General features: G+C 33.6%; 2 protein-coding genes across 2 annotated transcripts; one reads left to right on the plus strand and one right to left on the minus strand.

Annotated features, from left to right (window-relative positions):
• The first annotated feature begins 22,271 nt into the window (after positions 1 to 22,271).
• Positions 22,272 to 22,703, plus strand: LOC116108909 (inactive leucine-rich repeat receptor-like serine/threonine-protein kinase At1g60630). The gene is made up of 2 exons (XM_031395155.1): positions 22,272 to 22,326; positions 22,411 to 22,703. Exons 1-2 carry the CDS (start codon positions 22,290 to 22,292, stop codon positions 22,701 to 22,703), a joined length of 330 nt encoding a protein of 109 aa, XP_031251015.1. The 5' UTR covers positions 22,272 to 22,289.
• A 12,008-nt stretch (positions 22,704 to 34,711) lies between these two features.
• LOC116108910 lies at positions 34,712 to 60,493 on the minus strand. The gene is made up of 14 exons (XM_031395156.1): positions 60,462 to 60,493; positions 60,280 to 60,384; positions 60,042 to 60,104; positions 59,804 to 59,871; positions 59,409 to 59,506; positions 59,094 to 59,145; positions 58,235 to 58,327; positions 57,565 to 57,675; positions 56,957 to 57,305; positions 56,161 to 56,633; positions 54,883 to 54,992; positions 53,859 to 53,917; positions 53,583 to 53,770; positions 34,712 to 34,929 (listed from the first exon to the last, which is right to left on the minus strand). Exons 4-14 carry the CDS (start codon positions 59,858 to 59,860, stop codon positions 34,741 to 34,743), a joined length of 1,779 nt encoding a protein of 592 aa, XP_031251016.1. The 5' UTR covers positions 59,861 to 59,871; positions 60,042 to 60,104; positions 60,280 to 60,384; positions 60,462 to 60,493; the 3' UTR covers positions 34,712 to 34,740.
• Between the last annotated feature and the right edge of the window lie 455 nt (positions 60,494 to 60,948).

Here is a 60,948-nt window from a genome sequence, read left to right on the forward strand (position 1 = left end):
CACTAATTAGAACCTTTGTTACAGATTACACACTCTCTATCTCTAATATCCTTACTCTCTTCCCACTAAACACTTTCTTCTTTACACTCGCAAATCTACCCCAAGGGAACTCAACCTGGAAACCCTTACACTTGAGAGTAAACCCAACCCTCACAAAGTGACTAAATGTCACTATTATTGTGCTCTGTTTTAAAACCCGGACCAGACAGGCCGGTCTGACCGGTTCGACCGGGAGCTGTCTGTTACTTTGGTCTGGGTTTACACAAAACCAGGAATGTCAATAAACCTGTTTTGGATCGGTAATGGACCGACGAAACAGTACAAAACCGTCGATCCAACCGGCCCGGAGCTTAAAACGGTTTGTCTAATTCAAAAAAATTCATATTCCTAAACCAATTTTAGCATCGTTTCATTATCTTTCATTTTCATCTTCAATTGTAAAGAAGAAGAGGTAAGGGGAGGGGAAGGAAGAAGAAAGAGAAGAGAAGAGTCAGGAGACACGAGAAAGAGTAAGGAAGAAGATTAGAAGAAAGAAAAGAGGAGATGAAGAGAATGAAGAAGGAAGAAGAAATTGAAGAAAAATTACAGTAGAGGAAGAAGAAAGAAACGAAGAAGAAAGAGGAAAAGAAAGAGAGAAAGAGGAAGAAGAAAGTGACGGGGAGTGATGGGGAGAGAGAGAGAAAAAAGGAAAAGAAAGAAATTGATGGGAAGTGATGGCCTGATGGGGAGAGAGAAAGAAAAGTGAGAGATGGAAGTGATGGGGAGAGAGGAAAAATAATTAATAATAAAATTTGAGGGTGTATTTACTTTATTTTAAACTTGCAGGGGTTTATAGGTAAATTTTAGGGATGTATTTGATGGTTTTCAAACTTATAACAATTAATAAAATTGTTTAAAGATGGGACTATTATATACCGGTCAGACCGATCGGTCCAATCGGTTGGACCGGTCAACCTGCGAACCAGCCCCTTGACCGGGTCAACGAACGGTCCGGTTTTTAAAACAATGCTACAGTGACAATTTATACAAACGAAAAACAAGAAAAGTAAGCCTTAATGTGATACAAATCTGAAAAACGAGAGAGAGAGAGATATTCAATTGTTTTTTTTTTTGTTAACTTCAGAAGTGAGAGAAAACGCTTTATACTCCTATCCAAGTGGTATCAAGATAACCTTTAGATCATATTGCAAATCCACGGTCAGGAAGGTGCAAGGCAAATATGGTAGTGTATCAATTTAGTTGTGCGACACTGTTTCTGACTTCACCTTCAACAATCTCCACCTTGAAGTCAGAATTTCTAGCAGCAACACACCAGCTCCTGAATTGACTTTCTTACTTTCTCTTGATCAATTCATATTGATACAATCCAATTAATGAAAGAGTCATTGTATTGACGTTAAGAGAAAATTATCTTTTAACTTCATTTTCTCAATTAACAATCAGAGTGTACGTATTTAGTGAACAATTATCAATTAAGCAAGGAAAAGTTGGTGAAGTATATAAGTAAGGTGCGGGGTTGAAAAATGATAAGTGGATACCTGCTGATCTGCTTGTGTTTACATTAAGTTTGGTGATATCTATGAGCATTGCCTTTCATTTCAACTTGGTTAGGCTAAAAATAGTCCCTTAACATTATATATTGGTAATGGCTGGCCTTGAAAATCTATATGCATGGTGAAGCTACACATTTTCATTCCTCGTATATAGGGTTCACTTTGATACTGTTTCTTTAATTAAGTATATATTGATTACAGTTCATAGAATTAGAATTTAAAAAAAAAAAAAATTCATTGTTTTCTTGGTTATATAAATATGAAAATGTTTCTTATTTATTACTCAAAATAGAATTGTCATCAAAATTTCTATTTCTATATACTCTAATTCCTAACTCTGTCCGAAGAAACAAAACCAAACGGACCCTTTATACAAACAATTAGAAATATGCAACTTCACCATAGAGATTGTCAATATTAAAGGCCAGCTATTCAAGTCTAACAATGAGAAATGCCATGAAACTAGACTACAATCCTGTTAGAATTTCTGAAAGCAAGAGACATGGCAGCAAAACAAGTAAACACCAAAATAATACTGATTAAAAAAAGTTAGCATGGGACATCTATTTATATTAAGAATGAAAGAATGTACTGCTCTATTATTCCTATGAACAAAGCGGAAAATAATTGTACAATCTTCTGACTTGCTATGTAGAAAACTTATTGAATAACTGAGAAAATGTTCTTACGCCACAATAATCTACTTGAAAAGGACCGAAAGCATTGCAGCTGCCAAACTTCACAATTTGAGATGAAAAACGATGCCCATAAATATCACCAAACTTTATGTAAACACAAGCAGAGCAAGCATCCACTTATGGTTTTTCAACCCCACACCTTACTTTATACTTCAGCAACTTTTCTCTACTTATGCAGCTATTGTTGATCTGGGATTACGACCGTGCCACGTCCTCATCCCCCTCCACGATCACGCCCTACAAAGCCCCAAGTAAACATTTATTATGATAGAATCAGCATCAACAACTATGCAAGTGAATAACCAAAACTCAAAACAAGGGAGGATAATGCTCTTGGCCACCAAGACCGAAGAAACAGTTCAATTGCTTAAAAAAAACTTAAAGCAAAGCAACATTCTAAAGGCCTAATAAACATTACAAAACAATAACGCTTTTGGGAATAAGATACGACTTGACCAAGTAGGTATTGCTACATACAAGCACTAAATACTGATTATTTAGTGCAAACACAAGAAGAGATTAACGAAACCTGTTGCTTTCTAAGGATTCCCTGTTCTTTGTAGAATAGTTTAAATCATATTACACATTACTTGACACATATAACACCTCTCAACTCACATTAGATGAACTTCTGATAGTAACAAAAAGCAATTTGTGCAATGCTCAACAAACTTACCACGACCTTGTGGAGGCGGTGCATCATATTCACCATAATCATTATATCCACCTGACTGACCACCATAACCCCATCCTCTACCCTGAGAAGAATGACATCTTGCATGTCCCCGACCTCTACCACCAAAGCCACGTCCACCATCCCAACCACCACATTATAATCTCCTACACCATTTTAATTTACTTAACACATTAAATAAGCAGACCATGATCATTTCAGCATATGTAGTTGTCAAATATGTACATAATAGAAGTAAAATGCCCTCCAAATAATCAGCAAAGCTTTCCAATAAAGCCAAAAGTTGATGGGATTTAAACCCTTTTTTACCTATTCGCATCCGATTAAAATACTCAATTCTTGAAATGAATGTGAATGCAACTGATTTTCTAAAATAAAATACAATAATAAGCACAAAACATTCAATACTTTAACCTTGTTTTGCTTTTGTGACACTGATTCTAGCTTCTATTTACAAAAGAACTTGCAATATACAATTTGCAATGAAAGTACATATACATCCATTTGAAAGCATACAACATGATGTAATTTAAGTAACTATCAAAAAGTAGAGAGTTATACCTCTACCCCTACCCCTTCCTCGACCACCACTCCCATTCCCTCGTGTCCTTGGTGAACCCTCTGAGATCATAAGACAATAAAGCATATATAATGAAGTCATGATACTTTGCTGGAAATGCAATGTTCAAGGGCTGAAGTTTGAAGTTATTTTTTGGCGCCAAGGAAGAGCAGTGTGTTGTGTTGTGCTGTGCTGGAAGAAGTAGTTTAGGGGCAGTTGGATGACATTTTGTGTTGTAATGTATTTAAGTAGATGTAGCCGGAAATGAGGCTTTATGTCCCTTAATTGTAATACATTAGTTCATTTTGTGTGGCTTAGTTTTAATCTTGTAAAAAGTTCACTGAGATAGTGGTTGAAACAGTGGATTGCTAGTATTATATTATGTGTACGGTATGCTTAATGAATAATGTATGCTGCAAGCACTCTTTGGTTTTTTTCATTCTCTGCATAATCTGACATTCAAAACCAACAAAATGGTATCCGAGCTATCTCACCAGACCTCTAGATAAAATCAGAAAAAACTGACCTTGAACCTTCGCTAACCTCCAGCCTCCTTAAAGAACAACTCTGTCCCAAGTTATAACCTGCGTTTATGGCAACTCAGTTAGCCTCCCTTTCACCTCCTGTCTTTAATGGTGAGCAATACCATATTTAGGCTATTAGAATGAAGGCCTATCTAAGAAGGCAGGGGCTCTGGCAATATGTTGAGGAAGAGAAACAACCTCCTCAACTGGGTCCAAATCCCACTCTGAATCAAATGAGGTTGTATGAAGAAGAAATGTCAAAGGCTCCAAGGGCTTTATCTCACATACATTCAACTGTTACAGACCTTGTGTTTACAAGGATAATGGCATGTGAAATAGCAAAAGAAGCATGGGATAAGCTGAGAGAGGTGTTCATGGGAAGTGATACAACAAGAAATATGCAAGTGATGAACTTAAGGAGGGAATTTGAGATGTAGAGAATTCAGGAAGTTGAGAAAGTAAAAGATTATGTGGATAGACTAATGAGTGTGGTTAATAAGGTCAGGTTACTTGGAGTAGAAATGAGTGATAAGATGATTGTTGATAAGCTGCTATTGAGCTTGCCCGAGAGGTTTGAATCAAAGATTTCCTTTCTAAAGGATTCCAAGGACTTGTCACAAATCATCCTTACTGAATTGGTCCATGCATTGCAAGCTCAAGAACAAAGAGGATAAATAAGGCAGGAGGATGCTAATGAAGGTGCTATGATGGCAGCTCAAAGAGGAAGGAATGTGTAGGGGAATAATAAAAGGTATGCCAAAGATAAGAAAGGGAAAGAAAAAACCAGTGGTTGGTGGGGAAAGTCAAGTGGAACAAGGGGCTATCCACCATGTTCTCATTGCAAGAAGAAGAGTCACTCAGAAAACAGGTGCTGGTTTAGGCCCGGAATCCAATGCAGGGCCTACAAGCAATTTGGCCACATTGAGAAGGTGTGCAAGAACAAAGGAACACATCCACCACAACAAGCTCAAGCTGCATAAGATCAATAGCAGGGCCATGAGTTTGAACAATTGTTTGTAGCTTCCTGTTACACAACTTAGGTCAACAATGAAGTGTGGCTGATAGACAATGGCTGCACCAACCACATGGTAGCCGATTTGCATAATTTCATTAAGTTAGATAAGACTTACTACTCCAGAGTCAAAATTGGGAATGGAGACTATATGGAGGCCAAGGGAATTGGTGATGTTGCTATCCTAACACAATCAGATACCAAAGTTATTTCAAGTGTTTTGTATGTACCCAAAATTACTCAAAACTTATTAAGTGTAGGACAAATGCTAGAAAAGAATTATTCTTTGCACTTTCAAAACCAATCATGTGTCATATTAGATAGTCAGGGAAATGAGCTGATGAGTGTGAGGATGCTGGGAAAGAGCTCCCCGTTTGAGTGGAAAAAAATCAGAAAACTATGCACTGACCAATAGGTCTGAAGAGTCTGAGCTTTGGCACAAAAGACTTGGTCATTTCCACTACTCAGGTCTCAAAGAACTCGGGAGTAGAGACATGGTCCTAGACTTACCAGAAATAGAAGAGAAGAAAAACCTTTGCACAGCCTGCCAGCTTGGCAAACTCAACAAGCCATCTTTTCCATCAGATTAGGCCTGGAGAGCTAGTGATAAACTGCAGCTGATCCACTTTGATGTGTGTGGTCCTATAAAGATTGAATCTCTGAATGGAAGTAGATACTTTGTGCTATTTATTGATGATTTCTCTTGGATGGCCTGGGTGTATTTCTTAAAGCAGAAAAGTGAAGTAGCTGCTGTATTTAGGAAATTTAAGCTTTTGGTGGAGAATCAAGCTGGGACAATGATCAAAGCCATAAGGAGTGACAATGGGACAGAATATACATCAAGTGAATTTAGTTCAATTTGCCAAGAGGTTCGAATTTTGCATCAGTTTACCACTCCTTACCCCCCACAGTAGAATGGGGCCAATGAAAGGAGAAATAGAACCATCATGGAGATGACAAGATGTATGATGGTAGAGAAGAAGCTTCCCAAGAAGTTCTGGGTTGAAGCTATCAATACAAGAGTTTATCTCCTGAACAGACTGCCAACTAAAGCAGTCAAGAACCAAACTCCAGTTGAAGCCTAGAGTGGAATTAAACCAGTAATGGGCAACCTGAGAATATTTGGAAGTATCTTCATAGGATACAACAACCAGTCTAAAGGTTACAGAGTTTACATTCCTAAGTCTAAGAAAATTGTGATTACAAGGGATATAAAGGTGGATGAAACATCAGTATGGAACTGGGAAGAGAAGAGAATAGATGAGGGAATTAAGCCAAGGCAGGAAGAGCCAACAGGGGAACTGATTAATGACGCAGATTCTGATGAAAAGGAAGAACCTTCAGTGAGAGGAACTAGATCGTTAGCTGAAGTGTATGAAAGGTGCAATTTGGTTATGACTAAACCTCGAAATTACAATGAAGCTGCAAAGTCAGAAGTGTGGAAGGTTGCAGTGCAGGAGGAGCTTTCAATGATAGAAAAGAATAACGCCTGAAACTTATTGATAGACTAGGAAATAGAAAGGTGATCCAGGTGAAATGGATTTTCAAGATGAAAGTTCACCCTGATGGATCAATCCACAAACATAAGGCAAGACTTGTGGTTAAAGGTTTTGCACAATAGCAAAGGGTTGATTTTTCTGACACTTTTGCTCTTGTAGCCAGGCATGACACCATCAGACTATTACTTGCACTTGCAGCTCAGTTTGACTGGAAAATTTTCTAGTTGGATGTTAAATCAACATTCTTGAATGGCTAGATTACAGAGGAGATTTATGTGGAGCAACCAAAAGGCTATAAGGTTAAAGGTAAAGGGGACCAGGTGTATCTAGTGAAGAAGGCTTTGTATGGCCTAAAACAAGTTCCTAGAGCCTGGTATAGTCGGATAAATGACCACCTATGCAACTTAGGATACATTAGGAGTCCTAATGAACACACACTCTATGTTAGGAAGACTGAAAGTGGCTTGATTGTGGTCTCTTTGTATGTTGATGACTTGCTGATTATTGGAAGCAACTCTGAAGAATTAAATCAGTTCAAAACAGTCATGTAAAATGAATTTGAAATGACAGACTTAAGGTTGATGACTTATTTTCTTGGTATGGAGATAAGTCAATCTGCAAATGGAATTTTTGTGTGCCAACAGAGGTATGCAACTGAGATACTTAAGAAGTTTGTCATGGAAAGTTGTAAACCAGTGGATACTCCATTGGTTCCCAACCTGAAGCTGAGTAAAGAGGATGGTGCAAAGAGAGTGGATGAAGGTCAATATAGAAGTTTGGTTGGCTGCCTGCTGTACCTTACAACGACTAGGCTAGATCTCATGTTTACTGCAAGCTATCTTTCCAGGTTCATGAGCAATCCAAATGAGCTGCATTTTAAAGCAGTCAAGAGAGTCTTAAGGTATGTGAGAGGAAGCACCATGCTTGGCATTTGGTTTAAGAAATTAGAAAACTTGAAGCTGCTGGGGTATTCTAACAGTGATTGGGGTGGCTTACTTGATGACCTGAAAAGCACCTCTGGTCATGTGTTTTACATAAACACAGGTGCAATTTGTTGGCTGTCAAATAAGCAAAAGACTATGGCTCAGTCCACAGCAGAAGCAGAGTACATCTCTGTAGCTGTGGCCGTGAACCAAGCTGTATGGCTAAAGAAATCCCTAGATGATTTGAAGCAAACTCAGGGAAGTCTAATACTGATTTTGTGTGATAATCAATCTGCGGTAGCCATGGCCAAAAATCCTGTACTCCACGGCAAAACCAAGCACATTAAGATCAAGTATCATGCCGTGAGGGAAGCTGAACAATGTGGGGAAGTCAGTTTGGTACATTGCAGAGGAGAAAATCAAATTGCAGACATTATGACAGAAGCCTTGTCCAAAGCCAAGTTTGAAGACTTAAGGCTAAAACTTGGTGTTTCCAGCAAAAGCATCAAGGAGGAGTGATGAAGTCATGATACTTTGCTAAAAATGCAATGTTCAAGGGCTAAAGTTTGAAGTTATTTTTTGGCACCAAGGAAGAGTAGTGTGTTGTGCTGTGTTGGAAGAAGTAGTTTAGGGGCAACTGGATGACATTTTTTGTTGTGATGTATTTAGGTAGATGTAGCCAGAAATGAGGCTTTATGTCCCTTAATTGTAATACATTAGTTCATTTTGTGTGGCTTAGTTTTAATCTTGTAAAAAGTTCACTGAGATAGTGGTTGTAACAGTAGGCTGCTAGTATTATATTATGTGTAAGGTATGCTTAATGAAAAATGTATGTCGCAAGCACTCTTCGGTTTTTTCTTTCTTTGCATAATCTGGCATTCAAAACCAACAATATAAAATCAACTCAAACTCTTACCAGAGGTAAAGACTTAAGATTTATAGACAAAAGAAGTCTGTTCTCCTCCTTCATCTTCAAATTCATTCCATGGTTTCACTTGATTAGCAAGAAGAGGAGGCCGGTGCCTGGATTCACAAAAATAAAGGAAATTCAATATACTGCTACTAATTACATCAAGGCTTAATAGCAGCAATAAGCTTTTTGGGGCTTTGACCCCATAATTAGTTTTAAGCAATGCTAGTTTTACAAAGACACATATAAAGGGGGCATATAAAGACAATCCCCACCCTTGATTTTCATGATTTCTCTCTCTCTCTCTCTCTTTTTCCGTTTTTTCTTTGTTTTTTTTTTCTGGATGATGTCACTTTGTAACCCTCTTTGTATGGGTCTTTGTAAGGATAGCATTTTTCATTAGTTTTTTGTACAAAAAGAAATGTACAAAGTATTCCATATACTGTCAAAAAATAAGGAAAACAGAAAGTAAGCATTCATCCTAACACATATATTTGAAATTATTTCAGTTCCAGCAGAAGTCAGAAGATACTTTTCAAGTTTTTTGTACAAAAAGAAATGTACAAAGTATTCCATATACTGTCAAAAAATAAGGAAAACAGAAAGTAAGCATGCATCCTAATACAAATATATTTGAAATTATTTCAGTTCCAGCAGAAGTCAGAAGATACTTTTCAGACTCATATTTCACTAGCTCAATGGACCATTTAGTCATCACAAAGGATGTACAGTTCCACATTCACATTTATTAATGTATTAAAAAAATGTATTTTAGTAGCCTTTTTGTCCTTGGAAGGAAAACAAAGCAGCATACTCATTTTAACCAAAAATTGGTATCTTCAGAGTCACAACATAACTCCACATGCATACCCAAAAAAAAAAAAAAAAAAAAATGTAGAAAATAAAACAAATAGAAGCATCTAAGCGCCTAGCGCGATAGCCCGATTAACAAGTTCAAAATGTACCTTAAAAAATTAGATTAACATGACATATCGTTCACTATATAGATATGGCGCTACAATAATTGTCCTGAATCAAATCCACGTTTTTAAATTTGAATGTGGATAGAAATTCACATATAGATATGATGATCAAATGGATTTGAATTCAAAGTCAAGCCTCTGTCCATGTAACAAAACTTTGGGTATTGGCAATTCATACCGAATATGATCCATAAGTATTACTAAAGAAACATCAAATCTATCAGTCAAACCAGAATAAGACTTTCTCCTGTTAACTATTACCACAAAACAAACTTTGCACTTACATAATGAATAATATTATAATAACATATTCATCAACAGACAAATGTGTACAAGAAGTTATCAGGCTTATACCTAGAACATATTTAAATTTTTTGCATTGTATACCATCAAATAGGTCCAAAAATTCAAAAATAAGTGGATAATGGATACAGCTATATATTGGCAGCAAACTACTCTAAGTTACTTCTAAATCTTTCTTCTTTCTGAAAAAATAAGAAAATAAGGTTGATGGCAAATAGTAACTCTAATAGTATTATGGTAAGCAACCATCTTGTAGTAATTACTAATTACGAAAAAAAATGAGGTAACAGAATGCAGATTCAAGTACAAATATATGAAAAATATCAACAAGGTATTTGGAAACACGAGACAGAGAGAAATCAAAATGAAATGACTAAACCGTAAAATTTATACAAAAAGACATCATTCAAACATTACATAATATTATTATTTTATTTATATCTATGCAATATGTATTAATTGCATACAAATACAGAATATAGTATGATTTTACTAGACACATTCACAATTGATAATTGGACCAAAAAAAGAAAATTCCACACACTCTAAACGTATAAACAAACCCTTAAATTCAAAACCAAGTTTTTAAGGATACAATTAAAAATTTAATTGTATTCTCCATATTTTCAACAAGAAAATAAGAAGAAATAAATTTGAAAACTATGTTCAAATTTAGAAAACTTGAAAAATGTCTTCGTCCTTGGTCTCGAAAACAATATTTCTGCATGAATTTCCGAACATAGTATCAAAAAAGGCAGCAAAAAAAGTTGTTTTTCTTCAAATTTTGGGTCCCTAAAGGGTTGTACACCAAAACTCATTTCTAGAAACACCTTAACCAAACAGGAATTTGAAGATTCTTTGTATCCCTTGTTTTCTTAAAACAGTACATCCAAATTGAATAACAAGCGCGACCTTCATCACCCTGTTGATGATGTATTGAGCTCCTTCTTTGACAATGTGATAGTGATCATTGAAACATGGCGAGTAGTCTGTAGACTGAAACACTGAAACATAACAAAAAACCAATTAATCACCCCTTTTATCCACAAACTAAAAATAAGGCATTTCGATAAACTAGATTAGAAGAGTATGTTCCGTGGGGAAGAAGTCCTTCTAGTGGCTCCCACCTGTCGGTTATATCCGTTGATCCAATTGAAGTGTTTTGATAGAGATCAACTATTCGCCTCTGAAGACAAATAACAAATAATCAAAAAGATGAATAAATAAGCAAGACATGGGGTAAAAATCAGATGATGTCACTCTAACCCCACCTTTATTAGTTCGGCAATCATATAACAGTTTTATTGATACCTCTGCCCATTGCTTTAAGAACAATTTCACTGGATCCTTTCTCCTACATATATTTCTGATATCTTGTTATTTATTTCTGATACATACATGATTTCAACATCAACTTCTTATGATTCCTAGGGCATTCCACGTGTAATAAATATTATGTAAACAAAACAGTAAACAAACATGTGAAAAACAAAAGAAAGAACTCTTTCTTTTATTAATAAGAAATATTTACAAAAAATAATGTCCTAGAACCGACAACACGATTAGTTCCTAAGACATATATTAACGTAAGCAAGGTGGTGGAATACGAATTTTGAGACCGAAATTGCGTAAACTTCTTATGGTTTCTCTTAGGGGTGTTACAAATCCAAAATTATATGTTCTGAAATGGTGGTGAGTCTTTTGCTTTTGGAGTTGATATTGTTCACTTAAGCCAAGATGTGCCATAAGAAGGCAAATGTGAGTAAGCAACTCTCCACCTCTCATTAGCTGTTGCCCATGCTCTTTCCATCCACAATGATTTGCAGCATATCCCAACATTTCCACCCACACTTTACTTATCATCTCCCATTTTCGTTCAACATTATTCGTCTCACCATTACTGAAAAAATGTTGCAATTCCTTGGCAAGCTTACATCCATCAAATAGCACAGACAAACTTGTATGTCCTTCACTTTCATCTAGCAGTGGATCTTCAAGCAACATCTTGCAAGCTTTATTTATTTTAGTTGATGCACCAAAATTTTGTCGTTTGAAAAAGTTCTTGGCCTTAGCACAGGTGTGTCTATACCTTATCTCACCAATCCCTTTAGGCAACATGGTTGGACAAGCAACTAGAAGGTACAACAAGTAATTTGATAACCATCTGCTGATTTTAGATTCTATTGGAAGTTTATTAGCATTTACATGGCCATCGAAATCAGCATGATAACAAAGATCTGTAGCAACGTGCCAAAGAAGAAGACTGTGGTCAAATTCTACATCAGTTGTACTCCAACGAAATTCATCAAGACAAGAACTTTCAGAAAGCACATTATCACCTCTCTGGGCCAACAATTCTTTGCATACCTTGATCTCGAAAACATCGTTTTCTATTTTCTTGGCGTTCTTTAGGACTTGCTTGAAGATCATTTCTTGCAGATCGACATTCACATCCTCCCAAGTCGAATATTGATACTTCTCTAACAGTTCTTTGATGCCGAACAATTTCTGAACTCTAGAAGTTTTAGCAGATATGTCTGCAAGACAAAATCTTAATAGGTTGTATTGACCCATAGATCCTGACCATCTCCTATTTTTAATCTTAATAGGTTGATCTGATCCATCTGTAATAGGTATCTCTCTTTCATCTGTAATAGGTTGATCTGATCCATCTGTAATAGGTATCTCTCTTTCATCTGTAATAGGTTGATCTGATCCATCTGTAATAGGTATCTCTCTTTCATCTGTAATAGGTTGATCTGATCCATCTGTAATAGGTATCTCTCTTTCATCTGTAATAGGTTGATCTGATCCATCTATCGAGAGAAGATTATGCTTGGTCAACCAAAGTCTTGTCCAATCAGACGTAAGATGCATGATGAACGCATAAACCTCTAGAACAAAGGCCCCAATTAGGAGTACACAAGTTATGGAGATGTCGATTCGTGAATAGGCATGCTTATCAATGATGAAAAGAAAGATAAATGATACAAAAACATGGACTACGATGCTAACGCAACGAAGAAAGATTCCAAATCCTGAATAAATTTTGCTTGCCTTTGTGTAAAGCGTATCATACATGAGCCCAAGCTCAATATCCACCAATTCGAAGGCATATCCTGCAGACTTCCTGCGGGTGATGACGGAGAAACTTTCTTTTCGTTCATAATGGTCGAGAATCAAGTCTGCATGGAGACACTGAAACTTACCAAATAACAAAAAGGCCTCCGTCAGTGAATTATCTGCTACTGTTGTTGCTTCCTCTGGCTTAAGGTCCGATGAAGAAGTAGCTGACTCTCCTCTCTGCATCTTCCTCCACATCTCGATGCGCATTATCTTATTCATCCTGGCTACATCTGGATCGTCATCACTAGATGAGCGCAAGGAATCTTTAAGTTGCTTGGCACTTGAAGACCAAAGAACCAAAGTCCTTTCTCCATACTTAAGAATTCCAGTGATGAACACTGGAATGGCTAAAAATCCAAAGACGGTATTGCTTTTCCAGGATGGTATGAAGATGTAAAATGCTACTCCAACTTGGACCATGAGTTCAAGAAAGTGTCTTAACCACAACTCATTATCTTCTAAGGAGTAAGCTGTGATAGTGTCCGGACCACCAAGGTGTACGAGAAGGAAGGGCGCCCAAAATGCATGGAGTAAACTGCTTGGTTTTAAAGAATTTTGCTCAGAACTTCCTCGGCTGCGGGCAAGTGTGCCAAGGGCAAGTGTTGCTACCCAGTCTGCCATCAAGTATGCTAACCAAACAAGGAGATTTACCCAAATTATTCTGGTGCATTTTCGTCGAGAACCGAATATGATGAGAATGATCTGTACAAAAAGACTCAGTAAAACCAATGCTCGAACTTCCCATCCGTTCCAAAATCTCATGACTTCTTCTGAAAATGGTGGTAAGGCCATCTTCTTCTCCTTGAAAATCAAACTGCAAGTTGCTGAATATATAAATATATATACATAATTCAAAGTTAGAATCGATGATTAGCATAAATACATACGAGTAATACTAACATACATTATTTTTATATAATATTTCTCGTACAATATTATGTGACAAGATATGATTGGTTAATCGAAAGTTAAAATTAAACTTTCATCCAATCACGTTTTGTCACATAATATTGTATGAAAAATATAGTATGGGAATGATATATGTGTAGTATTATTTAATACATAAACAAATAAATATACATAGATTTTTATCATAGCAATAAGGGTAAGTATAATTATTACAAAGTATACAAACTCTAGCTATTATTTAACCTTGTCATGTTATTTTTCATTGTCTATTTTAATTTTTTCATTCAATTTTTATTTTCTCTCTACTATTTATCATTAGTTTGTAGGCATAGTATCAATTCATAAATAATGATTATACAAATGCAATAGTTACCATTTGACTAATATAACCCTTAATTACTCTACTATTTTTATTTTCCCTTATTCATTAGAATTCCGATTTTGGTCATACTAACATTCCTAATCTTCCTTAGAATTCCTATTTCTCATTATTAATTTTAGTTTAGAATTTCTTTTTCTATATTAATTTGTTTGAATTTTAATAGTTTAAGGGTAGAATGGTCAATATAAAAACAATTATAAAAATTGATAAAATTAAAAAAATTCTACGTCAAATCCCTTCTCCCTCTTCGAAACCGTAACCCCACAGCTCCCGCCAAACTCCTCCTCCTCAGTCGCGGCCACAACCACAAACTTGAACCAGAACCCTCTCTGCATCATCGCAACACCCGTTCCCAAACTTCAATTTCCTTCCCTTTCGCTTTTTATTTAGGAATTCTCAATCGCTCCCGTCCTTAGATTTTTCATTCCGCACTCTGCTTCGGCCTATTAAAGCTCTTAATTCCCTCCTATTCGGTGAGTTTTGGAACCCTAGCTTTCGAATCTTATATTCTTCAGTTCATACTCCAACGCTGTTCTCTGTTTTTAAAACTTAAGAAAAACCTCTTTTTAAAAAAGTCAATTAATTAATACATTTCATGGTCCAGAAATTTCTGGAAATAGTAGGGCTGTGCAAATCCGGATATCCGATCCGAATAGGGCATTTTTTGATCCGATCCGAATTTTCGGATCAAGCTATTTGCTGATCCGAATCCGATCCGAATTATGTGGATATCCGGTTATCCGGATATCCGATTATTCGAATTGGATAATCGGATATCCGAATTTTATCCGAATTTTAAGATTTCCTTATTAAAATTTAAAACCAAATAATTCAATCCTTCATTTCATTGGGCGTTCAATGAACTACAAACATAAGCAGTTAGAATGTGTCACATTTCATAGGAACAACATCAAAGTGAACAACAATAATAATCTAAGATGCAAACAGTTTCAATGAACTATAAACTACTACAAAGTACAAACATAAGCACTAAGCAGCACTGCAATCAGAAATGCTCCTGTGGCATTTACATCAAAAAGACAGCAAGAGAAAAACAAGGGGACTTTTCAAGTAAACGCTAGATTGACCATCAAGTCTTGTCCCTTGCCAGTTGCCACCCCACGTAGAAAGACCAAGGTGAAGGTGCTCCAATTCATCACTGCACAAAAGGAAAAATATTATGTCAAACAATGAAAAATAACAACAATAATTATTGCTTTGAAACGAGTATAACCCACATCTGCATCTGCATCCTCTCCCCCACCAACTTTGGTATTGCCATTCACCCTCTGGGCATTACGGTGAATTAACCACAGCAGCCGTTAGAAACACAAATCAAACAAACAAAATCAAACCAGTAATATTCATCACTGTAATGTTCAGATTACACAATCAAACCCAAATTAACCACAGCAGCCGTTAGAAACACAAATCAAACAAACAAAATCAAACCAGTAATATTCATCACTGTAATGTTCAGATTACACAATCAAACCCAAATTAACCACAGCAGCTGTTAGAAACACAAATCAAACAAACAAAATCAAACCAGTCACTAAGTTTGAATCAAATCCAGCCACCAACAATCTTTGGAAACACACATAAAACCAAACCCAATCGGCAAACTTTGAATCAAACCCAGCCTCCATCAACCTTGTAATTCAAAAAGCAAATCAATAATTCAATCATAAAACCAAACGAAATCGCACCAGGCTATTACGGTGTGGCAGCAGTCGCCCTAGGCTATGACAACAATCGATTTGGGGCTTCAATCGACAGGGAGACTGAGATTTGAGAGTGTTCGAGCAAGAGAGAGTGAGACACCGACAGAGTTGAGAGTGTTCGAGCGAGAGAGAGTGAGACACCGAGAGAGTGGCTGACTGATTGTGTCTCTGTCTGTGCGTATTCAAGCGAGAGAGACCAAGAGAGTCAGAGAGTTGAGCGAGAGAGACAGAGTGAGATTGAGATGAGATCTGGTGATTCACTGATTCTGGTCTGAGAGAGTGAAAGGCTTAAGGTTGTGCGTGTTTCAGGCTTTGAGCGAGAGAGACAGTGAGAGATTGAGACGACAGACACGATCTGGTCTGAGAGAGTGAAATTGTGACTCTGTGAGAGATTGAGAGGCTGTGCGACTGACGATGACGACTGTGCGTGAGCGAGAGTGTGAGACTGCGTGTTCGTGTTCGAGTCGAGCGAGAGAGATACTGAGTGTTTACTGTTTAGGGTTCGTGTTCGAGTCTGAGACAGAGAGTCAGAGTGAGACTATTGTATTTTTCGTTGGAGACTTGGAGAGTTGGAGTATAGACACTTAGACAGACTGTTAGAGTGTTAGTGTCTTAGTGATTTAGTGTTATCACTGTTAGGGACTTAGGATGAATTTAATTTTGAAAACTCAAAACGACGTAGTTTAGCAAAATCCGGATCAGATACGGATATCCGATTTTTTAATAATCCCGATCCGGTATCCGATCCGAATATTCGGATTTTGCTAAATTTCGATCCGTATCTGATCCGAATTTTTCGGAGCGGAGCGGATTAGGATCGGATATCAGATATCGGATTTTTTTGCACAGCCCTAGGAAATAGTAGCTGGTCCCTAGAGTCCTAACGTTGGCTACTTTTCCATTAAATTAGATAAACCTTTTACTTTATAGTAAGTGTCTTGTATCATATAATGTTTTATGTTTTATTATAGGGATATATTATATTAAAGGAATGAAAGTTTAATTTGAAGATTATTAAGAATGTTTAGAAAATGAGTTTGGTTAGTTCAAAATTGGTGAATAATATGTTTGATTGAGAGGATAAATGAGTGGGTATGTTATATAGATTATTAAATTGCCTTCCTTTTTAAATATTAAAATAATAGTATTCTTTATTATTATTTTTTAAATTATTTCTTTTAACCTCCTATATTTGAAATTTTGCTAAAACATCCTACCTTTATAAAACTTTAATTTGTAACAAAATTACCCTCATCCACCCCAAACCACTGTCGGTAGATAGCCACCACCGCCAGCCGCTGCCAGTAGTCAACGGAATGGCACACGACTGGATGTATATAGTCGGTCGTGCATCGGCAAAGTAGGAAATGGCCATGGATCACAAATCCATGGTCAAAAAACGGCCACATACATGGTTATTTTACGGCCAAAGATGTGGCCATGAAACAGCCATAAAAACGCTAAATCTTAGCCCTTTCAGGCCATAGATCACTAGAAAATGCCTTATCGGTACATGACCAGCCAGATCCCGTTGTTCGTGCACCATTATGATGACTGACATTGACGGCCGGGAATGGTGAGTCACGGTTGACGGTGGTCTTAGGTGGTTGGGGGTATTTTGTTAATTTTTAAATTTTTTTTATAACTAGGGTGTTTTAGCTAATTTCTCAAATGTAAAGGGGTTGGGTAATTATTATTTAATTGACATTTGAAAATAATTATGTCCGAAATTGTTTTTAATTAAAGGTAAAATGAGTAAAAAAATCAAATTATTCTGATAATGTTTTAATAACATCCCTAAATAAAGTAATAAATTACTTCCCATATTATCAAAAATAAATATTATTTACAATAAGATATAACTGTAATATTTTATTATTTACAAAATCAAACGTAAGAATCTTGAAGATTATTTCCGTTATCTCACCTCCTATCCAAATGACCCTATCTGTTGTGTCTTTATACTTATTTTGAAGTCATCAATTTTGACTAGTTTTCTAGGCGCATTGGACAAAGACAATGGATAGTGTACAGACGATCGAGGACCATTTATTAAAGCTATTAAAGGGCAGAACAATTTTTCCTCCTTGTTTGAAAGTCAAAAGACTCAAAACACACCCAAAATATTTACAGACATTAACCGAATTTGAAACTTTGTTGCGAAAAGACTTTAATATCTATTTTATTATACTTTTTTTCCCATTTTATTTTATTTTATTTTGATTTGAAGTGTATAATATATTATTAATTTAGCTTTTATATAATAAAATAATGATTAAAATAAAACTAAATTAATAATATAATTATATTATTTATTTTGAAATAAAATGGGTTATCAATTTTACTATTTATATGGTGAAAATAAAAATTAAAGAAACAAAAACCGAAAAGAATACTATAATTAGATAAAAGGTATTATAGTTAATAATTAGTTATCGTATAATGGAGTAATTTATTTCACTAGGGCATGTCAATTGTTTTGGTGTATTTGAACTTTTCAAAATCTTTGGTTGCGTTTATTACTTTACCCAAACTTCGAGGAGGAAAATGTTATAAACCGAGATAATTTATAATTTATTTGGAAGTGGTGTTGGGCTCTAGGTGCATTGGAGATGATTTATAATTTTATTAGTAAGCGGCGTTTGGCTCTAGGCGCATTTGAGAAATATGGTTACATTTCTTGCGAAAGGAGTCCTGCATCTTTATCGTCTTATTTGATTAAATAAATACTGTGTAAGTAATGGAAGATTTTCTAAAATACCTTTGAGATTGGTGGGTAAGGTCTGGGCCTAGGCGGTCCTGGCTTGGGCCCTTAAGGTCCGGTTCAAACTTGAGATTAGTTTTTGAAGGACCGGATTCTAATCCTTTAGGACCCGCCCCAGGTGTATGAGTTTTCTTAAGGTTTATGGTCTCAATATTTTTATTTATTTTTTTTTTTGTAAAATGACATTTTAACCTTAATTTATTATGTATTTCATATATCATAAGGGAGGTTTTCATTTGACCTCAAAATTACATATTTATTAATAACCACATTTATGGATTGCTTAGTTACAATGTAATTAATTACATAATTTAGATGTTTTTGTATATCATCGGTAAATTGAAATTCTTGATCTATTTAGCAATAGGGGAGTGTTAACTACAATTGTTAACTCTCCTCGTAATTGTCCGATGATTACCAATATTAGTGTGGATTTTAAACAAAATATCCATAATCCGTGAAAGAGATAATGAAATGAAGGTACTATCATGTTAAAATGTGACCATTTTGGTGGTTTCACCATAGAGTTGTTACTTTTTTATGAGGACCATCTAGGTTCCTAACCTGTATTCAGAAGATAACAATTATGTTTAACATCAATTTATTAAGAGTCGAGGGATAATCGATAATTATCATGATCATGAAAGTCGTTTACAAGTTTAGAAGCCCAAGCATCCCAAAGCTGAATTTTGGAGTCAATATATCCAACAACGAGGTTTTACTGCGAGAAATTTCAAAAACATTTGTACTTCTCCATTATTTGATTTTCGAAGATATAACTCTGGCCTCAATACAATTGCAAGAATTTAAGGGTATGTTTGTTTTATTATTTTGGATAAGATTTTTTATATTTTTAGAGTTGGGTGGGAATAACGAGGTAGAATTTTAAAATTAACAAAAACACCTCATAGGTTTGTTAAATAACTAAACACCTTGTAATAAAAACATTAAAATTATAAAAACATCCCACTCACCCATTAAATTCTGGCAGCAGACCACCATTGCCAGAGGGTGGTCGGAGTCGCTGTATCGACGCACAATCGGCTGGATCTGGCTAGTCGTGCGCCGAGATGGTGGATCTGACAAAAAAAAGCTAGATCTGGCCATGTTTGGTTGTCAACGATGGCCAAAGATATGACCGTCGTTGACGACCAATGGCTGTGGATCTGGCCGAAAAATAATAGATCGACGCACTACTGGTAATATCCAGTTGGTAGTGTGCCATTATACCATATTCCGACCACCTTCCAATGGTGGCCGTCGGAATCTGGCAAATGTGGGTGGGTGAGGGTATTTTTGTTAATTTTTAAATTTTTTTTTGGGAGTGTTTAATTAAATTAATAAACTTAAGGGGTTTAAAAGTAATTGAATAGAATATAATAATATTTCCTAAATAATGAAATAAATAATTATTTTGAGAATAGGATTATGAGTATGGTAGAAAATATTCTACCAAACGGACCCTAACTATTTAAGTAACAAACGCAAGTACTTGTCATTAAGCATCGCGCCAAATGCAAAGTACACATACTGCTTATGAATGAATTTGTTTGGTATTGAGACTATACCTTGGGCATGCGTCAATGTCGATATGGCTTACTGACAGTTTGTTGCGTCTTTCCTTATCATTTATACCATGATTTTGCTTTCCACTTGGTTTTTGGCGATTCTCCTGAAAGCCAACATCCTATCATGGTCTTCTTCTGAATCCAAACTCAAATTGATCTCAAACTGATCAATGAATGACAGTTTAATATGGATCATGATTTTTTATATTTAAACATAATATAGTTATCAAAGTCAAAGCTCAAAATCCAAACCACATATAAATATAAGCTAACAAATAAAAACTTCTTGTTGTGATATTTCGCACTAATGAGAAGTACGCGAGTTTTCAAGGGAGTTCGCGCAATGGTCTATTAGGGATTGAAAAATAAGATGCTGAACCGACGAGGAAGAATAACAATAGCTGTTTTTAAATAAATAGAAAGAGTAGACAAAAACTATTTTTGAAGTGATTCAAGGTGGAAATCTTACTTCTATTGTTATCTTATTGATGTGTTTACAAAAGATATTTGCTCTCAAGAGAAAATTTTGCGCTTTAACTATTGAGAAAATGAAAATCTGGATACTTGGTTTGGGGTGGGAGACCCCTATTTGGCTATTTATACTGTTGGATGTGTGGCCTTACTCATGAAACAACCCTTTTATCACATGAAACATGGTCTGACAAACCACCCTTATTAGAGACTTAATAGTGAAGTAGTCCTCTTACAAGGTGCCACGTGACTCGAATGTCACCTCAGTCCTAAACCTTAATGTTGAAGTAGCACTTAGCAGCCTTACAAGTGAAGTAACTCCTTCTATCTGTGACATGTGACTTGGGCAGATGCGTAGTCGCAAGACACGTGGCAAGAGTGCATGCTTAAGTTTGCTTAGTCACAAGACACACGTAATAATTATATTTCAAACTAGACAGTATAAAATCAATGTATATTACAAATTGTCAATACCTAATATAAGTTTATGGACAGATTTGAGGAGTTATACAAAATTGCTAATTCACACATTAACCTAAGATACATGAATGCTCTAGGTTAACATAATTTTCAATAAAAATATTTTTTGAATCTAATTTATATACAACAAAAAACAGGATAAGATCATATTGTAAAAACTATCAAGGATGGCAGGCAAGGAAATGTAAACAATAACAATTTTGATAACTCTCTTATAATAAAAATTAACGAATTAAATTAAGTTGTTTGATAATACTTTTGACATGAATCAAAACTAGAGATGGCAATATTTGGGTTGTGGGGCAATCCACCCCACCCCATTACTTAAATCCAACATTGGGGTGAGTGAGTTGGGTGAAATATGTTTTGAGTTGCAATAATGCTACAGACATTGATAATTTGCACCTAATTTTTGTACCAACATATGTGGCATCTAGTCAAACACGACTACGTTGGAAACAATACACATCTTCCGCGAATGAACAGACATCTATCAATTCCGGATGCTCGTCCATATTTGATGGATGACTATTCATCACGAATAGACGAGCATCCACGAAAATAATAATGAACTCACGTTCATATTATTTGGATGGGAGTCCATTTACTATGGACAAGTGGACAAGCATCCACCTTATATGATGCCCGTCATAAAATTTTAAAAATAAAATAATGGATGGGCGTACATCTCTTTTAGAAGGGGATACACATCTTTCTCCATACCTGGAAATTTAGAAGCTCTCCTTAACACTTGAATTGCATATCTCCATTCTTAAGGTGTCTTCTTGCAAGACATGGCTCTACCAATTGTAATGAGTGCAAGTGGTAAACCGCCACACTCTTTAGCCGCAAGTTTAGCCAACTCCAAAATATCCGGATGACTATCAAGAATTTCTCCCCCAAGCTTTCTCTCAAACAATTTCCAAGCTTCTTCTTCTCCAAAACATTCTACTTTAAACTTCCTATCAGCTTCCATGAGTCCACAAACATCAAGAAAACGAGTAGTTTTTGTGGGATTCCTTTGAGGAATTAATGTCCAACTCCTCCTCCTCCTACAATCATTACGCCGCCACCTGCAACCAGTCCTCCAATTCTAGCAAGGGGCAAGAAGAAAAGTCCCCAAATATGGAGTGTTGTTTTAATTGCAGCTGCTGCAGCCCTGGTTCCTTTCTTGGTCATTCTTGTTTTCTTGTGTTATTACAAAAGGATGCAAGGAAAAGAAAAAGCAAAAGCTGAACAAGAAGGTATGTTGTATCAATAGCATCAGACAATACTAAATTTTGATTCTATATTTGCAGTTTGATCATTTTTGTTTCTTTATCAAACAGTGGATAGGTTTGTGGAGTTATCAGGGAAGAAAATGGCGACTTTGTGGAGTTCAGAGGATCCTGAGAGAACCGTGGAATTGGAATTTTTGGACAGGACCATACCAGTTTTTTACTTGGATGATTTACTAAGGGCATCAGCAAAAGTTTTGGGCAAAGGGAAGCTAGGTAGTACATACAAAGCAACCCTGGAATTGGGTTCTGTGGTTGTTGTGAAGAGAGTCAAAAACATGAACGGTTTGAGCAAAAAAAGAATTTATCCAGCAGATGTCGTTGCTGGGAAAGATGAGACATGAAAACCTTATAAAGATTATCTCCTTTTACTACTCCAAGTATTTTATGGACGAGCATCCATGTGAGGTGGACGCCGATCCATGGTAAATAAACCCTGGTCCAAATAATATAGACGAGAGTCCATTGTTATTTTTATAAACACTCGTTCATTTATGATGAATGATCATTTATAAAATATGGATGGACATTCATAATTATTAGACTACCGTTTATTCATGTAAAACGTGTGTTGTCTCTAACGTGATTACGTCTGACTAAATGCCATATATGTTGGCACAAAAATTATCAATGCCTGTAGCATTATTGATTTATTGTTTGAGTTGTGCGCTTATTCACCCCAATCCATTTTTTTACTATGAATTATAATATATATATTAAAATATATAATTTTAGACATAATTATCACTGGTACTATCATAAATGATAAAAAAATGTAGTAATCTTAAATTATATAGCACCATTCATAAAGTTCTTAGAATTCTTACATTGACCTAAAAAACCGACAATTATATAAACATAATATATATTATAATTATAATATTATTCCTAATTGTTAAATAATATTATTGAAAAAACTAGAAATTTATTATATTGTGAGTATCACAATTTCTTTGTGCAGGATTTCAGTCATTTGATATTAAAATAAGGCATTAAAATTTAAATTTGTAACATGTAACATTTCAATAATGTAAAACTTGAAATTTCAACATAATAAGTTAAATATTATATTTGCAATATAGATAGTACAACTGCATAAATATTAAACATTATCCATGTTGATCAAATCTTTTATCTGCACCAAGTTTATTAAATTAAATCAATCAAGTCATAATTTTTTATATTTCGCCTTATTCATATTTTTATCCAGTTTATATTTTATTAATATTTTTTTAAAATTAAGTTTGGATAATGGATTGGGTTTTAGGTACCCCATACCCAGCCCAAATAGAATGGGTTAAGATTGCGGCAATCCAATCTCACCCCAATTCTAATTGGGTTGGGTATGGGGCACCCCAAATGGCTTGAAACCGGTTGGGTCAACTCATTTACCCACATTACCATCCCTAATCAAAAATTTTTTTTCAGAAACAGAAGCAACTCTAGATCTAGATGCCCGCTTCGTTGAAAATATGAACTTTCTGCAAAGGTTTGGTATTATAGGAACCATGTACAAAACTCTGCCTCAAGACAATTTTATCCCTTATTAATAAAAATTTTGGACAATATACCCTACTTTAAAACAGATTTACATTAATATCCTATTTCAATTTTACCCTGTAATTAAATTTGGACAATAATGCCCTTATATTTAAATAATTTACAGAACCACACTGCCACCAAGCCACCAGCACCATAGCACCCAGCCACCACCGCCGACACGCGGGGTCAACCACCACGGACCACCGTCGGAAAATTGCCGGAGTCCCTAAAAAAGAAGGAATTCTGTGGGAGGCTCGGGAGGCTTCGATATGGCCGTTTTGGCCATATTGATGGCCGAAAACGGCCATATCGGGCCATTATCGGCCAGATCTATTCTGGCCATTTTCGGCCAGATCTGGCATTATCGGCCAGATCTGGCCCGATATGGGTTTTCGGCCATCAATATGGCCAAAAACGGCCATGCGGAGCCTCTTGGTCACGGTGACGTACATCACGGGGACATCTGGCGGTGGTTCGCGGTGGTGGCAGGAGGTGGGGGTGATTTCGTCATAAATTAAAGTTTTATATAAGCGGGGGGTGTTTTAGCATAATCTGAATATTGGGGGTTTAAAAAATTATTCAAAAATTAATAATAAAAATAATTTTATATTAATATTTAAAATGGGGACAATTTAGTAATTTAAATAGCATACCACCAATTTATTCTCCATAACCAAAAATTAAAATGGGGACAATTTAGTAATTTAAATAGCATACCACCAATTATTTCTCCATAACCAAACATTTAATATACAATACCACCAACTAATCAAAAATATTTTCTAAAGATTTCCAGTAATCTTTCAAGGTAATCTATCTTTTCAGTAATTCAATATTCCTAATAATCTAACATTTCTGAATCAAACGTTCTCTCTCTCTTCTCTCTCTCTCTCTCTCTCTCTCTCTCTCTCCTCTCTCTCTCTCTCCTCTCTCTCTCCTCTCTCTCTCTCTCTCTACTGTGTTGTGTCTTTAACTTATTTTGAAGTCATCAATTGACTAGTTTTCTAGGCGCATTGGACAAAGACAATGGATAGTGTAAGACGATCGAGGACCATTTATTAAAGCTATTAAAGGGCAGAACAATTTTCCTCCTTGTTTGAAAGTCAAAAGACTCAAAACACACCCAAAATATTTACAGACATAACCGAATTTGAAACTTTGTTGCGAAAAGACTTTAATATCTATTTTATTATACTTTTTTTCCCATTATTTTATTTATTTTGATTTGAAGTGTATAATATATTATTAATTTAGCTTATATAATAAAATAATGATTAAAATAAACTAAATTATAATAAATTATATTATTATTTTGAAATAAAATGGGTTATCAATTTTACTATTTTATGGTGAAAATAAAAATTAAAGAAACAAAAACCAAAAGATACTATAATTAGATAAAAGGGATTATAGTTATAATTAGTTTAGTATTAATGAGTAATTATTTCATAGGGCATGTCAATTGTTTGGTTGATTTGAACTTTTCAAAATCTTTGGTTGCGTTTATTACTTTACCCAAACTTCGAGGAGGAAAATGTTATAAACCGAGATAATTTATAATTTATTGGAAGTGTGGGTTGGGCTCTAGGTGCATTGGAGATGATTTATAATTTATTAGTAAGCGGCGTTTGGCTCTAGGCGCATTTGAGAAATATGGTTTTCATTTACATCTGCATCTTTATCGTCTTATTTGATTAAATAAATACTGTTAAGTAATGGAAGATTTTCTAAAATACCTTTGAGATTGGTGGGAAGGTCTGGGCCTAGGCGGTCCTGGCTTGGGCCTTAAGGTCCGGTTCAACTTGAGATTAGTTTTTGAAGGACGGATTCTAATCCTTTGGACCGCCCCAGGTGTATGAGTTTTTAAGGTTTATGGTCTCAATATTTTTTTTTTTTTTTGTAAAATGACATTTTAACCCTAATTTATTATATTTCATATATCATAAGGGAGGTTTTCATTTGACCTCAAAATACATATTATTAATAACCACATTTATGATTGCTTAGTTACAATGTAATTAATTACATAATTTAGATGTTTTTGTATATCATGGTAAATTGAAATTCTTGATTATTTAGCAATAGGGGAGTGTTAACTACAATTGTAACTCTCCTCGTAATTGTCCATGATTACCAATATTAGTGTGGATTTTAAACAAAATATCCATAATCTGTGAAAGAGATAATGAAATGAAGGTACTATCATGTTAAAATGTGACCATTTTGGTGGTTTCACCATAGAGTTGTTACTTTTTATGAGACATCTAGGTTCCTAACCTGTATTCAGAAGATAACAATTATGTTTAACATCAATTTATTAAGAGTCGAGGGATAATCGATAAATCATGATCATGAAAGTCGTTTACAAGTTTAGAAGCCCAAGCATCCAAAGCTGAATTTTGGAGTAATATATCCAACAACGAGGTTTTACTGCGAGAAATTTAAAACATTTGTATCTCCATTTGATTTTCGAAGATATAACTTGGCCTCAATACAATTGCAAGAATTTAAGGGTTGTTTGTTTTATTATTTTGGATAAGATTTTTTATATTTTTAGAGTTGGGTGGGAATAACGAGTAGATTTAAAATTAACAAAAAACACCCATAGGTTGTTAAATAACTAAACACCTTGTTACTAATAAAAACATCCCACTCACCCATTAAATTCTGGCAGCAGACCACCATTGCCAGAGGGTGGTCGGAGTCGCTGTATCGACGCACAATCGGCTGGATCTGGCAGTCGTGCCGAGATGGTGGATCTGAAAAAAAAAGAGATCTGGCCATGTTTGGTTGTCAACGATGGCCAAAGATATGACGTGTTGACGACCAATGGCTGTGGATCTGGCCAAAAATAATAGATCGACGCACTACGGTAATATCCAGTTGGTAGTGTGCCATTATACCATATTCCGACCACCTTCCAATGGTGGCTCGGAATCTGGCAAATGTGGGTGGGTGGGGTATTTGTTAATTTTTAAATTTTTTTTGGGGGTGTTTAATTAAATTAATAAACTAAGGGGTTTAAAATAATTGAATAGAATTATAATATTTCCTAAATAATGAAAAAATAATTATTTTGAGAATAGGATTTGATATGGTAGAAAATATTCTACCAAACGACCCTAAACTATTTAAGTAACAAAAAGCAAGTACTTGTCATTAAGCATCGCGCCAAATGCAAAGTACACATACTGCTTATGAATGAATTTGTTTGGTATTGAGACTATACTTGGGCATGCGTCAATGTCGATATGTTACTGACAGTTTGTTGCGTCTCCTTATCATTTATACCATGATTTTGCTTTCCACTTGGTTTTTGGCGATTCTCCTGAAAGCCAACATCTACATGGTCTTCTTCTGAATCCAAACTCAAATTGATCTCAAACTATCAATGATGACAGTTAATATGGATCATGATTTTTATTATTTAAACATAATATAGTTATCAAAGTCAAAGCTCAAAATCCAAACCACATAAATATAAGCTAACAAATAAAAACTTCTTGTGTGATATTTCGCACATGAGAAGTACGCGAGTTTTCAAGGGAGTTCGCGCAAAGGTCTATTAGGGATTGAAAAATAAGATGCTGAACCGTCGAGGAAGAATAACAATAGCGTTTTAAATAAATAGAAAGAGTAGACAAAAACTATTTTTGAAGTGATTCAAGGTGGAAATCTTACTCTATTGTTATCTTATTGATGTGTTTACAAAAGATATTTGCTCTCAAGAGAAAATTTGCGCTTTAACTATTGAGAAAATGAAAATCTGGATCTTGGTTTGGGTGGGAGACCCCTATTTGGCTATTTATACTTGGATGTGTGGCCTTACATGAAACAACCCTTTTATCACATGAAACATGGTCTGACAAACCACCATTAAGAGACTTAATAGTGAAGTAGTCCTCTTACAAGGTGCCACGTGACTGAATGTCACCTCAGTCCTAAACTTAATGTTGAAGTAGCACTTAGCAGCCTTACAAGTGAAGTAACTCCTTCTATCTTGACATGTGACTTGGCAGATGCGTAGTCGCAAGACACGTGGAAGAGTGCATGCTTAAGTTTGCTTAGTCACAAGACACACGTAATAATTATATTTCAAACTGACAGTATAAAATCAATGTATATTACAAATTGTCAATACCTAATAAGTTTATGGACAGATTTGAGGAGTTATACAAGTGTATTACATAACAATTGTAATTGATACATCATTAATTCAACATTAACCTAAGATACATGATGTCTGGGTAACATAATTCAATAAAAATATTTTTTGAATCTAATTTATATACAAAAAAAAACAGGATAAGATCATATTGTAAAAACTATCAAGGATGGCAGCAAGGAATGTAAAACATAACAATTTTGATAACTCTCTTATAATAAAAATTAACGAATTAAATTAAGTTGTTGATAATACTTTTGACATGATCAAAACTAGAGATGGCAATATTTGGTTGTGGGGCAATCCACCCCACCCCATTCAAATCCAACATTGGGGGGAGTGAGTTGGGTGAAATATGTTTTGGGTTGCAATAATGCTACAGACATTGATAATTTGCACCTAATTTGTACCAACATATGGGCATCTAGTCAAACACGACTACGTTGGAGACAATACACAAAAAGGCTAGATCGACGCACTACCGGCCAGATTCAGCCGGTAGTGCGCCATCCTACCAGATTCCGGCCATTTTCCGGTGGTGGTGGCCGGAATCTGGTAAATGTGGATTATTGGGGTGTTTTTGTAATTTTAAAAAAATATTTAGGGGTATTTAATTAAATTATCAAATTTAAGGGGTTTAAAAAAAGTTGAATAATATTGGGAGTAGTATTCCCAAAAATCTGAGTCCAAAAATCTGAGTTTTTTGGTATTTTACTGTTTAACTTTTTTGAGAATACTAAAAGTAGTATTCCCAAAACTGAAACAAACGCAGCCAAGAAAAACCTCTTTTTAAAAAAGTCAATTAATTAATACATTTCATGGTCCAGAAATTTCTGGAAATAGTAGCTGGTCCCTACAGTCCTAATGTTGGCTACTTTTCCATTAAATTAGATAAACTTTTTACTTTATAGGCAGTGTCTTGGATCATACAATGTTTTATGTTTTATTATAGGAGTATATTATATTAAAGGAATGATAGTTCAATTTGAAGATTATTAAGAATGTTTAGAAAAAGTGTTTGGTTAGTTAAAAATTGGTGAATAATATGTTTGATTGAGAGAATAAATGAATAGGTATATTACATAGATTATTAGAGGATAAATAAGTAGATATGTTATATAGATTATTAAATTGTCTTCCTTTTTAAATATTAAAATAATAGTATTTTTTATTATTATTTTTTAAATTATTTCTTTTAACCTCCTATATTTGAAATTTTGCTAAAACATCATACTTTTATAAAAATTTAATTTGTAGCAAAATTACCCTCACCCACCCCAAACCACTGTCGACAGATAGCCACCACCGCCAGCCGCTACCAGTAGTCGACGGAATGGCACACGACTGGATGTATATAGTCAGTCGTGCATCGGCAAAGTAGGAAATGGCCATGGATCACAAATCCATGGTCAAAAAACGGCCAGATACATGGTTATTTTACGGCCAAAGATGTGGCCATGAAACGGCCATAAAAACGCTAAATCTTAGCCCTTTCAGGCCATGGATCACTAGAAAAGGCCTTACCAGTGCATGACCAACCAGATCCCGTTGTTCGTGCACCATTATGATGACTGACATTGACGGCCGGCAATGGTGAGTCACAGTTGACGGTGGTCTTGGGTGGTTTAGGGCATTTTGTTAATTTTTAATTTTTTTTTGTAATTAGGATGTTTTAGCTAATTTCTCAAATGTAAAGGGGTTGGGTAATTGTTATTTAATTGACATTTGAAAATAATTGTGTCCGAATTATTTTTAATTAAAGGTAAAATGAGTAAAAAAATCAGATTATTCTGATAATATTTTAATAACATCTCTAAATAAAGTAATAAATTACTCCCCTTATTATCAAAAGTAAATATTATTTACAATAAGAGATAATTATAATATTTTATTATTTACAAATCAAACGTAAGAATCTTGAAAGATTATCTCCGTTATCTCACCTCCGATCCAAATGACCCATAGGGGGCGTTTGGTTCGGGGTTAAGTGGGATTACTGGAGTAATGTCATCTTATATTACTTGATTACCACGTTTGGTTGTCAAGTAATATAAAATACCAGTAATCTTCAAATACAATAGTGGTTACTATTGGTAATATAAGAGGTAATCTGATTACCTCCATTTTCTTAGGTTTTCTGAGATTACCAGGGTTATCTTTTTTTGTAAAGAAGAAGAAAGAAAGAAAGAAAAACAAGCTAAACACAGACTAGTAGGTTGTACAAAGTTCAACTTCGGAGCCAGGATTTTGAAAGTTGAGAGTTTGAATTAGTTGGGCTCCCCCTCCATACTTGGAAATTAGTTCTCTTGCTTGAGGAAGTTAAAAACAGAAATGGTTTCCCTTATAAAACAAAGATAAACATATGAATTAGCCAGGAAACAATATTTTGAAACCAAACAAAGGGGTAAGAAATTTCTTTGACAAATTATCACACACAGTTAACTATCTATCCATTGTGCATTTTTCAAACAACGTCATCTCAACATTCACCGACTGATTTTTGAAACTGGGTGGAACCCATATGAACATATAATGCGAAGAACATAAAACAACATTTGAAAATATCAAGTACCAACATATAAATTTGACAAAGAGAGAGGAGAAAATGCCACAAACCCAGTTGCTTGTAGACCCTGATTTTGTTATCCATAGACTGAGAAGCTCGAATTGAGAAATAAAAACGCTGAGCTTGTGTCTTGTTTCTGTTGTTTCTTCTGCATGAAGCACCAGTAGTACCATTTCCTTTCCCAAAAAAAGGCTCGGCAGCCATTTTTCAAGCTAAATTACGTGAATCTGCAGAGAAGGTGTTATAGCAGGGTGTTATTTTGGTGGTGAGACTTGAGTGCGTCCACGTAGTTTGGTTTGATACTGGGTAGAGCGGCTTATCCAAGTTCGATTTGTGTGCAGTGTGGAATGCTGCCATGTCACCAACCGAAGATCAAAATCTGGCCTCTTAGACCAGTTGTCTTTGGCATAGTGGGAAAAGAGTGCGGTTTTCTTTGTTTCTTTGGCTAATGTTTTAAGACACGTTATTTGTTATTTATATAAATAGGGAATTATGTTTTTAGCCCTAATTTAGGGACTGAAATGAAAACCAGCCCTTCTCAGGAAGTCTCTTGTGGAATTACCCCAATTAATATTTTATCATTCCCTTGGGACGAAATTGCCCTTTTCTTCTTCACTTAACACTTCTCTTTATTCAATTTTTCCTCTTTATGAACATTCTCTCACAAAATCCAACATTATCCAAGCTTAATTTATTGAAAATAAGGAATTATTTTGTCCTATGTGTTGAGTTTTTCGTTCATTGGAACCACAACTTAAGGGGTATGCTACTTATTATTTAAAATAATTTTGTGGGTTAGTATATAATAGAAAATTTGTTTTATGTTTGATCTTACATGTTGTATATAAGTTTGTTTTTCTATGTTACTTTGTTGGGATTATTACTCTAAACTCCCCAAAGTTTCACTGATACATCTAAATCTTGAAAGAGCATTTGGTTGGGGGTTATATAAGATTACTGAGGTTATATCATCTTATATTACTTGATTACCACGTTTAGTTGTTAAGTAATATAAGATTCTTGTAATCTAGTTAGTAATTTGATAACCTCAATTTTCTTAGGTATTGTAAGATTACTAAGGTAATTTTATTTTTGCTACAATTCTATCCCTTATTAATAAAATTTTAAGACAATAATATCCTTATTTTTAAATTAATTTACATAAATCTAGCTTTTACTATTTCACCCCAATTAATTAACTTTTAGACAAAATTACCCTTGAATTTAAAATAAATTATAACCCACTTAAGCCACCACCCCCACCCCCCTGCCGCCAGCCAAGCCACTGCCGGCTGCCGTCGGAAGTTGCCAAAAGAAGCTAGAAATCATCGTGAGTAGCCCACCGTCATTGGGAGGCTCCAATATGGCCATTTTTTGCCATAGTAGATCTGGTTGGAAATAGCTAGATCAATAGATTTGGCTGTTAACGGCCAAATCAATGGCCTTTATTAGCCATGTCTGGATGAGATATGGTCGTTAATGACTAGATCGATGGCCTTTATCAGCCATATCTGGATGAGATATGGCTGTTAATGGCCATGGATCTGACTGATAATGGTCATATCCATCGATTTGGTTGAAAATGGTCAGATCTACTTCAATATAGCATTTTTTACCATCAACATAGCCAGAAACAGCTATATCGGAGCCTCTCGGTGTCTCTCAACTACTCACGACGACTCCAGGCAACTTTCGGCAGGGGATGGCGGTGGCAGGTAGTGGCTTGGGGGGGTAGGAGTGATTTTGTTATAAATTAAAGTTTTATATAGGCGGGGTGTTTTAACTAAATCTGAAATGTTAGGGGTTAACAAAAATTATTCAAAAATTAATAATAAAAACAATCTTATATTAAAATTTGAAAAGAATGCAATTTAGTAATTTAAATAACATACCCCACCAATTTATTCTCCTCAACTAAACATATTAAAATAACATACTTACAAATTTATTTCAACTAATCAAACATATTTTTCTAAAGATTCCAAATAATTTTTAAGGTAATATAACATTCCTTGAACCAAACGCAACCTAAACGGTATTAGGAATAACTCTTATCCACACATTATGGATTGACTATTAAATTAATAGACAAAGGAGCAGAGTAATTGTATGGAAATTTCTATACATGAAAAAAAAAGTCCATCTAAACCCTAGAAAAAATTATTCCACTTTTATTTTTTAAACTAATAAAATAAAAATCTAAAAGGGTATAGGTCTATCCCCACACCACCCACCGTGACATCCTACCCCTTTTTCGATCTTGCCAACTATTGTGTTTGCATATGTTCGCTATTCGTCTGCACCTCCTTGGCTCGTCTTCCTTCTCCAGCTTGATGTGGACCTCGAATGGGAGCGTCTCCGAGCTTCCTAACTGGCCCAAGGCTGGAGATCTCTACCACACAACAACATAAATGACTAACGTAGAAAAAAAAAATAAAAATAAAATAATATAATTTTGATAATTAAAAACCCAAGATAAAAAAATAAAAAACCTCAAATCTTTATAAAGAATCATCTTTTAAAGTATGAGATCTTTGATTGAATGGGTATTAATTGTATTTAATAGATATTAATTGTAAAAAGATGAGATAAAAAAAAAAAAAGTAGAGTTTTGCGAGAGAAATAATAAGTTTATGGCAGAAAACAGAAAATGGCGTTTAGGGTTTCTTATGTGAGTTTTGATAGAAAGTTAGAATGGTAACGCTTAATGAAAAAGGTTATTTTTTGTATTAGTAAATATGTGTTATTTTTTATTTTAAAAAAGATAATGCTTATTGAAAAAGGTGTTACACAAAATAAACAACATGATGATATCTGCAAAAATAAGTGTTATCTTTTTGTATTAGAAAATATAACAGTAAATATTAAGTGTTATCTAAATTTAAAAATAATGTTTAATTAAAAAAAGTGTTAGCTTTATAACACTTAGTGTTTGTTTTAGATTGAAAATAAAATTGAAGAAAAGAATGGTAGCAAGTATGAATATTCATGATTGGGAGAGTTCAAAATATTGTAGCTACTATTGGTTGTGAAGTCAGAGATTGAACTCTAATTTTTCTTGGTTTAACTATTGGAAAACTCTTTTTTGGAATCTTCTCATAGAGAAAAGGCTTGACGATGGAGGACAGCTTGTTATTAAAGGAGGAAATTTCTTTGTTTTAAGCAATGTTTTAAAACCCAGCCCTGCCTGGTCGGTTAAAACGGTTCAACCGGAACCCGGAAGCTTCAATTGGTCGGATTTATATTTTTCTTATTCGTCCAAAACCCTAGGATTTGGGAGGATGATCAATGGACAATTGACAGCCGAAATGTTAGGGCTTTTAAAGAGAAAGTGACAATGAATGCAATGGTGGTGATAGAGTTGATTTCCAACAAGTAAATCGACCGAAAATCGAACAAAACTGGGAACGACAACAACTAGCTTTTGCTGGTGATTGGCAAGGCTATCAGGAGTGGAGTGAGGAGGGTTTTGGTCAGGAGGAAGAGGAGAGTAATTTCTGGGTGATGGGGAGGATTGTTAATGTCGACGTCGATGAGATCTGACTTAGAATGCCGACATTAACGTCAATGAGATCTGACTGAAATCAAACCTATTTCGACCAGATCTTAGGTATATTTTAAAGGGAATTGACTCAAATGATGATTGAGATTGCATCTAGGGTGTCGTCGTTGCCAACCAATCACCAACCGATTTGTATTTAGAGTGTATTTGCTAAATTTCAAACCTATAGGGACTTAACATAATTATTAGAGATGTATTTGCTTAACTTTATAAGTTTTTGTCAACCAGTTTGACCGTCGATCAAACCGGTTAAACCAATTAACTTGGGACTCGACAACTTTGCCGAGTTTCACCCCGGGTTAGGTTTTAAAACATTGGTTTTTAAGTGTCTATGTCTTGCATAAATGAGTGGTTACCGCATAAACCATTTTTGGAAATTATTAAATATTCCTTAAGACTACTTATAACACCAATGTTGAACTATACTTATTATTAATATTAACTTCTTTTTAACAATATATTCTTTTTTTATTTAATTTAACATTATTTTATTTAAATCTGAGTTCTACCACACTATTTTACCTTTTGTACAATGCATAAATGAACTCATAAAGATTCTGCAAACTGGGGGGCCTCCAAATCAAGCTCTTGCCTCATTATACAACTCATCAACCAATCACTGCTGAAAGTCCATATTCCTTTCTTCACAGCAGTTAATGCTTCTTCCATGTCTTCCTCACACGCAATATATATCATTTTCGACATTTCATTTGCAATGTCCAGTCGTGCAATAACCTGAATATATGATGTCATTGTCAGATTTATTATGTTGAAGACACTAATTAGGACAAAAAAAAACCTCTCCAAATGTACATTTTATGTAAACACCAATGTTATAAGCCATTTAACTTATATTATATCATTGTTTTTAACCTCAGTTGCGACTACCATCAGAGCTCTATATTAAGTTATACCTCTCACTTCCTAAGGCTTTCAAGTTAGGCCACAATCCCCATTAACCAGAAATAAATGGAAAGCAGCAAAAATAAAGCAATGGAATGATGAAAACAAAAATTCAAAATTTCTACGAAAAAAGGTTCTACATTGGTACATAAAAATTCTACAACTAAATCCACCCTATTGCGAAGAAGATAACAATATGATAGACAAAATGTACAGAAATAAAGAATGAGCCTTCTATTCAGAAAGCTTGAAACAACTATCAAAGCACTAAAGCTAGCTAATTGTACCATAAACCCAACTAAAGCATGATTTTCCGTAAAATGAAAAAATAAAAATCAATTTACTCAATGAAGTGGAAGATATTTAGACTTTGAGAAGGAAAGCACAAGAGAGAAGCCAATTCGACTAAGTTAAATATGTGATGGAGAAAATTTTACTTGCGATCATAATAGGCCGCATCTCATACCCAAACACGGTCCACATAACAATCAACATACATTCTAGTACATGCACGAATATATTCATTTATCATCGAGGATCAAAATCAACCTCTATTTTTAAACCTGCGATACAATTTCTTTGATAGTTAAAAATGAACCTTTAATAATTAAGATCCAACCAGACAAGCAAAATTTGTAGCCATATTGAAAATAGGATATGCCATATTGAAAAACCATACACCATATTAATTCCAAACATTCTAATTACCATGCATAATGTATTTAGCTGTATGTATCATGCATATCAAGCATGTACAAACAGCTTGCCGACATTCCATAAAATCTTTTCTTGGACATTGATAGCAGTTAGTTAGCTAAGTTCGCATTAAAACATTATTAATTGATTATTCTATCAAAAATAATAATAATAATAATAAAAAAAGACAACACATGAATGGCAATTAAAAAAATTAAAAATATGGTTGAATTTTAGTGATTAGTAAATCGAAGCAAAAAGAGATTGAGCACCTATAAGCAAATTGGTCTAAGGCATGAGTTAAAGATGAGAAAGGCAAATTAAAAAAATTCCTATTGCCAAGGGCATATTCATTTATTTCTCATTTTCTTCTTTTTCTCCTTTTAAAATGCAAATATTGTTTAGATATATTCTCATTTTCTGATTTCAGAAAAAGCAAATTATGTTTTCCCCTTAAAATCTAAAAAGTAATAAAAAAAAAGGAAAACAGATCTTTGTACTGTTCTATTTGAAGACTTATTTATCAAAACCAGAAAGAATTTTTGAATTGTTTATTTTTTATAAAGTAATTAATTTGATTTCTAAAACTATGAAGAATTTTAATAAAAAATTCAGATAATATATATTAAAACATATTGTTTATTTCTAGAAAATGTTATTCTACAAGTTTTTGTATTTTATTTATCAGAATGTTATTTTCCAGAAATGATAACCTCTAAAAAAAACAAAATTGATTGCATTCAGTTTGTCAAAGTAGAAAATGAAAATGGAACCGAAGGATGGCCCACAGAAACTTGGAAGCACTAATTTTGCCTTTTTTTAGAATTTTTTTTACTTATCACTAACCATCTTCTACAAATGAAATATGGTCTAATCATCAAACTGAGCATATGAAACTACTGATTGGAAATTAAAAGAAGAAAAAAAAAAAAAAACAATTTGTGCATAAAAAGAACTAGTAGACTTTCCTCACAAACATACAGCCTATAGAGATCCTTCAAACTTACTTTCCACCAGCCGACTTGACGATGGCAGATAGGTTTTGACAGGGGGTTGAACATAGCAGCCATGCTTATGTTGTATCCTTTAAATAAACCTCCTGGCTTGCTTTAGCTCTAAGAACTGCAGTTTTCAACTCAGCTTGACTTCAACACATAATCTTCATCATAATATATAGGGTAATTCATCTGCACAGGAAGATAGCAGGAAGTCAAATAAACTTGAAAGTGCTTTGATAAACAGGAGAACGAGCAAAATATTATCATGAATAACCCACAATCTTCCTTCTCTAAAGCTTTGTTTAACCAACTGGGTGAGACTATCCATGCTCTGCATTAGGGGCCATCACTCACCATTACAAATTATGGCATGTGTATGTTAAAATAAAGATTCATGCAGCAAAATATCGAACAAGCGGCCTGAAATAACTAGAACTCGAGAAGAAAAAACTACATGTCTTCAAGGAAACGAGCAAAATAGACATAATGCAAAGTGGAAACTGCAATAACAAATCAGACACCACCACCACCAAAAAAAAATAAATAAATAAAAGATGGAGTGAGGGGTGGTTTATATCTAGCCTCTGTGATAGTTTACATTATGCAGGTCTCATGGGAAGTAGACAAGTCTTTCCACTTTGTTTCATCCTCTGAAACTGAGTTTGCATCCAACAAGATGCTTGGCATTCTAGAAATTATAGCTGTCATGATTAAATCACTCAAATTGGTGGGGGCTTATTTTGTTACACTTCCATAAAGTAACACCATAGATCAATATTCAGCTTTTGAAGTATTCTGATGGAATATTAATCCAAACGGAACTACAACAAGGCCATATAGAAAATGAATAACATTGAATGAAATGAGAAAAAAATTTGTAAAAGAAAAAACCTTCATTCTACCCTCAGACACTACAAGGTCCTTTAAGACTATAAACTATACATCCAAACAAAAAAATCAAATAATACTCAGGAAAATACAATGTATCTTAATAGAAACAGAAACTCAAAGGAGACAAAAATAAAAACCATTAGTGATAAAGAGTTAATGAAAATGAAATTTTCTATACATTTTTGACAATTTTCCGAAACACAAAATTCAGTAATTTCTAAAGTAAGAAAATTATCAAAAAAAAGACATAATCAAAACAGAAATTGATGAATATATGGATATAACCATGTAAAATATGCATGTTAGATTGAGCAATTCAGCAAAGTATAATAAATATGAGGACCAAATAAGACTAACCCTGAACAGAGAGCAGTGCAGAAATCAGGGTCTTTCTCACTTTTCCTGTGACAACATGGGAGCTTATACTTCCATCATAGGTAACAACCGCCCAAGTTTTCAATTACCTACATCAAATAATTAATGCTCAAAAAATACATTCAAATAGAAACCTCCGAAGAAAAGAAAACATTATTTAAAAGTACTGACACCAAGCGGTATATCAAAAAATTTGGTGGGGAATAGGTGGGGATCTAACCAAATAAGACAACTGTTCAAAATTACCATATATATAAAGAATATTTAATACATAGCATCAATAACATAAGAATCACTGAAATCATCACACGAGAACGTATCCTGGAGTTCGCTTTGAACTCATGTAGAGGGTCAGCTAAACCTCTACTTTAATATCGAAACACTAAAAGGGTTACTGTTTAATTTTATTGAACAGATTTTTCCTGTTGGATATGAGTTTTTACAAGATTCTTTCTTCTAATCACATATTGCATTTAACATTATCTATTAGCATAGTGAGATGTAGTATTGCTGCCTTTTACAGATTTTGTTGATGTTCAATCACAATAACAAGTATATTGTAGTTGCAGTTGTGCCAGTATTTTGAAAATTTCCCTCAAAACAGGAAGATTAAGATATACACCGATGGTAGATTATTTTCATTTGAAGCGGACTGATATTAATAATAAGATGTGAAAGGTTCTCCGTGTCCAGATGGGGAAAATTGGAAATCTCCTGTTGCATACCTTGTTTTAGAAAAAAAAAAAAAAAGAATTAAAAGTGGACACAGTTAAACTTGGTAGATAGTTTAGGATATTTCTTTAGATAGCCAATGGAACATGCTCTTTAAGGACTTGTCCACAAAGTTCCTTTTAGGTCTCATCAATAATGTAAACTCAACATTGAGGATTTTGATTAGTTTGATAACAAATTTCATGTATAACTAAATTTCCTTACGCAGTTCTCTGGCGAATCAAAAGAAAAAATGCTAATCCTCTATAACTTGCTGTACAAAATAAAGTGTATCATTTTAGAAACCTAACTCTGAGAGCATCAACACAGGAACTATTTCCAATAAAGTCAAGATAGGTAAGGAGATGGTCAACTTCTAATTGTTCTACATTCTAAACATTTATACATGGATCAGAATCTTAACAACATACCCACTTCAATTACTGCAATAGAAATAGCAATTATCAATGCCTTTGTGCCAGAAATATTAAATAAAGGAGACATACCTTTGTGAGCTGCATTTCTTAGAACATTCAGCAATATTCATCAAAATGATTCTAAAGCATTTCCATTGGACAGAAGTTCTTGCTAATGAGACTGCTGAAGTAGTAAAAACTGCTTCATCTTTGCACTTTTTAGCAACTACTAGTCAAAGGTAGCAGGAGTAACTTCCACCAAAGATTACTTCCTGAAATCACCAAGTCATCACCTTCTGAAACTAAACCGAGGTAGAATCTAACTGACAATCAACATGATGACTTCCTTTAACTTTTTTGGACTTCAGTGAAGGCAATGAGGCTTCCCAAATCCTCCTCTTTGCACATTGTGCAGAGCAAGTACAGTGTATAGCATCAGTATCAGCCAATCTTGGCTGCAGTAATGGCATGTTGCTGCGCGTGCCTTCTCTAAATTAGTTCGGTCCCCAAAACTATGCATTAAGTCCCAACCCTGAGAAAAACCTGTTAAAAACAAAGGGAAAAAAAAAGGTCAGCACCAATATAAAAACTATGAAATTTTGTTAGGAAGACAAACTGAAGAGGTGACACTTAGATATCATTGAAAATCATTTCTAAATTTTTGTAACAGTTGAAGTAGGTCTACACTAAATAGTGAAACTGATTCAGAGAGCCTCTGAAGGTTTCAAGATCTACCCAATGTGATTTCACTCTAGTCATGAATCTTTTTTCCATAGTCACTTAATAGAAGGGAATGCATATTTTCAAAACTATATGAACTCTGTTGTGTGTGTGTGTGTAATTCACTTACCAGCCAACCTGGTTTCTTCTCTTGGAAACCCATCTTTTACCAACTGCTCAGGTTGACAACTTTTTGCAGTGGAAGAGATTTGATTCTGTGACATTGGTAACTTGTTACACTCTCCATCGAGTTCAGGCTCTACAGATTCATTAACAGATAACACTGAAGATTCCCCCAAGGGTTAATGGAAAACAGAAATTTAGAGAATCTGGAAGTTAGCTGAAGGGTTCTTGTCAAGATGAGAGATCATGAGGGTTGAACCACCAGGAAAGCATAATGCTTTACGATGTCAGCCTTAATGGGCAACCTGCGAGTTCTACCTTGTGGTCTACCTTGCTATGATTGAAAACCCTGCACTTTTTCAATTACTACCAAACTCAAACAAAATATTATATAACTAGCCCTGCAAATATGCCAACCAGTTCTTGTTTAAATAAGAAGCAAAACAGCTAGCTACTGTCAGAAAATTTATATTATAGAAAATGAGGTTTTTACAAAAATGTTAATTTGGCAAAAAAATAAAGAGAAGGAATGAGAAGAAAGGTTCTTCTCTAATAACAATTGGTCCCTTTCCATAGATATAATTCCAAGTCAAGAATTACCTGTTTAAGCCAAAAACCTTCAGACCCTATCCCCAACAAATTACTGTGCATATACCAACACCCTGAAGTCTCTCTCAATTCCATGTACAAGAAGTGACCAAATCCCTGAAGGTATTAAAACAAGGAATCGCTTGAGGGAAAATTTTCTAGATGAGTCTCACATGAAAACTAATAGGAGGAGAAAAAGATATTAAGAAGTACTATAATAGCTTTTCACATGCCTTATTATTTGCAAAGAAATTTTGCACACAAGGAGAGGAAAATAAGATCCAAAACTTAACATAATGAAAGTACTATTAATTAAAATAAGATGTCGATGAGCTATCAGATTCGGGAACATTCACAGTCAAAGAAATTTGTAAATGACTTCAATTGTGTACACCAAATTTTCTTTGCAGTTTTTATTGGTCGTCCATATTTGCAATCATTATAGATTATTTGATCCCCTGTCTTCTGTGATCAGAAACCAAACCACAAGTATCAAATCTAGATAAAAGATTAAACTATCACAATCAGAGGGAGAAATTGGTTATGGCTGTCATTACAACACAAGTAATTTCGACCAATTATAAGCACTAACCGAATGCCTTTTGGGCCAATGTAAGCAACATAACTATAGAATGAAAACATAAACACAAACCACCTCATGTGGTAGATTGAGCTAACAGCAGCAAGTGGGACCTCAGCATACTGTGTGTCAGCAGGAACAATTTGATAGGTAATTGCAGCTACAACCTACATAAATAAAATAAGGAGAAACAATTCAAGTAACCAGGGAAAGTGAAAACTCATAACGCCAATCAATATTCTAAATTGTGCAGAGATAAATAAGGTGCTTAGACACAAGAAACATTCACATCAATCATGGAAAATTAAAAAAGCACTTATTAGGGATCCTTTGCAGTAACTATATTATGGAGAACTTTTAAAGTATGCCCTAAAGCCATATGCTAAGAAACTTAAAATTAGTAAGTTGGCATGTGAACAACTATCACCTACATATATAATTTATGTTCATAATACTTTGACTCTTTCAAATAGTAAATAATACCAAGTTACCATTTTAGTTTTGAATGCACGTGTTAACATAACCCCTTAAGAGACTGCACCTTCATCAGGTACATGAAGCTTACCCAACAATAGATATATGATGAGTCCAACACCTTTAGTAGAGAAAAAAACATAAATAACTAATAAAGTCCATGGTTAAGATACTCTTGTTTGTTAAGTGCAAGTTAATAAGAACTGTCCTTGTGGGTATTGTTAAGATTAGGTTGATGTTTTTCTGTGGTTTGGACAAAGGGGTGCTATCCAGTCTTGTTTTCTCTTCTATTACATGATTCTGGTGGACTCCATACGTTACTTTCCTCCTCTTTAAAAGTAAATTTTTGTTCTCATCCCCAAAAATGAAAATAGATAAAAATAGTAAAAGTTTCTACATACCAGACCATACAACAAAAGAGCAAAACAAGCCTACCTCTTCATAACCTTCTGTGGATTTGGATTTCAAAAGCAGCGTACAATATTTCCTGCAGGATTAATTTTACATATAAAAACTTCTGACCTAGCAACTAATTATGCCAATCAGCAAGAAATTATGACAGAAGACATATCTATATTTGTATAAATAGAATATATCAATCTATATTGTAGAATTGTAGGCTGCCTATTTTAGTGACCCCATTTACTCAAACTTGTGATGGGAACAGAATGGATCACAATTATGAGTATTAATTTTTTTAATACAACTGCAACAAGCATAAGAGAAAATGAAAGCATTTTGTACCCGTTCAGTACACATTTTCAAGGAACATCGATTGCTTTCCAGTATTAGCAGCATAATTCATTGGGGGGAGCTCTCTTGTGTAATATTAAGTACTTCCTGAAAAACCACCATGACTACTTAGAAGGAATGTAGCTTCTAATAGGACAAGTGAATAGTGATATACCAGTCAATGTACCAGAAAAATATCATAATTAGGCTTAATATATCAAATTCAAAAGATAAACAAAGCGTAAGTCTCTCATAAAACTATTTCACGACATCTAAAAGAACAAATAATTATACTAATAAAGCTGCCGAAATTTTCACTCATGAAGTCTCAACTCTAAACCTATGAACAAGAAGCCTTGTACGCTACATATAGAAGACAGATGCACCTGAAGGTAGGATTTCTCACGTCATCGGCATTCTTGGATTAATTAGCACAATCATATAATCCTTCCCTACAACCAAAAGAATCAATAACTAACAAGAAATCATCAAATTAAATCAGTTAAAACCACCATAACTCTCAAAATAAAAAGAAAAAAAAAAACCTAGTATTGCAGCTGCACAATGAATTTAAAAAGGAAATTAATGAAAAATAAGCTTACCTTTTTCCTCAGGTTTTGCGTTATAATATCACCACTTGACTTCGAATTTACTCTTCTCTCACTGTCAAAAACAGTTAACATTTATGACAGTATTAGAATAGTTAACACTAAGAATATTTAATAATTATAAACAAAAAGAGAACTATACTGATAACTCAAACTAACTAGATCATATTGCATATTTATCTAAGAAACAAGTAAGAATAAGAAATAAATAAACAAGTACCTGAGATATTGATTTTTGCAGTCTTGGAGAGGGAGATTGGAGGGTGTTTCGGTGGTCAGATTGCAAGCGAAGTTATTTGCATTTATCAAAACCTCACAGTTGCCTGTCAAAAAATAAGAAATAACAATAGCAATGAAGAATAAATGAAATTGATTTCTAGGGTTCCTGGAGTCGTTACCGATGGGTTGGGAGGAGATTGAGGCTTCTTCTTTGGCCATGGTTTATGTCTTGGGTTTCGAATGGGAAATGTAATCTTAAATAGGCGGGAAAAGGGTATTCTAGTAGATTTGCTTATATGTGGTAGCCTTTTAGTCATTTCAATCTTTAATTTCTGCGTAATGAAAAATTCTCAAGTTTAGGAAATATCAAAACTTCCCTTAAGGTTTCTGAAATAATAAAATTCGTCTATCATGAAGTTTCAAATGTTAAAATAAATGGTCTAAAGGTGTATATATATGTTGGCCACCTTTTGCCCTTGGTATTAGGGGGGAGTAGTTTATACCCTCATTTTTTAGAAAAACGAAACCGAAACCCGAACCTACAGGTTGTTTGGAAAAAGAACGGAACCTGAAATACAGGTTCCAATTCCTACTCGGACCCTATAAAAAATCAATAACCCCTTATTAGTTTAAAAAATACAACACAACTTAAAATTTTACAAATACACCTTTGACAAACTAAGAAAATCTTAAAATATAATTATATATTTTACAAAGTATAGTTATGGAATAATTTTGGGAATTAAATTTAGTAATTTTATAATCCAAAAATACAAATATTATATAATATTATAATTACTAGAGTGAAAATAAAGTTTAATTAACATTAATTGTGAATTGTGACACAATAATAAAATTAAATATTAATTAATATGATTTATGAATCTTTCTTAAATAATTAGTATGACTTTAACTTTAAATTTTTAATGATCTAATATAATGTGACTCATGAGGCATGAGTTGTATACTTAATGTACTAATAATTTAATTAAGTAATGTAATAATTTAGTAAATTATTAATGTTTATAATGTAATGTTATAATTAATTAAGTATCATACTAAATCTATAATGTATGCTAAATTAATTAAATTTCTAATTATTTAATTAAGTAATGTACAATATAGTAAATTACTAATGTTTATCAGTAGGTATTAGCTAAATCATTTAACTATAATATAATGTTATAATTAATTAAATTTCTAATCATTTAATTAGGTAATGTATTGATATAATAAATTACTAATGTTTATAATATAATGTTATAATTAATTAAATTTTTTATCATTTAATTAAGTTATATACTAATATAGTAAATTACTTATGTTTATAATGTAATGTTATAATTAATTAACAATTAGGTAATCATTTAACTAGTAATGTACTAATGTTTATTAATTTATCATATATAATTATTAATTACTAATTTACTATAAATATACTTAGAACTTGATAGTTGAAATAAATAACTAAATATTATTCAATCGAATATATTATTTTATTAAAAATAATTCTTTTAATAACATTAAAACACTTTTAATTGGATTCTAATTCCAATTATAATTTATATACTTAATTAATCAAAACTTTAATATTATAATATATTAAAGTCTTTTATATGTAAAAATTTTAATATATTCATTTGATTAGGTTATTATAATATATTAAAGTTTTTTATATGGTGAAGTTTATATGTATAATTAATTGTATATATATTTGATTGGTTATTGTCATTGTTACATTATAATTTTTTATATAACATTTCATCTCATTTAGCCATTTATAATTTTTTTATATGTAAAATTACGAAAGACCGTCAATTCTTTATTGATATTTTTTAAATCCAAGTTCCAATACAAGTTCCTACTTGGGTACCCAAACTCAATTCAAAGACACGTTCCATTCAAGGTAACTAGGCGAGTACCCACCAGTTGGGTACTTGTTTCGGGTTCCCATCACAGGTTCTGGTTCCTACACATATAGGATCCAGAACCGAACTCGCACAGTAACGATTCCAGAAAATTAGAACCAAAATCTTCCCGCAGAGTGTCGATTTTGGATAGGTTATGGTTCCAGTTCTACCCACCTGTAGCGTGTATTATCATGAATGTGGTTGGCATCCGTTATTCTTGTATGCTTTTGAGATGCTATATTCAATGGGTTGGTATGCTATTCTTCTAACAAACAATAATATCATTTGAGAAATGATAGTCTTACAAAGAGTTATACAAAGAAACCCTACAAACTGACGTGGCATTTGCCACGTTACTTGCCACATCAATTAATGATTTTTTTTTCTCCTCCATCGTTTTCATTTTCTGTTTCTTCTTGTCCATCGCTCATTTTTTTGCTTCTTATGTTTTTTCTTCTCCATCGCTTTGTGTTTGATGAAATAGCCCCTTTTTTCCTTTTTTTCGGTCGTTCTGAAATCTTTATTAATTGATGAGATTTCATTACAAAATCCATTAAAACGGCGACAAACCAAACCCTGACCTTAACCACCGAAACCATAGAGTCTGGCACGCCAAATCTTCATTGGCTTGACGCCAACACGCCTCGTCACTCACTGAATCGCCGGCTTCGTGATCTCTTGAATGTTATATCTAAGAACACTTTTGGTGACGTTTTACTTCTGACTACAGTGATCAAGCCTTAACTACTTGGCTGTAAAGTCTTCATTAGTCTCAACTACTCAAACCAAAAAGGATGCTTTCCAGGTGAAATCTGGAATTTGGGCAAATTCACAAAGTCATGGAATAATTTATCTTAATATAGCTGCTTGTAAGTATATTTTGCAACCACCTAAATTTTTTTATGCTTGCAATGTTCATCTTCACATCTATTAAATAATATTTTCATGTATATATTACGTTGTAGGTTGCTCGATATTGTAATCTTACCTTCATGGATTTATAGTTAGACAAACTTCTTCCTGTATACATTTAATAGTTTGAGTATGGTAGTGGATCCAAGTTGTGTATAATTTACATATGATGCTTGAAGTCTCAGATTTGGAGTTGAACCATGGAATTTGCACTAATCATTTTCATGTTCAGATATGGAGGGGGGCCTTGGTACATGATACATTTTGTCTGGCTTCATGATCTCCTGAATACATCAATTGTTCGTAAAGTAAAAGAGAAGAAATTGCGAAAGCAAGAAAATGATAAAAAAGGTTAAAGGTAAAAATTTAGTAATTATCAATTTTGTTAATATTTTCTTATATTTATTGATAAATAACACAAAATTTGTTATATAATTGTAGGATACCGAAGCATGTGGGATTTCGGTGGTTTGTTTAGGAGCTAATTAGTTGAGGTATTGGAACGGTTGAAAAGCGATAATAAATTTTTAAATCTAATTTAATACAATGCTTTGTTAAGTATGTGAAGGTGTGGTGGCAGTTAGTTTGAAATCTTTGAGCAGTGCTTTAGGGGTGTAGACCATTCCCTGGTAAAGCTGATAGGCGTTTTTGCTATAATTGCTTCTGCGAGGTTGATGCTTGAATTGCAGATTGATGTTTCTTTATGTGGAGACCTGGTGAAGAGAAATGGAAAACCAGAAGAATGTATTCAATACTGTTTATGCTTGAATTGATTCTATCATTATTTTCTTGTGTGTGATAAGATCTGTCTAAGTTTCTTCAAATAATGCTTGCTAAACTAGAACTGCTATGCTGCTGAGTTGAATACAATAATTGCCTGAAGCTGTAGCTTGGGAGCGTTGGACTTAGGTTAATGATTGTAGACAACATTTCATTAGCTTACAATAAGTGAACTTTCTTGCAAACCAAATAATATACAATCCTTTTTGTTGTCGATAAGACTTAATTCTTCAACTCTGCAAATACATTGTGTTCACCAGGATGCTGGGTATTCTATCATATTTGTGTACACATAATCTATCATATAGTAAACCTATGTATTAAGGGTGAGTTAAATGTTTTATTCTATTATTATTGCTTTGAATCTTTCATAATTTATTCCGACGTAAAAAGTGACACAGTTAAACTTTGGTAGATAGTTTAGGATATCTTTTAGAATAGCCAATGGAACATGTCTCTTTAGACTTGCCCACAAGTTCCTTTTAAGGGTCTCATCAATAATGTAAACTCAACATTGAGGATTTTGATTAGTTTGATAACAAATCTTCATGTTAACTAAATTTCTCTTACGCAGTTCTCTGGCAGAATCAAAAGAAAAAATGCTAATCCTCTATAACATTTGCATGTACAAAATAAAGTAGTATCTTTAGAAACCTAACTCTAGAGGCATCAACATCAGGAACTATTTCCAATAAAGTCAAGATAGGTAAGGAGATGGTCAACTCTAATTGTTCTACATTTCTAAACATTTATACATGGATCAGAATCTTAACAACATACCCACTTCAATTACTGCAATAGAATAGCAAATTATCAATGCCTTTGTGCCAGAAAATATTAAATAAAGGAGACATACCTTTGTGAGCTGCATTTTCTTAGAACATTCAGCATATTCATCAACATGATCTAAAGCATTCTCCATTGGACAGAAGTTCTTTGCTAATGAGACCTGCTGAAGTAGTAAAACTGCTTCATCTTTTGCACTACTTTTTATGCAACTACTAGTCAAAGGATAGCTAGGAGTAACTTCCACCAAAATTTACTTCCTGAAATCACCAAGGCTTCATCACCTTCTGAAACTAAACCAGAGGTAGAATCTAACTGACAATCAACATGATGACTTCCTTTAACTTTTTTGGACTTCAGTGAAGGCAATGAGGCTTCCCAAATCCTCCTCTTTGCACATTGTCAGAGCAAGTACAGTGATAGCATCAGTATCAGCCCCAATCTTGGCTGCAGTAATGGCCAGTTGCTGCGCTGTGCCTTCTCTAAATTAGTTCGTCGTCCCAAAACTATGCATTAAGTCCCAACCCGAGAAAAACCTGTTAAAAACAAGGGAAAAAAAAAAAGTCAGCACCTAATATAAAACCTATGAAATTTTGTTAGGAAGACAAACTGAAAGAGTGACACTTAGATATCATTAGAAATCAATTTCTAAATTTTTGTAACAGTTGAAGTAGGTCTACACTAAATATGAAAACTGATTCAGAGAGCATCTTGAAGGTTTCAAGATCTACCCAGTGATTTCACCTCTAGTCATGAATCTTTTTTCCATAGTCACTTAATAGAAGGGAATGCATATTTTCAAAACTATATGAACTCTGTGTGTGTGTGTGTGTGTAATTTCACTTACCAGCCAACCTGGTTTTCTTCTCTTGGAAACCCTCTTTTACCAACTGCTCAGTTGACAACTTTTTGCAGTGGAAGAGATTTGATTCTGTGACATTGGTAACTTGTTACACTCTCCATCGAGTTCAGGCTCTACAGATTCATTAACAGATAACACTGAAGACTTCCCCCAAGGCTTTAATGGAAAACAGAAATTTAGAGAATCTGGAAGTTAGTTGAAGGTTTCTTGTCAAGATGAGAGATCATGAGGGTTAACCCAGGAAAGCATAATGCTTTACGAATGTCAGCCTTAATGGGCAACCTGCGAGTTCTACCTTTTGTGTCTACCTCTGCTATTGATTGAAAACCCTGCACTTTTTCAATTACTACCAAACTCAAACATAATATTATATAACTACTCCTGCAAATATGCCAACCAGTTCTTGTTTAAATAAGAAGCAAAACAGCTAGCTACTGTCAGAAAATTTTATTATAGAAAATGAGGTCTTATACAAAAATGTTAATTTGGCAAAATAAATAAAGAGAAGGAATGAGAAGAAAGGTTACTTCTCTAATAACAATTGGTCCCTTTCCATAGATATAATTCCAAGTCAAGAATTACCTGTTTAAGCCAAAACCTCAGATTCCCTATCCCCCAACAAATTACTGTGCATATACCAACACCCTGAAGTCTCTTCCTCAATTCCATGTACAAGAAGTGACCAAATCCCTGAAGGTATTAAAACAAGGATATCGCTTGAGGGAAAATTTTCTAGATGAGTCTCACATGAAAACTAATAGGAGGAGAAAAAGATTATTAAGATACTAATAATAGCTTTTCACATGCCTTATTATTTTGCAAAGAAATTTTGCACACAAAGGAGAGGAAAATAAGATCCAAAACTTAACATAATGAAAGTACTATTAATTATAATAAGATGTCGATGAGCTATCAATTCGGGAACATTCACAGCAAAGAAATTTGTAAATGACTTCAATTGTGTACACCAAATTTTCTTTGCAGTTTTTATTGGTCGTCCATATTTTGCAATCATTATAGATTATTTTGATCCCCTGTCTTCATTGTGATCAGAAACCAACCAAACAGTTCAACTCCTAGATAAAAGCATTAAACTATCACAATCAGAGGAAGAAATTGGTTATGGCTGTACATTACAACACAAGTAATTTCAGACCATTTACAAGCACAACCGAATGCCTTTTGGGCCAATGTAAGCAACATAACAGTATAATGAAAACATAACACAAACCCCTCATGTTGGTAGATTGAGCTAACACAGCAAGTGGGACCTCAGCACTGTGTGTCAGCAGGAACAATTTGATAGGTAATTGCAGCTACAACCTACATAAATAAAATAAGGAGAAACAATTACCAAGTAACCAGGGAAGTGAAACCTAATAACGCCAATCATATTCTAAATTGTGCAGAGATAATAAGGTGCTTAGAACACAAAACATTCACATCAATCTGAAAAATTAAAAAAGCACTTATCTAGGGATCCTTTGCAGTAACTATATTATTTGGAGAACTTTTAAAGTATGCCCTAAAGCCATGCTAAGAAACTTAAAATTAGTAAGTTGGCATGTAACAACTATCACCTACATATATAATTTATGTTCATAATACTTTGACTCTTTCAAATAGTAATATACCAAGTTACCATTTTGTTTTGAACTGCACGTGTTAACATAACCCTCTTAAGAGACTGCACCTTCATCAGGTACATGAAGCTTACCCAACAATAGATATATATGATGAGTCCAACACCTTTAGTAGAGAAAACTAAAATACTAATAAAGTTCCATGGTTAAGATACTCTTGTTTGTTAAGTGCAAGTTAATAAGAACTGTCCTTGTGGTATTTGTTAAGATAGGTTGATGTTTTTTCTGTGGTTTGGACAAAGGGGTGCTATCCATTCTTTTTCTCTTCTATTACATGATTCTGGTGGACTCCAATTACCGTTACTTTTCCTCCTCTTAAAAGTAAATTTTTGTTTCTCATCCCCAAAAAATGAAAATAGAATAAAGTAAAAGTTTCTACATACAGACCATACACAAAAGAGCAAAACAAGCCTACCTCTTCATACCTTCTGTGGATTGGATTTCAAAAGCAGCGTACAATATTTCCTGCAGGATTAATTTTAACATTATAAAAACTTCTTGACCTAGCAACTAATTATGCCAATCAGCAAGAAATTATTGACAGAAGACATATCTATATGTTATGTATAATAGAATATATCAATCTATATTGTAGAATTGTAGGCTGCCTATTTTAGTGACCCCATTTACTCATTACTTGTGATGGGAACAAATGGATCACAATTATGAGTATTAATTTTTTTAAACCTCACACAGCAACAAGCATAAGAGAAAATGAAAGCATTTTGTACCCGTTCAGTACACATTTTTCAAGGAACATCGATTGCTTTCCAGTATTAGCAGCATAATTCATTGTGGGGAGCTCTCTTGTGTTATATTAAGTACTTCCTGAAAAACCACTATGACTACTTAGAAGGAATGTAGCTTCTAATAGGACAGTGATAGTGTGATATACCAGTCAATGTACCAGAAAATATCATAATTAGGCTTAATATATCAAATTCAAAAGATAAACAAAGCGTAAGTCTCTCATAAAACTATTTCACGACCATCTAAAGAACAAATAATTATACTAATAAGCTGCCGAAATTTTCACTACATGAAGTCTCAACTCTAACCTATGAACAAGAAGCCCTTGTACGCTACATATACGAAGACAGATGCACCTGAAGGTAGGATTTCTCACTGTCATCGGCATTCTTGGGATATTAGCACATCATATAATCCTTCCCTACACAAGCAAAAGAATCAATACTAACAAAAATCATCAAATTAAATCAGTTAAAACCACCATAACTCAAAATTAAAAAGGAAAAAACCTAGTATTGCAGCTGCAACAATGAAATTTAAAAAGGAAATTAATGAAAATATAAGCTTACCTTTTTCCTCAGGTTTTGCGTTATAAATATCACCACTTGACTTCGAATTTACCTCTTCTCTCACTGTCAAAAACAGTTAACATTTATGACAGTATTAGAATTAGTTACAACTAAGAATATTTAATAATTTATAAACAAAATAGAGAACTATGTACTGATAACCAACCTAACTAGATCATATTGCATATTTATTATCTAAGAAACAATGTAAGAATAAAATAAATTAAACAAGTACCTGAGATATTGATTTTTGCAGTCTTGGAGAGGGAGATTTGGAGGGTGTTTCGGTGGTCAGATCTGCAAGCGAAGTTATTTGCATTTATCAAAACCTCACAGTTGCCTGTCAAAAAAATAAGAAATTAACAATAGCAATGAAGAATAAATGAAATTGATTTCTAGGGTTCCTGGAGTCGTTACCGATTGGGATTGGGAGAGGAGATGAGGCTTCTTCTTTGGCGCCATGGTTTATGTTCTTGGGTTTCGAATGGGAAATGTAATCTTAAATAGGCGGGAACAAGGGTATTCTAGTAGATTTGCTTATATTGGTAGCATTTTAGTCATTTCAATCTTTACTAATTTCTTGCGTTAAGAAAATTCTCAATTTAGGTAATATCAAAACTTCCCTTAAGGTTTCTGAAATAATAAAATTCGTCTATCATGAAGTTTCAAATGTTAAAATAAATGGTCTAAGGTATATTATAATGTTGGCCACCTTTTGCCCTTGGTATTGGGGTGAGTAGTTTAAGTACCCTACATTTTTAGAAAAAACGAAACCGAAACCAGAACCTACAGGTTGTTGGAAAAACTGAACTGAAATACAGGTTCCAATTCCTTACTCGGACCCATAAAAAATCAATAACCCCTTATTAGTTTAAAAAATACAAACACAACATTAAAATTTTACAAATACACCTTTGACAAACTAAGAAAATCTTAAAATTATAAATATATATATTTTACAAAGTATAGTTATGGAATTAATTTGGGAATTAATTTTAGTAAATTTTATAATCCAAAAATACAAATATTAATAATATTATAATTACTAGAGTGAAATAAAGTTTAATTAACATTAATTGTGAATTTGTGACACAATAATAAAATTAAATATTATATAATATGATTTATGAATCTTTCTTTAAATAATTATATGACTTAACTTTAAATTTTTTAATGATTTCTTAATATAATGTGACTCATAGGCATGAGTTGTCATACATAATGTACTAATAATTTAATTAGTAATGTAATAATTTAGTAAATATTATGTTTATAATGTAATGTTATAATTAATTAAGTAATCATACTATAAATCATAATGTATGCTATAATTAATTAATTTCTAATTATTTAATTAAGTAATGTACTAATATAGTAAATTACTAATGTTTATAATGTAATGTTATGCTAATCATTTAACTATAATATATGTTATAATTATTAAATTTCTAATCATTTAATTAGGTATGTATGATATAATAAATTACTAATGTTTATAATATATGTTATAATTAATTAATTTTTTATCATTTAATTAAGTTATATACTAATTAGTAAATTACTTAGTTTATAATGTAATGTTATAATTAATTAACAATTGGTAATCATTTACTAGTAATGTACTAATGTTTATTAATTTATCATATAAATTATTAATTACTATTTACTTAAATTACTTAGAACTTGATAGTGAAATAATAACTAAATATTCAATCGAATATATTATTTTATTAAAATAAGTCTTGATAATTATATATTAAAACATATTTTGTTATTTCTAGAAAATGTTATTTAACAAGTTTTTGTATTTTATTTATCAGAATGTTATTTTCCAGAAATGATAACCTCTAAAAAAAACAAAATTGATTTGCATTCAGTTTGTCAAAGTAGAAAATGAAAATGGAACCGAAGGATGGCCCCACAGAAACTTGGAAGCACTAATTTTCGCCTTTTTTTAGAATTTTTTTTACTTATCACTAACCATCTTCTACACATTAAATATGGTCTAATCATCAAACTGAGCATATGAAAGCTACTGATTGGAAATTAAAAGAAGAAAAAAAAAAAAAACAATTTGTGCATAAAAAGAACTAGTAGACTTTCCTCACAAACATACAGCCTATAGAGATCCTTCAAACTTACTTTTCCACCAGCAGACTTGACGATGGCAGATAGCGTTTTGACAGGGGGTTGAACATGAGCAGCCATGCTTATGTTGTATCCTTTAAATAAACCTCCTGGCCTTGCTTTAGCTCTAAGAACTGCAGTTTTCAACTCAGCTCTGTACTTCAACACATAATCTTCATCATATAATATATAGGGTAATTCATCTGCACAGGAAGATAGCAGGAAGTCAAATAAACTGTGAAAGTGCTTTGATAAACACGGAGAACGAGCAAAATATTATCATGAACTAACCTACAAATCTTCCTTCTCTAAAGCTTTGTTTTAACCAACTGGGTGAGACTATCCATGCTCTGCATTAGGGGCCATCACCTCACCATTACAAATTATGGCATGTGTATGTTAAAAATAAAGATCTCATGCAAGCAAAATATCGAACAAGACGACTGAAAATAACTAGAACTCGAGAAGAACAAACTACATGTCTTCAAGGAAACGAGCAAAATAGACATATATGCAAAGTGGAAACTGCAATAACAAATCAGACACCACCACCACCCCCCAAAAAAAAAAAAAAAAAAAAAAATAAATAAAAGATGGAGTGAGGGGTGGTTTATATCTAGCCTCTGTGATGCTTTACATTATGCAGGTCTCATGGGAAGTAGACAAGTCTTTCCACTTTGTTTCATCTTTCTGAAACTGAGTTTGTATCTCAACAAGATGCTTGGCATTCTAGAAATTATAGCTGTCATGATAATAAATCACTCAAATCTGGTGGGGGCTTATTTTGTTACACTTCCATAAAGTAACACCATAGATCAAATATTCAGCTTTTGAAGTTTATTCTGATGGAATATTAATCCAAACCGGAACTACAACAAGGACCATATAGAAAATGAATAACATTGAATGAAATGAGAAAAAAATTTGTAAAAGAAAAAACCTTCATTCTACCCTCAGACACTACAAGGTCCTTTAATGACTATAAACTATACCATCCAAACAAAAAAATCAAATAAAATACTCAGGAAAATACAATGTATCTTAATAGAAAAACAGAAACTCAAAGAGGAGACAAAAATAAATAACCATTAAGTGATAAAGAGTTAATGAAAATGAAAATTTTCTTATACATTTTTGACAAATTTTCCTGAAACACAAAATTCAGTAATTTCTAAAGTAAGAAAATTATCAAAAAAAAGATCATAATCAAAACAGAAATTTGATGAATATATGCATATAACCATGTAAAATATGCATGTTAGATTTGAGCAATTCAGCAAAGTATAATAAATATGAGGATCCAAATAAGACTAACCCTGAACAGAGAGCAGTGCAGAAATTCAGGGTCTTTCTCACTTTTCCTGTGACAACATGGGAGCTTATACTTCCATCATAGGTAACAACACCGCCCAAGTTTTCAATTACCTACATCAAAATAATTAATGCTCAAAAAATACATTCAAATAGAAACCTCCGAAGAAAAGAAAACATTATTTAAAAGGTACTGACACCAAGCGGTATATCAAAAAATTTGGTGGGGAATAGGTGGGGATCTAACCAAATAAGACTAACTGTTCAAAATTACCATATATATATAAGAATATTTAATACATAGCATCATAACATAAGAATCACCTGAAATCATCACACGAGAACGTATCCTTGGAGTTCGCTTTGAACTCATGTAGAGTGTCAGCTAAACTTCTCTACTTTAATATCGAAACACTAAAAGGGTTACTGTTTAATTTTATTGAACAGATTTTTCCTGTTGGATATGAGTTTTTACAAGATTCTTTCTTCTAATCACATATTGCATTTCAACATTATCTATTAGCATAGTGAGATGTAGTATTGCATGCCTTTTACAGATTTTGTTGATGTTCAATCACAATAAACAAGTATATTGTAGTTGCAATTCGTGCCAGTATTTTGAAAATTTCCCTCAAAACAGGAAGATTAAGATATACACCGATGGTAGATTTATTTTCATTTGAAGCGGACTGATTATTAATAATAAGATGTGAAAGGTTCTCCGTGTCCAGATGGGGAAAATATTGGAAATTCTCCTAGTTGCATACCTTAGTTTATAGAAAAAAAAAAAAAAAAACTTAAAAAGTGGACACAGTTAAACTTTGGTAGATAGTTTAGGATATTTCTTTTAGAATAGCCAATGGAACATGTCTCTTTAAGGACTTGTCCAACAAAGTTCCTTTTAAGGGTCTCATCAATAATGTAAACTCAACATTGAGGATTTTGATTAGTCTGATAACAAATCTTCATGTATAACTAAATTTCTCTTACGCAGTTCTCTGGCAGAATCAAAAGAAAAAATGCTAATCCTCTATAACATTTGCATGTACAAAATAAAGTAGTATCATTTTAGAAACCTAACTCTGAGAGGCATCAACATCAGGAACTATTTCCAATAAAGTCAAGATAGGTAAGGAGATGGTCAACTTCTAATTGTTCTACATTTCTAAACATTTATACATGGATCAGAATCTTAACAACATACCCAACTTCAATTACTGCAATAGAAATAGCAAATTATCAATGCCTTTGTGCCAGAAAATATTAAATAAAGGAGACATACCTTTGTGAGCTGCATTTTCTTAGAACATTCAGCAATATTCATCAACATGATTCTAAAGCATTCTCCATTGGACAGAAGTTCTTTGCTAATGAGACCTGCTGAAGTAGTAAAAACTGCTTCATCTTTTGCACTACTTTTTATGCAACTACTAGTCAAAGGATAGCTAGGAGTAACTTCCACCAAAGATTTACTTCCTGAAATCACCAAGGCTTCATCACCTTCTGAAACTAAACCAGAGGTAGAATCTAACTGACAATCAACATGATGACTTCCTTTAACTTTTTTGGACTTCAGTGAAGGCAATGAGGCTTCCCAAATCCTCCTCTTTGCACATTGTGCAGAGCAAGTACAGTGTATAGCATCAGTATCAGCCCCAATCTTGGCTGCAGTAATGGCCATGTTGCTGCGCTGTGCCTTCTCTAAATTAGTTCGGTCCCCAAAACTATGCATTAAGTCCCAACCCTGAGAAAAACCTGTTAAAAACAAAGGGAAAAAAAAAAAAAGGTCAGCACCTAATATAAAACCTATGAAATTTTGTTAGGAAGACAAACTGAAAGAGGTGACACTTAGATATCATTAGAAATCAATTTCTAAATTTTTGTAACAGTTGAAGTAGGTCTACACTAAATAGTGAAAACTGATTCAGAGAGCATCTTGAAGGTTTCAAGATCTACCCAATGTGATTTCACCTCTAGTCATGAATCTTTTTTCCATAGTCACTTAATAGAAGGGAATGCATATTTTCAAAACTATATGAACTCTGTGTGTGTGTGTGTGTGTGTGTAATTTCACTTACCAGCCAACCTGGTTTCTTCTCTTGGAAACCCATCTTTTACCAACTGCTCAGGTTGACAACTTTTTGCAGTGGAAGAGATTTGATTCTGTGACATTGGTAACTTGTTACACTCTCCATCGAGTTCAGGCTCTACAGATTCATTAACAGATAACACTGAAGACTTCCCACAAGGCTTTAATGGAAAACAGAAATTTAGAGAATCTGGAAAGTTAGTTGAAGGGTTCTTGTCAAGATGAGAGATCATGAGGGTTGAACCACCAGGAAAGCATAATGCTTTCCGAATGTCAGCCTTAATGGGCAACCTGCGAGTTCTACCTTTTGTGTCTACCTCTGCTATTGATTGAAAACCCTGCACTTTTTCAATTACTACCAAACTCAAACATCAAATATTATATAACTAGCTCCTGCAAATATGCCAACCAGTTCTTGTTTAAATAAGAAGCAAAACAGCTAGCTACTGTCAGAAAATTTATATTATAGAAAATGAGGTCTTTATACAAAAATGTTAATTTGGCAAAATAAATAAAGAGAAGGAATGAGAAGAAAGGTTACTTCTCTAATAACAATTGTGTCCCTTTCCATAGATATAATTCCAAGTCAAGAATTACCTGTTTAAGCCAAAAACCTTCAGATTCCCTATCCCCCCAACAAATTACTGTGCATATACCAACACCCTGAAGTCTCTTGCTCAATTCCATGTACAAGAAGTGACCAAATCCCTGAAGGCATTAAAACAAGGAAATCGCTTGAGGGAAAATTTTCTAGATGAGTCTCACATGAAAACTAATAGGAGGAGAAAAAGATTATTAAGAAGTACTAATAATAGCTTTTCACATGCCTTATTATTTTGCAAAGAAATTTTGCACACAAAGGAGAGGAAAATAAGATCCAAAACTTAACATAATGAAAGTACTATTAATTAAATAATAAGATGTCGATGAGCTATCAGATTCGGGAACATTCACAGTCAAAGAAATTTGTAAATGACTTAAATTGTGTACACCAAATTTTCTTTGCAGTTTTTATTGGTCGTCCATATTTTGCAATCATTATAGATTATTTTGATCCCCTGTCTTCGTTGTGATCAGAAACCAAACCAAACAGTATCAACTCCTAGATAAAAGATTAAACTATCACAATCAGAGGGGAGCAATTGGTTATGGCTGTCCATTACAACAAGAGTAATTTCCGACCAATTATAAAAGCACTAGCCGAATGCCTTTTTGGGCCAATGTAAGCAACATAACGGTATAGAATGAAAACATAAACAACAACCACCTCATGCTGGTAGATTGAGCTAACAGCAGCAAGTGGGACCTCAGCATACTGTGTGTCAGCAGGAACAATTTGATAGGTAATTGCAGCTACAACCTACATAAATAAAATAAAGGAGAAACAATTACCAGGTAACCAGGGAAAAGTGAAAACCTAATAACGCCAATGAATATTCTAAATTGTGCAGAGATAAATAAGGTGCTTAGACACAAGAAACATTCACATCAATCATGAAAAATTAAAAAAGCACTTATCTAGGGATCCTTTGCAGTAACTATATTATTTGGAGAACTTTTAAAGTATGCCCTAAAGCCATATGCTAAGAAACTTAAAATTAGTAAGTTGGCATGTAACAACTATCACCTACATATATAATTTATGTTCATAATACTTTGACTCTTTCAAATAGTAAATAATACCAAGTTACCATTTTAGTTTTGAAATGCACGTGTTAACATAACCCTCTTAAGAGACTGCACCTTCATCAGGTACATGAAGCTTACCCAACAATAGATATATATGATGAGTCCAACACCTTTAGTAGAGAAAAAAACTATAAATAACTAATAAAGTTCCATGGTTAAGATACTCTTGTTTGTTAAGTGCAAGTTAATAAGAACTGTCCTTGTAGGTACTTGTTAAGATTAGGTTGATGTTTTTCTGTGGTTTGGACAAAGGGGTGCTATCCAGTCTTTGTTTTCTCTTCTATTACATGATTCTGGTGGACTCCAATTACCGTTAACATTTTCCTACCTCTTTAAAAGTAAATTTTTGTTTCTCATCCCCAAAAAATGAAAATAGAATAAAATAGTAAAAGTTTCTACATACCAGACTATACAACAAAAGAGCAAAACAAGCCTACCTCTTCATAACCTTCTGTGGATTTGGATTTCAAAAGCAGCGTACAATATTTCCTGCAGGATTAATTTTAACATTATAAAAACTTCTTGACCTAGCAACTAATTATGCCAATCAGCAAGAAATTATTGACAGAAGACATATCTATAATTTATGTATAAATAGAATATATCAATCTATATTGTAGAATTGTAGGCTGCCTATTTTAGTGACCCCATTTACTCATTAACTTGTGATGGGAACAGAATGGATCACAATTATGAGTATTAATTTTTTTAAACCTGCAACAAGCATAAGAGAAAATGAAAGCATTTTGTACCCGTTCAGTACACATTTTTCAAGGAACATCGATTGCTTTCCAGTATTAGCAGCATAATTCATTGTGGGGAGCTCTCTTGTGTATATATTAAGTACTTCCTGAAAAACCACTATGACTACTTAGAAGGAATGTAGCTTCTAATAGGACAAGTGAATAGGTGATATACCAGTCAATGTACCAGAAAATATCATAAACCAAAATATCATAATTGGGCTTAATATATCAAATTCAAAAGATAAACAAAGCGTAAGTCTCTCATAAAACTATTTCACGACCATCTAAAAGAACAAATAATTATACTAATAAAGCTGCCGAAATTTTCACTACATGAAGTCTCAACTCTAAACTTATGAACAAGAAGCCCTTGTACGCTACATATATGAAGACAGATGTACCTGAAGGTAGGATTTCTCACTGTCATCGGCATTCTTAGGATTAATTAGCACAATCATATAATCCTTCCCTACACAACCCAAAAGAATCAATAACTAACAAGAAATCATCAAATTAAATCAGTTAAAACCACCATAACTCTCAAAATTAAAAAAGAAAAATAAAATAAAATAAAATAACCTAGTATTGCAGCTGCAACAATGAAATTTAAAAAGGAAATTAATGAAAAAATAAGCTTACCTTTTTCCTCAGGTTTTGCGTTATAAATATCACCACTTGACTTCGAATTTACCTCTTCTCTCACTGTCAAAAACAGTTAACATTTATGACAGTATTAGAATTAGTTACAACTAAGAATATTTAATAATTTATAAACAAAATAGAGAACTATATACTGATAACTCAACCTAACTAGATCATATTGCATATTTATTATCTAAGAAACAATGTAAGAATAAGAAATAAATTAAACAAGTACCTGAGATATTGATTTTTGCAGTCTTGGAGAGGGAGATTTGGAGGGTGTTTCGGTGGTCAGATCTGCAAGTGAAGTTATTTGCATTTATCAAAACCTCACAGTTGCCTGTCAAAAAAATAAGAAATTAACAATAGCAATGAAGAATAAATGAAATTGATTTCTAGGGTTCCTGGAGTCGTTACCGATTGGGATTGGGAGAGGAGATTGAGGCTTCTTCTTTGGCGCCATGGTTTATGTTCTTGGGTTTCGAATGGGAAATGTAATCTAAAATAGGCGGGAACAAAGGGTATTCTAGTAGATTTGCTTATATGTGGTAGCATTTTAGTCATTTCAATCTTTACTAATTTCTTGCGTTAATGAAAAATTCTCAAGTTTAGGTAAATATCAAAACTTCCCTTAAGGTTTCTGAAATAATAAAATTCGTCTATCATGAAGTTTCAAATGTTAAAATAAATGGTCTAAAGGTATATATATAATCGTTGGCCACCTTTTGCCCTTGGTATTAGGGGTGAGTAGTTTTAAATACCCTGCATTTTTTGGAGAAACGAAAACCGAAACCAGAACCTACAGGTTGTTAGGAAAAGAAATCGGAACTTGAAATGCAGGTTCCAATTCCTTACTCGGGTACCCTATAAAAAATCAATATCCCCTTATTAGTTTAAAAAATGA

The sequence above is a fragment of the Pistacia vera genome, unplaced genomic scaffold (genome assembly GCF_008641045.1).
Source record: "Pistacia vera cultivar Batoury unplaced genomic scaffold, PisVer_v2 Contig570, whole genome shotgun sequence".
In the NCBI taxonomy this organism is placed as follows: domain Eukaryota; kingdom Viridiplantae; phylum Streptophyta; class Magnoliopsida; order Sapindales; family Anacardiaceae; genus Pistacia; species Pistacia vera.

Coding starts and splice junctions, on each gene's coding strand:
- LOC116108909 (XM_031395155.1), top strand. CDS start 22,290: ATGCAAGGAAAAGAAAAAGCAAAAGCTGAACAAGAAG. Junction 22,327..22,410: donor AGCAAAAGCTGAACAAGAAG/GTATGTTGTATC, acceptor TTTATCAAACAG/TGGATAGGTTTGTGGAGTTA.
- LOC116108910 (XM_031395156.1), bottom strand. CDS start 59,860: ATGATTGTGCTAATTAATCCTAAGAATGCCGATGACAGTGAGAAATCC. Junction 57,306..57,564: donor AAGGTTTTTGGCTTAAACAG/GTAATTCTTGAC, acceptor GAAAAAGTGCAG/GGTTTTCAATCAATAGCAGA. Junction 53,771..53,858: donor TAGAGAAGGAAGATTTGTAG/GTTAGTTCATGA, acceptor CTTCCTGTGCAG/ATGAATTACCCTATATATTA.